The sequence below is a fragment of the Littorina saxatilis genome, linkage group LG17 (genome assembly GCF_037325665.1).
Source record: "Littorina saxatilis isolate snail1 linkage group LG17, US_GU_Lsax_2.0, whole genome shotgun sequence".
NCBI lineage: Eukaryota > Metazoa > Mollusca > Gastropoda > Littorinimorpha > Littorinidae > Littorina > Littorina saxatilis.
Window position 1 is genome coordinate 8,790,719 of NC_090261.1, and position 72,089 is coordinate 8,862,807.

Genomic DNA, 72,089 nt, shown 5'->3' on the forward strand with positions numbered 1-72,089 from the left:
GGACCCTAAGGTCCGGTACGGTCCCGTACCATGGGTCCCGTCCGGACCAAACCCGGAGGTCAAGTCCAGTCGGGACCCGTGGGTCCGGTTCGATCCCGACCCGTAAGCCTGGAACGTTCCGGACCCTTGGTCCGGACCATCCGTCACCCGAACACCAGACGCTAAGGAATGGCGTGGGGTCAAGACGGTCCGGTCGGAGGTGTCGGTCTGAGCAACAGAAACAATGTTCCCGTCGCCCTGACCATTCGACAGAAGTACCACGTTCTGTCGAACACCTCCACGTCCAGTAACTAGTCGGCCGGAGCGTTTCATAGAGGGACAGCCACCAGTCACACGGACGTCAGAGGGAACCGTAGTAGCAGTGGTCGTAGGCACGAAGCCTGAAACCCCTGCCCCCACAGGACCGCCCTGAACGGGGTCAATTCGCATCCCAACCCCAGCGGGGAGGGAATTCAGAGACCCCGTCATCTCCTCCGATCTCCCCCCCCAGGAGGCCGAAACTACTGTCGAAACAGCAGCAGACGACCCAGCGAGGGAGTTCAGAGGAGGACCCGTGTCCCTCCTGGCTTCCACAGCGGTGGAAACCGAGGAGGGCACAGGAGAGGCACCGGAAAAGGAAGATTTTAATGCCAACTGCACCCGGTGTTCCCAGGCGGTCACCCATCCAAGTACTAACCGGGCCCGACGTTGCTTAACTTCGGTGGTCGGACGAGAACCGGTGTTTACAACGTGGTATGGCCGTTGGCTGTCAAAACCTGAGTCTCTCCAGTAGCCCCTAGATCGGATTCACCAACCCCCAAAGAGGGTTGGGAATCGACCTGCCCCCGGATTCGAGCCAGGGAGGAGAAGGAAACCTTCCCCCCAGGCTTGAAACCGGGAGGAGCTGAAGCCTGAGACTGAGGGCCGGACAACGGCGTCGAAGGGGGGGAAGCTTGTTCCACTGAAGGAGAAGGAGAAAGAAGCTTTTTCTTTCCCCTCGACCTTCCCCGAACCTTCGACGGCGCAGCCCCGCCCGAAGTCCCAGGCTCAAGCCCAGCCTGTTTGAGCAAGCTCGCATTGAGCTTGCTCAAACAGGCTTTCTCCGCCCTCCCTCGCCGCAAACGCAAAGCGTTTGGGGAGGGAGAGTCGGAGCGCCGAAAGATCCCCTTCTCCGTGCGTAAAACATGACGCTGGGCGCCCGGAGAAGGGTTGCCCCCGGCAGACTCTGGTTCCGTAGAACCAGAGCCCAAAACAGGACGAGACATCCTACCTCGCCCTGTACGTACCCTTAAAGACCGAGAATTAACAAAATTCAAAGAAAATTTAGGTCAATACTCAAGTGAATGCGGCGAAACGAGAAGCAGACGACCGGTCACCACGAAGTAGGACGGGAGGCACGCCGAGTCCGCCACACAAAAACGGAGGCACAAGTTGAAGGAAACACAACGTAGCCTCAAGCCAGAAGTGGAATAACACACAATAATCCAACAGGTGATAGTCCACACAGAAAAGAAGCCTCTTAGTCCAAAATAATCCGGGAGCGTAGCAGAAACACAGCCGGTCTGACACGCGCGAAAAAAGAAAGAGGACGCGCCACCTACATCCTGTAAGGGGGAAGCACTCGGACAGTGCTTGGGATCCACGGTGGCGCATGGTTATGGGAGATAATTGTACCCACTCAGCGTTTTGTCCAATTTTTTCGGCCTATAATAGATAATGTGCAAGAATAGTACTGTCGAGGTAAGTGTTATATTGACAATAAAGATTCGTCAGAATCACATATGCCGAGATCCACCAATAAAGTCTATAAACTGAGCTAGATATAAAGACAAAAAATAGAAATTCCGGGTTTTAAGTATTAACCAGTATTGTAACAAAAGTCTTATCCAGGTTTCCCAATTGCTTCGTTTCCGGCCGATTTATGTGGAGCACGTGATGCGCACAAAAAATATTGGCGGTTTAGAAGTGTCGTCTGCGCAATGATCGCGGCGGCTTTCTTGAACGCCAAGGACGACCGCGCACATTGTGAGACGTCATTCGTTAGACCTCAATAAAAGAGGCTTTGAGCGCTGTGACACAACGGCCCAATGACACAGAGACCCTGTGACACAACGGCCCTATGACACAGAGACATACCTGTCAAGTCCTACGCATTCTGCGTAATTCTTACGGTTTTTTGGTGTTTTTTGGGTCCTACGTCGTATACCTCAAACCATACGCATTTTCAGCATGTTTTTTTTTGTTTTTTTTGTTGTTGCTGGCATGGACTGCCGTTCATTCATTTCTGAGGAGCAGCTTGCACCAGCCACACAACAGAAGTTCTGGCATGATGTGCGCCAGTTCTACGTGGCCTGTGTGAGGAAAATGTTGAATAAATTTCCATTTGGCAGTGAAACCCTGCAACACCTTCAAGTGCTGGATCACAGTCTGGGAGCTGACACACTGACTGCCTTCTTGCAGGTCAAAATTAACTCTGATGCATGCTGCCATGATTTTAAGGTGACTGGCAGCATGATTGACAAAGCAAAGATTTGCACAGATGAATACAACAAAGAACACAAGTGACAAGTGACAAAAAAAATGAACGAACAAGAGTGCAGTGTAAATGTATTACATGTAGTGGTAAATAAAGAGCAGTTTGTGTAGAAAGGAATTCATGTGTTTTACTTTTAGTTTGCGAAAAACAATCTGATTGGTAAGTGTGTATGCGTGAGAAGTTGAATTTGTGCGTTTAACCACATCCTGATCCACGCATTAACTATGGTTTTTGATCCCCAACTATGGTTTCTTATGCCATTTACTATGGTCAGAGGCCAAAAGTACTTGACAGGTATGCAGAGACCCTGTACGTGACACAACGGCCCTGTGACACAGAGACCCTGTGACACAACGGCCCTATGACACAGAGACCCTGTGACACAACGGCCCTATGACACAGAGACCCTGTGACATAACGGCCCTGTGACACAGAGACCCAGCTGTGACACAACGGCCCTGTGACACAGACCATACAGTGTGCCTGTGACACAACGGCCCTATGACACATGGAACCGCTCCCTTATTCTGGCTTTACTCCTCGGGTCCTGTAACCTGAGATAACGTTATGTAGTTTTCCGTTTCTGTCACATGATCTGTGCCGAGTACCAACTACCTTTTAGCATGTAATGCGGAGATTGTGCAAATGCCAATTGCCAGTCATAGCAGACGCCTCCGTCAAGGTCGACACTTTCGCAGCCATAGTAATTATTGGGCCAAGTTTGAACCACTTGTGTGATGAAACAAGGGCTATGGTGCACCCGCATACGATAACAAAATTTGCCAACGACAACAATGCCGTTGATCACTCTTAAAAGTATCAAAAAATGCGTACTGCCGGCATTTGTGCTGTCTGCTATTTTATACAGGAAGTAAAATGACGTACTTCCGATCATGCGTAGAGCCAATATTACACTTCTATAAACTCAGTTTCGGGACCCTCGTTGGCTCATTTGGTCTCTGGCCGCCGAGCAGTGCACTCTCAAAAGCACGCGGAATTTATTGCAAGTTTAAAAATAAAGCAAGTTGTCATACACAGATCGCAGAAATGGCACCGACTGTAACGGATCGAATTTTAGCTGCCCAGTCAGGTAAGGAGAGAAACAACTCGGATTTTTTGGACATTTGTTGCAAGATCCAAGCACTTTGAAATGCGTGTGATTTCACTTTCAGTGCAGAGTGAGAGTGCGTGTTTGTGATAAGATTTGTTTCTAAATTAATAAGTTGTTTATATGTAGCGCGTCGTTTCGAGCAGAACATAATGTTTATCGATTGGTCCATGTTTTCTGGTTCCCTGTTTAATTATCCTTTTGGTGTTCATTTACTGTGTTTTTGATTAAGAAAGATGTGTCGTCTGCTGCTTGGCTTGCCCAAGGGAATGAAGTTGAATTGTTTCCCTTGCATCACAACTTGTTCAGCTCATAGGATAAATCAAATGGTCTATGTTCAGCTATAGACCCCACCAATCTTGATGCGCATTAGTTTGTTTTTATTTATATATTTTAGAGTGTGATGCTATTAACAAAAACAAGCACACTAGCAATTAAGACAATCATACAATGATGCTATTAACAAAAACAAGCACACTAGCAACTAAGACAATCATACAAACGAACACAAGCATACCATTTTTTTCAATATTTTTTATTACTGAACAAGAGAAATGTAGAACTAGAAGACAAAACTCAAAACAAGTAAATTGTAAATCTGTTCAGTTATGTTCTGCAATACTGTGTTGTGATTTTATTTATTTTTTTATTAAATAGCTAATGTGTAATAATGTTTTCCTCCTCCTGTGTCTAGGTGTGGCGGCTGAAATTGAAGCAACACTGAAACAGCGTATCATGATATTTGACGGAGGCATGGGAACGATGATACAGATGGAACGATTGGAGGAGGAGGATTTCCGTGGTCAGGAGTTTGCCAGTGTGGAAAAGTCTTTGAAAGGAAACAATGATTTGCTCAGCATCACCAGGCCTGACCTCATTTACAGAATACACAAGGTTTGATAACACTAATGGCAGGTTTCTTTTAACATTCTGTTACGTCTAAATGTGAACCACTGAATTAAGTACAATTTGCTTTCCAACGGACCCCTTTTTTTATTTTATGCATGTACCGATTTAGACACATTCAAATATGTAGGTATGTGCATACACGTGAAAAGATACATTTAATTCTGCCCAATGTGATAAGCATTCTTTGATTGCTGCCAATGCACACGTACATGACAGCCACCTACTTTAATCTTAAGGCGGTGACAGACACACAACACAAAACAATGTTTTCGACAAAAACTCCATATCAAAACGTCTGGGAAACACATGTTTTTTAAAGCGGGGATGTCACGCGTGAAACACACAGATGAAGCGCACTGCGTGTTTTCACAGAAATATCGGTCAGTGTCAGCTTGACCCGTCCAGCTACCGCCCTGTGTTCGGGTTTGTAAACAATACGCCTGGCAGCACCCACTGATATTAATTATTATTGCCTCTCGTCAAACGTGACAGGCTCCAAAGATTCTAGTTAGGATTCAGGAAACGCGTTGTGGGGGATGTCACACGGGAACACACGTTGTTTTGTGTGTGTTTTAAAAAAACACGCTGTTTTGTGTTTGTTTTAAAAGAAAACACTGTTTTGTGTTTGTTTTAAAAGAAAACACTGTTTTGTGTTGTGCGTCTGACATGGCCTTTACATGCTGTGCACTCTTGTCGGTTTGTTGTTCACTACAGTAGTACCTGCCATATCCGGTCACCCATTAGTCATTGCAAAGGTGACCGCAAATATCAGGTGGCCGTTCATTACAGGCCCCCTCCTCCTTCAAAAAAACCCAAAAAACACGATCAAGTTTTCATGAAGAAAAGAAAGCGATCATCCACGAGCCGCCGATTCATTGTCTCTGTTAGTTTTGCTTTCGTTTATACATCTTAATTATTTGCGTGTTTAACTCGATCGTCTTGGCTAAGCTATTGTTTCGTATGTTTCTATGTGTGTTGTTTGGATTATTATATATGTATTTGAGTGTCAGATAAACAAGTGTTTCAAACTCACATCAGCTGTGATCGATCCGGAAGTGACTGCCGTAAATGTACATGTATGCGCATGTCTGTATTTACAGTTTGCGCATGCGTAAGTATTCATGTCGTCTGCTCGTGCTGTGCCGTCTGTGCACACAACACACACACACACACACACACACACACACACCACAGGCGCTCGCCCGCGAAAGTGACAAGTGGCCGTTAAGTGGCCGCTCCTGTCGAGTAAGAGGGGCACCTTAGGGCAAAAATCAGTGACCGTTGACCGCGTCAGACAGGTTAACGGCCATTAAGAGTCAATTATAGAAGGAAAACTCATTAGTCATGGGAAAGCTGGCCGCTCCGGGTAGGTTCACGCCCACGAAAGGGCCGGAAATGGAAGGGACTACTGTACAATCAACTGCTTGTGAACTTTTTTTCAGGACTACTTCGAGGCCGGAGCGGACTTCGCGGAAACCAACACATTCAGTGGTACTACCATTGCTCAGGCAGATTATGGCATGGAACATATTGTGAGTTTCTTTCTTGCACATTGTTGTTTTTGTAACCCCCGTGCATTGATTTTTATGCAAAACTGAAGCTTGATCAGTGCTTGCGTGTCCTGCAAATGGTTGTTATTGTATGGGGTTTTGTGTGTTTGTGAAAAGACGAGAGATTTTTTTTCTTCTCCAGATCACTTCTCCGTGCATTGATTTTTATGCAAAACTGAAGCTTGATCAGTGCTTGCGTGTCCTGCAAATGGTTGTTATTTTATGGGGTTTTGTGTCTTTGTGAAAAGACGAGAGATTTTTGTTCTTCTCCAGATCACTTCTACCATGCCGTGTTGATGGCATTTTAGTATTTTTACATATTTGCCGTTGCGAAATAAAACTGTAACTCTGTTATTACGTCTTTGTATGACTGATTAGTGTGATCAAATGACCAGTTTTTGTTCGATTTATTTTTCTTGCTTCCTAGTAATACAGATTAGTGAAACACCTAGGGCGATCACTACTTGTTATTCCATCAGAAAGCTGTGTTATTTCAGTCACAAGCTGAGCCGTTGTGCTTTTTTTCAGGACGATTTGCTTGACGTTGTTTCGGCAATATTTACTGTCATTAAACTGCTCCTGCTAATTCTTTGACTGCCATGTTGTTCTTGACAGGTTCATCGTTTGAATGTTGAGTCTGCCAAATTAGCGAAGAAGGCAGCAGATGATGTGACAGCAGCCACAGGTATTATTCTCTCAGTATTTCAGATTTTGTATTACACCACAAGATATCCAAAAGATTTTGCAAGATTACAGAAATTTTTGAAATACTAAGCAAATTATTATAATATAAGCGTAGTTTTCTAACTGGAGCAGAACAGTTTGTCTAAAGCTTCAAGGGTGGCTTGTTTATGAAAATTGAGTAGAACATATCTGGCAGGGAAACTTGTAACTAACTTTACTAAGCAAAGTTTTGATTTTTTTAATTTCAGCAAAGTTTTTTTGGTTTTTTTTACAAGAGAAGTGATGTATGTATACAAATGGAGAAAAGAGACCCTGATTATATGTAGAAAAGTGGCAACATTGTGAAATTAAGGAATGAATCTTGTGTTTGCAGGTGTCAAACGCTACGTGGCAGGAGCCATGGGTCCGACCAACAGAACACTCTCCATCTCGCCCTCTGTGGAGAAGCCTGAGTTCAGGAACATCAGTATGTTTATTTTTGTAAAAGCACATTTTGCATTTTCCGCATTTAGAAATTTAGAAACATCACTATACTAATATCAGTATGTTCATATTTCTTATCACATTTTCAGTTTTTGCAACAGTTTGTCTTTCGATTAAGTTTTGTATGTGTAGCTATATACTCATTATCGTGAGGCTGGTTATATTACAGTGCATGGCATGACTGAGTATTGTCTTGTTTTTGATTGTCGAGAGATTGAATGAAAATGTTTACAGTCAGTATCTCAGAATTATAAATACAGTGGAACCCCCATTTTAAGATCAACAAAAATCTGAGAAAATCAGATCTTAAAAAGGAGGGAGTCTTAAAATGGAGGTAAATTTACAGAGGTCTTGAACAGAAAATGTGAAAAAGTAAGGTCTTAATTGGGGGGTGGCACTGTATCTCTGATTCAGGGTGCTTGGAGTAACTAACTGAACTTGAAGGGACTTTTCTTTCTGAGTTTTTTCATTATTGGTGTTGTTCTTTTTGTTTTAATTGTTTTCCATGCATGTCTTTTACCCTCTCCAGCCTTCGAGCAGCTAGTGGAAGCGTACTCCAATCAAGCTAAGGCGCTTCTGGAAGGAGGGGTGGATGTGTTACTGGTGGAAACCATCTTCGACACTGCAAACGCCAAGGTATGTCCTGAGATTTGTTTTGTTAACATACTTTCAACACTGCAGATAAATTCAGCAGAATGCGTTGAACATTTTCAACGATATAATTGTTTTTGGCCCTTTTCTGACCTCGTACGTCTATTTCTGTGGAAATGCAGTTGGACATAAATAAAAATGGCTACTTCATTTCATCGGTTTTGGAATTTTGAATTTACTTAAATTTGTGATCGCTTGTAGTGGTAAGAAATTTGATGTGTTGTGGTCTGCTCAGCTTGGACTGAACCAGCTACACAATTTTAAAAAAAGATATAAAAGACATTAATTTCATACCATGTTTGTATAATGTCCAACTGCAGCCGAGTGTCAGAAAAGGGTTAAAAGAAAACTCAGAGAAAATTAATGTGTAATGACAAGGGAAAGTATTGTTGTATGAGATTCAGTTTGTGTGTGTCTATTTCTAACACTGACAGCTTTGCTATTAACAGTAGTATCCATTAGGCCAAAAAAAAAATTGTCTGTTTCTGGTAACATGGCTAAAAAAAAATAGGGTAGGTAGGTAGGTAGGGATTTTTTTTTTTTTTTTTTTTTTTTTTTTACCCCCAAATGTAGACCAATAAAACTAACTTTAAAAATCGCGCAAAGAGACTGGATTCACTATACATAGAGACAAGACACTCAACACATTTACAAATCTGTGACAAAGACTGAAAGAGTATGACATGTTTTTCTTTGTTTACCTGGTCTGATATTTCCATGATGAAACAGAAAAGAAGACTTGAGACATCTTACATCTTGAGCTTGGACAAATGGGAATTTTAGTAGAAGGCTGGGGCCTCAGTAGCACAGTTGGGAGTGCATTGAACTTGTGATCCTTGGAGTTTGGAAAATAAAAGTTTAGGGTCGGCGCCAAAATTTAGGGTCGGTCGGGTGACCAGAAACAGACAATTTTATTTTTTTTGCCTTAAAATACTTCAAAAGTGTATGGAGTCTTGCAAGGGGGTGGGATAGGAAATAGAAAGGGAGGAAAGTACAGCTGGGGGGGGGGGGGGGGGGTCTGGTGAGAGGATCTCTCATGACAATATTCTGTCCCCAGGCAGTGGGCCTCTGTGATTGCTTCCGCCCAGTACTGGAAGCATGCTCACTAAGCCCACATCACCTTTGAGTGAGTTGGTGTCATGCTTTTAACACCACTTTTTGTGGGAGAGTGGAATCTGTTGTGCGGAAAAGCTGCTGCATTTTTGTGTTACAAGCTACATGTATATATGTTATATATGTCAATGAAATGAATGCTTCTTTGAGTATTTCTGTCTCTTTGTGTCAAATTGGTGTTCTTGGCGTGATGGTTAGGGTGAAAATATAGACAGTTATACCTGCTTCTTCATGAAAGGAACACCTCTTCCCCCAAAAAGGACATACATGTACTGTTTTTGAGTCACTTGAGAAAAAGTGACTATGTAATCGGTCAGTGTTAGTCTGTCCGGCCGGCAGCGATCGGGCTCATATTTTGTTTAGTCGTGACCTCCAATGACCTCTACACTTTAACGATGGTTTCGTTGACCTTTGACCTTTTTCAAGGTCACAGGTCAGCGTCAAAGGAAAAATTAGACATTTTATATCTTTGACAAAGTTCATCGGATGTGATTGAAACTTTGTAGGATTATTCTTTACATCAAAGTATTTACATCTGTAGCCTTTTACGAACGTTATCAGAAAAACAAGGGAGATAACTAGCCTTTTCTGTTCGGCAACACACAACTTAACGTTGGGCTTTTCTCGGAAACTATAAAAGTGACCGGGCTCAAATTTTATGTGAACGTGACTCATTGTGTTGTGAATAGCAATTTCTTCCTGTCCATCTGATGCCTCATATAATATTCAGAACTGCGAAAGTGACTCGATCGAGCGTTTGCTCTTCTTGTTATCTGTCATATGAAAGTAAATTTGCGTAATTAAAACCAATTTGTTTAACTTTAAGCTGAGCTGTTAAGGCCTGTGGGCATAATTCTTTCTTAATTTCCATTGTGGAGGAAATTTCACATGAAAATTGAACTTTGTGCTTGTCGCCCAGTATGTGCTTAAGGTGCATTTTCTGAAGTGAGAAGATTACGTGTGTACCTGATTTTGATTACCTTGTGTTGCAGCATACCATTTTCAAATTCGATAAGAAGGAATTTGAATTGGCATCCTCTGTTTAAATTTTGATAAAAGAGAGAAAGAGGTGCACAGTGAGTGTTAAGTACCGCTGATGGGGTCTATGTCGACCAAAAGAGTGGGATTCCCTGTAAGTGGAGTTCCTGGAGGGGGATTCCCTGTATACAGGGAATACCACATGATTTAGTTCCTGTAGCGTGTCGCTGATATCGCTGAAAGTCACATGATGCTTGGCGACATCGGTAGAATTTGATGTTTTTCAATCTTTTTTAATATTTTTTTAGAAATTCGAGTATGGTTTGCAAGTTTTATTGAAAAACTCCACCCTGTGGGATTCCCTGTATACACGGAATCCCCCTCCAGGAACTCCACCTACAGGGAATCCCACTCTTTTGGTCGACATAGACCCCATCAGCTTAAGTACCCCTGTTTTTAGGACCCTTGTTCTTAAATATCAACCCTTTTGAACAAACCGTGACCATTGAAAATGGTGTTGCTCACAGATTGTTGTTTTACTCAGGGTAGTTTGCCATGCAAAGAAATATTATGTTGTACGTTGTATTTGTGCAGGCGGCCCTGTTTGGTATCCAGAATCTCTTTGACAGTGGTTACAGACAGTGTCCCATCTTTGTAAGTGTTCCTTGTCATGCATTTTTGTTGTTGCGCTTATACATCTACTCTTGTTAATTTCTTGATGCAGGAGCAATTTTCCGTGTGTACATGGTCTGGGTGGCCGAGTGGTAAACGCACTTGCCTCGGAAGCGAGAGGTTGCGAGTTCAACCCTGGGTCAGGGCGTTAGCAATTTTCTCCCCCCTTTCCTAAGCTAGGTGGTGGGTTCAAGTGCTAGTCTTTCGGATGAGACGAAAAACCGAGGTCCCTTCGTGTACACTACATTGGGGTGTGCACGTTAAAGATCCCACGATTGACAAAAGGGTCTTTCCTGGCAAAATTGTATAGGCATAGATAAAAATGTCCACCAAATACCCGTGTGACTTGGAATAATAGGCCGTGAAAGGTGAATGCTCGCCCTAATAGGCTTGAGGTTTGCTGGCCGATGTGAATGCTTGATATATTGTGTAAAAAATTCCATCTCACACGGCATAAATAATCCCTGCGCCTTGAATCCGTGGTTGAGATATGTGCGCGATATAAATTGCATAAAATAAAAAATAAATTTCAATAGTGTATCTTGTCTACTATCCACCAAATCCAATTTTACTCATGAAGGTGAAAGTTTTCAAAAGTGTTCCTACCTCAATTGTGTTTTTGAAGGACCTATGATGACAAAGTTATAGATAAAAGATTCAAGATACTAAAATATAACGAAGAGTTATATATATTTTCTCTGACACATTTTTGAATGATTGCTAGGAAATGTGGACTTTCAAGAATGATTGCAAATTACTCATTTCATATTCCTTACTATTGTTGAATTCATCAGGTATCGGGCACCATTGTTGACAAAAGCGGCCGCACACTTTCAGGACAGACAACAGAGGCGTTTATCCTCAGCGTGTCCCAATCCAACCCCATGTGGTAAGATTTATTTTCTTAGCCTGGCTGGTTCTGTGTTCGGTTTTTTTCTTTGTCTTGTTTGTCTTATTTCTATTCAATATTGCACAAGCGATATCTAATACCAAGCCATATCTCATAGGAAAAATGTCAGGAGTTTAGTAAAGCCTGATATTAATTGAGCAAAGTCGACTTTTAGAAGTCTACTCCACAAAGGCTCAATTAAGGACGGCCTTAATAAGGTCAGTCTATTTAGCACATGAAAAAAGTGATGGAATCATATTTTGTTTCCTGCATTCTTTGATACAGATATTTAATGTATGATCTCACAGCCTTGGTTTGAACTGTGCCTTGGGAGCGGCGGAAATGCGCCCATTCATCGAGGCGGTCAGTCTCAACACAAGTGCCTACGTCATCTGTTACCCTAATGCAGGTTTGTACTTAAATGTGTGAGTTTGGTGCCAGAAAATATTTTGGACTGAAAATGAAAATATCTGGTTCACATTCATTGTTTCTTTGCAAGGAAGTAATACTTCCTTTGCATTGTATGTGGCTTCAATGGTCTTGGTTTTGGAGTATCTAGGAATTTGTCTGGCATTTATTTACTGCAAAAGAAATCCCGGACAGAGATAATGTAAACATGTATGTAATGACCAGTAGGAGTGTTGTCTACAAAAAATATGGACAAAGAAAAAGACAGTGGAATTCTTTGTTGATTTGATTCTTTAGCAGCCGCGCTTGGCGAAAAACACCCCCCAAGAACATATTTGAACGAGGACACTGTGTATATATTTTTCACCCTGATTTCAGGTTTACCAAACACATTCGGAGCCTATGATGAAACCCCTGCCATGACAGCTAAACAACTCAAAGTAAGTGTGCTGAGCATTGTGACCCCTGATATGATGTGGTCTGGGTGGCCGAGTGGTAACGCACTTGCGCTTGTAATCGAGAGGTTGCGTGTTCGACCCTGGGTCAGGCCGCTATTTTCTCCCCCCTTTCCTAACCTAGGTGGTGGGTTCAAGTGCTAGTCTTTCGGATGAGACGAAAAACCGAGGTCCCGTGTACACTACATTGGGGTGTGCACGTTAAAGATCCCACGATTGACAAGAGGGTCTTTCCTGGCAAAATTGTATAGACATATATAAAAATGTCCACCAAATACCCGTGTGACTTGGAATAATAGGCCGTGAAAGTATATACTCGCCTAACACGCTTGAGATTTACTGGCCGATGTGAATGCGTGATATATTGTGTAAAAAAATTCCATCTCACACGGCATATTGTAAACGCCATGAGCCTCCCTCTGGGAGGGTATGTGCGTAGAAATACTCACAAAATGTTCTACAGAATAAGCAGAATGGCAGAAAATGAACTGAAGTGAGTAAAAGAATGGAACAATTTTATAGTTTTAATTTATTGGAGTCTTTGTTTCTGCCTGTTGTAAAGAATTATTTCAACTGGTCATAAATATTGCCAAAAGCCTGATATTAACTGGACAAAATAGATTTCGCGAAGTTCGCCGCAAGAAGCTTTGGCACTGAATTTTCATTAAAAAAAAAAGACTGAAGTCTTCACGAAGTCAACTTCAGGCTCAATTAAGGAGACAGAGCCGAGTGGAACCCCCCTTTTAAGACCTCCAAAAATCTCAGAAAATCAGGTTTTAAAAAGGAGGGAGTCTTAAAATGGGGGTACATTTGCCGATGTTAAGAACAGAATATCTGAAAAATGAAGGTCTTCAAATGGGGAAAGTCTTAAATTTGGGGGGTCTTAAAAGGGGGGTTCCACTGTAGCCTTAAAGATGAGCAGGAGCTAAAAGTAAAGTGTTCACAAGCTAACACTTATCCTGCTGTCCTATGTACAGGGGTTTGCCCAGGCTGGCCTGGTGAACATCGTGGGAGGATGCTGTGGAACAACCCCAGAGCACATCGGAGCCATCGCTGAGGCTGTCAAACCCTTCAAGCCCCGTGAACCGCCCACAAACCTGCGTCAAGACAACCTCTGTCTTTCAGGTGACCTCTTCATGCATACTTTTGACTTTTGACGGTTCAGTAAAGTAAATTTCCTAGAAATACTGTACTCATGTGTGAAAGAAGATGACAAAACATACAATGTAAGATGTTTTGACCTTAGGGTCTTCATCGAGAACATAGAAATCTAAACAAAGAAGAGAAAAAAACAAGTCGCGTAAGGCGAAAATACAACATTTAGTCAAGTAGCTGTCGAACTCACAGAATGAAACTGAACGCAATGCAACGCAGCAAGACCGTATACTCGTAGCATCGTCAGTCCACCGCTCACGGCATAGGCAGTGAAATTGACAAGAAGAGCGGGGTAGTAGTTGCGCTGGGAAGGATAGCACGCTTTTCTGTACCTCTCTTCGTTTTAACTTTCTGAGCGTGTTTTTAATCCAAACATATCATATCTATATGTTTTTGGAATCAGGAACCGACAAGGAATAAGATGAAAGTGTTTTTAAATTGATTTGGAAAATTTAATTTTGATAATAATTTTTATATATTTAATTTTCAGAGCTTGTTGTTAATCCAAATATAACATATTTATATGTTTTTGGAATCAGCAAATGATGGAGAATAAGATGAACGTAAATTTGGATCGTTTTATAAATTTTTTGTTTTTTTTACAATTTTCAGATTTTTAATGACCAAAGTCATTAATTAATTTTTAAGCCACCACGCTGAAATGCAATACCGAAGTCCGGGCTTCGTCGAACATTACTTGACCAAAATTTCAACCAATTTGGTTGAAAAATGAGGGCGTGACAGTGCCGCCTCAACTTTCACGAAAAGCCGGATATGACGTCATCAAAGACATTTATCAAAAAAATGAAAAAAAACGTCTGAGGATATCATACCCAGGAACTCTCATGTCAAATTTCATAAAGATCGGTCCAGTAGTTTGGTCTGAATCGCTCTACACGCACGCACACACACACACACACACATACACCACGACCCTCGTCTCGATTCCCCCCTCGATGTTAAAACATTTAGTCATAACTTGACTAAATGTAAAAAGAAAGACGATAGAACAGAAAGAAGAACTACAGATGTCACACATCACATAACAAAACAAATGGACAGAGGTGCAAAGCAATTTTTGACTGTTCTGCAAGAAAAGTAGCAGTAGGTGCAGATTTGCAGACACAATCAAACCTTAGTCAAAATCAGACCAGGAAAGTTGTTGCTACTGTATCCTTTATGTCCCCAAACCATGCTCATATATATATAGGCAAGAGACTGAACTGAACGAACATAATCACAGTGTCTCAATTTGACAGAGATTAACCTTAGAGAAGCTAAATTTGTCCCTTTGAATCAGATGATGTATTTTTAGAAATATCCAGAGAAAAGAACTGCGCTGATTTGTTAATCAAAATTGACAACTGGCATCAATTGACTAATTAGCATCAAACCTCATCCTATCTCAAACCCCGGCCTTCATTCTAACTTTAACTCGCCCCTTCTTTGTTCTTCGTCACAGAAAAAAAAATGAGCTGAATTGTGAATCAAAATTATTGACATAACTGGGCGGGGATGTAGCTCAGTCGGTAGCGCGCTGGATTTGTATCCAGTTGGCCGCTGTCAGCGTGAGTTCGTCCCCACGTTCGGCGAGAGATTTATTTCTCAGAGTCAACTTTGTGTGCAGACTCTCCTCGGTGTCCGAACACCCCCGTGTGTACACGCAAGCACAAGACCAAGTGCGGACGAAAAAGATCCTGTAATCCATGTCAGAGTTCGGTGGGTTATAGAAACACGAAAATACCCAGCATGCTTCCTCTGAAAGCGGCGTATGGCTGCCTAAATGGCGGGGTAAAAACGGTCATACCCTTAAAAGCCGTGGGAGTTTCAGCCCATGAACGAACAAACAAATTGACATAACTTGCTATGTTTCGTGTCAAATCTCAACCCATGTCAAACCCTCACCCTCAGTCTCTCCTCCACTCACCTCGTTTTTGGTCTTCAGGTTTGGAGCCCATGTATGTAACCCCGCAGTCTTTCTTCGTCAACATTGGCGAACGCTGCAACGTGGCTGGCTCCAAGAAGTTCTGCAGACTCATCAAAACTGGAAAGTATGAGGTATGTGTCGAACTGGAAGTATACTCTCTTAGAAGTGATAAAACAGGTCGAACCGTAGACAGGTAGCAGCCATTGGTGTATGCTGTGACTGAGTTGATTAATGGTCTGTGACCAGATGTAGGGAGTGTGTTATATTACTGACAGACCTGGGAACCTGTACGATTTCGCCGTATTCTGTACGCATGATTGTCTAGAATACGGTCTGTGGAAAAAAAGACAATGAGAAGAATTCCTAGACTACTTTTCTTCACAAGCGCATCCCAAAGCCTATCCAGTATTTTGACACATGATTTCTGTTTTTGTCAGTAAACATTGAAAGAAGCATTTGTTTTAAATGTATTGGTAAACTGAATTAACGGTGCGACAAACGAGTTTGAAGCATGTTTGAATCATGGATGTTCAAATGATGTGTTTCCTCCGAAAGCGGCGTATGGCTGCCTAAATGGCGGGGTAAAAACGGTTATACACGTAAAATTCCACTCGTGCAAAAACACGAGTGTACGTGGGAGTTTCAGCCCACGAACGCAGAAGAAAATGATGTGTGGAGTACGCTAATTTTTCTGAAAAAACACCAAGTTAGTTTGAGAATTTTTTTTTCTCATGCGTTTGGTCACTATTTCAGGAAGCGTTGGCGATTGCCAAACATCAGGTAGAAAACGGCGCCCAGGTATTGGACATCAACATGGACGAAGGCATGTTGGATGGAGTGGCCGCCATGACCATGTTCGTCAACCTCATCACCTCTGAACCTGACGTTGCAAAGGTCAGTTCATCAACACAAGTTTGTTTCTACTTCCTATCAAGATAAATGCGCCAATTTTGTTAAAGATTTAAGTAGCATTTGTTAAAATTATCCTGGTAATGGTTACAGTATTCCAAGATATGTTTTTATAGAAATGTGCTTCGAAGGGCTACAGATTATTGAGTCGACTATATTTTCACAGAGGATTTCAAGTGCTTTTCAAGTGAACACTCCAGTTGTAGCAGCATGTTTCAGGAAGTTTTTCTCCAGGCAAAGTATAATCAGTTTTCCCAAATACAGCATGATCAATATAGTCAAGACATAATTGGTGCTAGTTGGTGCTCAAGATAATTATCCACCAGAACTTCCTCCTATATGCTCCATCCTTATGAATCGTTAACAAAGGTTGAACATGTCATTCGCTGTCTTTAAAGAATACATGTCCAAAATGTCATCCGCTGTCTGTATAGAATACATGTACAGTAAAAACCTGCCCTTGCGACCATCTCTTGATAAGAACCACCTGCCCGTTACAAACAACCCAAAGTATCCCCAACTATTTCTCATGCTGGAGATAATAAAGTTAATTTGATTTGATTTGGACAAATTGTTTTTGCATATGAGCCTGTGACAAAAGGTCGTTAACAATCAGGACTGAAAGTGACAATTTCCAAAATGGATTTAAAGAGTTCAGTTTGTGCATGTTTTAAGTTGTGTCCTTTGGCTATCTGGAAACATGTGTTAAAAGATACTTTGAGCAACACTTGACATGATTTTATCAGTTGTTAGTCGAATAATTTGAGATTGTTGGTTGTGACACAAGACAAACTAGTTCACAAAAAATAATGGCAAAAACATCTCCAAAGTTTAAAACAACAGTTAAAACTTACTGAAACAAAGATATATAACTATCCCTGTTAAAATTCATCCAAGATTGTCGAAATATATAGTGTTTATATGATGTAATAATATGTCCACTGTGACAACCAACACTCACACATCTTGATTATTTCCACTCGCATCAAATAGAACTCCAAACTGACCTCAGTTTTTTTTTAATATGTCAACTACCTTTATTTCCTTTAATCAACACACAAAATAATTGTCATAACATGACAGCAGGAACATGGGTACACATTTGTGCTGTTGGTTGTCGCTAAACAGGAATGGACATATTCTGATAAGGCCACACAAAAAAATTGGTGTGGTTACGGTAACATAGCCAAAAAAAATAGGGCAGGAAGGTAGGCAATCACTTTTTCTTTTTTTTATCTTTTTTTTCTAATGTGTACAAATTAAACCTACTTGACAGGGAAATAAGTGTGCGACTCGGGCGCTTTTGCTTTCATTGCGTTTTCTGCACTGGTTTTCTTGTGTGTGTGGTTTTTTTTGTTGTTGTTGACAAATGTAATAAAAAGTTATAGGGTCGGCCCCTAAAAATAGGGTAGGTCGGGTTACTGTAACCACACCTATTTTTTGTTTAGGCCTAAATGAAATGTGCAAGATTTGGATATAAAACATCAGATATATCTCTGTAGCAGCTAACACACATGGCAATGTTGTTTTCCTAAAATTAAAGAATAAAAAGGAACATGATTTTTGATATTAGTCACAAAAACATCATTTCCACTGTTGGTTGTCACCACCCTGCAATGGACATACTTTTAAATGTGAACATTTACAATGTAAAAAAGAAAAAGTTTCCTTCAAATATATATTTTGATCAACACCCATTGCCTTCTTGTATCATTTCAAGTTTGTTATAAATGTTTATCTGCAGTGTAAGGGAATTTTTAATGAGCCAAACACTTGCAACCGTGTCCCTGAAGTATGTCCAATGAGCAGAAATCGAAAGAGGATAACTCTGTTATTAAAACACCACAACAACAGGGTTGCACGCTCTGCAGACGTCTCTGTCACTGTTTTCGATTGGTATTTAACAGAAGCTCTGAAAAGTGTCTAATCTATGATTAATAGTCAAAGGTGATAGAGGTAGTGACGTAGTACACACCAATGGGAGGTAACTCCCAGAGTATGTGCTCATTACCATGGCTATTTTTAGCTCTTTTGGTGATGGGGTTGCTTCCCTTTAAAAATGTTAGACGGGTAGACTGTGTCAATGCTATATGTGATTTGGGTAAGTATATTAATCAAATGAAAATTTACTTTTAAAATGTTCTATTTTAAGACCCCCCCTTTTTGACTCACATGCGAAGCAAAAGTGAGTACATGTACTCACCCGAGTCGTCCGGACGTCCGTCCGGCCATCCGGAAAACTTTAACGTTGGATATTTCTTGGACACTATTCAGTCTATCAGTACCAAATTTGGCAAGATGGTGTATGATGACAAGGCCCCAAAAAACATACATAGCATCTTGACCTTGCTTCAAGGTCAAGGTCGCAGGGGCCATAAATGTTGTCTAAAAAACAGCTATTTTTCACATTTTTCCCATTTTCTCTGAAGTTTTTGAGATTGAATACCTCACCTATATATGATATATAGGGCAAAGTAAGCCCCATCTTTTGATACCAGTTTGGTTTACCTTGCTTCAAGGTCAAGGTCACAGGAGCTCTTCAAAGTTGGATTGTATACATATTTTAAAGTGACCTTGACCCTGAACTATGGAAGATAACTGTTTCAAACTTAAAAATTATGTGGGGCACATGTTATGCTTTCATCATGAGACACATTTGGTCACATATGATCAAGGTCAAGGTCACTTTGACCCTTATGAAATGTGACCAAAATAAGGTAGTGAACCACTAAAGGTGACCATATCTCATGGTAGAAAGAGCCAATAAGCACCATTGTACTTCCTATGTCTTGAATTAACAGCTTTGTGTTGCATGACCTTGGATGACCTTGACCTTGGGTCAAGGTCACATGTATTTTGGTAGGAAAAATGTGTAAAGCAGTTCTTAGTGTATGATGTCATTGCTAGGTTTAGTTATTTGACCTTGACCCTGAAGGTCAAGGTCATGTCAAGGTCAAGCATGTGAGTCGTATGGGCTTTGCCCTTCTTGTTACGACCTAATTTTCAAGGTTTTTCCAAAGTCGTAAATAGGGGGTTCTACTGTAGACAGGTTGGGATGTACATTTACAACACACAGAGCTGATTGAAAACTCTTCACTTTCCAGGTGCCGCTGTGCATCGACTCCTCCAACTTTGCGGTGGTGGAGGCAGGGCTGCGGTGTTGTCAGGGCAAGTGTATCGTCAACAGCATCAGTCTCAAGGAGGGGGAGGAGGACTTCCTGAAGAAAGCCAAACTGATTCAACAGTACGGCGCGGCTGTGGTCATCATGGCTTTTGACGAGGACGGACAGGTCAGTGTCAGGGGTTTGATGGAAGGGGAGGAATTTGTGTGTGTGTGTGGTGGGGGTTGGGGGGGGGGGGGGGCGGAGTGTTATCAGGGCAACAGCATCAGTCTCAAGGAGGGGGAGGAAAAGAAAGCCAAACTGGTACAACAGTGTGGAGAGATGCCTAAGGCCTAAAAAAAAAATAGGTGTGGTTACGGTAACCCGACCTACCATATTTTGGGGGGCCGACCCTATAACTTTTTTTTACATTTGTCAACAAAAAAACCAACAACAAAAAGTGATTGCCTACCTTCCTACCCTATTTTGTTTGGCTATGTTACCTTAACCACACCTATTTTTTTTTTGTGCCTAATGTTGTCAGGGTAAATGTGTATATTCTTACCAGCATCAATCCCACTTTGAGAAAAACAATCTGCTAAAGAAGGGCAAGTGTGTGTTCCTGTGGGGCGGGAGAGGAAAAAGGGTAAGAGGGTTTGCACATAACACGGATAATGCAGTTTAACATGGATGTGGTTGATGATATAAAGGAAGGGTCGTTTGTGCACATACTTCAAGTGTGTATGACTAGAGGTGAATTTTAATGTTTGTGGAGTCAGTTTCTGTTTTCAGAAGAAAACTATGTGTCTTATTTCTTATGTGTCTGAAGAACAAAGTTTTTAAGATTTTGTTTGTAAGAACAAATCCTTGATCATTTTTGTAACATTATGTTTACAGGCCACAGACGCACAGCGCAAAGTGGACATCTGCACTCGATCATACCGACTGCTGCTGGATAAGTTGAACTTTAACCCCAACGACATCATATTTGACCCCAACATTCTGACCATCGCTACAGGAATGGAGGAACACAACACGTACGGCATTTCCTTCATTGAGGCCACCAAGATGATCAAGGTTTGTCAAAATGTATCTGTGTGTTACAACTTTAAAATGTTGTTGTGAAGAGACACACATTTGATTTTGTCATCATTGTTCACCTTGGTTTTCTTGCGATGTCTTCAGTGATGCATTCCAGGCTTTACTCCATAGCTGAAAATGTAAGATGTATGTTTAAACAAATTTTTACTTGACTTATGCCTCTGAATTCCTGGGGAAATCTGGATAGGGCCATAGCAACGCTCCTCCAACATACTCGGTTTTGGGAGACCCACTTCAGCTGTGCCCATTTTTCTTTTCCCTTCTGTGTGTAGGGAGTTCCTTTTTTTCTCTCAAAGCATGATCATATTCATTGTGCGTGTTACCTTGAACGGTTGAAAACGACGTTAAACACCAAATAAAGTAAATTTTGCATGTTTTTTCTCTCTCTCTCTCTTTTCTGTCTTCCTTCATTCCTTCCCCCTCTCTCTCTTTTTCTTTCCACACAGTATTTACAGTATTTAACTTACAAACCTCTGAAGTAATACTTCTGTTGAGTGTTCGTTTATTTAATTTGAATTTATCATAGTGTTCTTTTCTTTTAACAGTGTTGTCGTTGTCAATAAACTTTCTAAAAATGTTGTTATGTAATACACTGTATTTGTCTTGTTCCAGGCCACACTGCCAGGTGCGAGAGTGAGCGGAGGGGTGTCCAACTTCTCCTTCTCTTTCCGCGGCAAGGAGACCATCAGAGAGGCCATGCACAGCGTCTTTCTCTACCACGCCATCAAGGTGAGTGTGAACGTATCATGCATCTTTTTCTGCATTCTGCAGCATGGCATTTGCATCTTTGTTGTGTGTTTTCTTGCCATCAAGGTTGGTGGACATCTAGTTATGGTGCAGCCTTTTTGTGTCTGTCTGATTGTTTTATCTGTGATACTGCTGAACTAATCACTACTTTTCTGTGGTTCAGTTTCTTAAATGTTGCCGTATTTTGTAGTTGGGGCTGGTACGACTTATAAGCATTGTATATGTATAGCCAAAAGAACGGGTTTTTGCCTCAATTTTATATCTAGTCTATTTAAAATCATTACTTCAGAAGCTTGTTATTCAGCTGCCAGATTTTGCCTGGACGTATTGTGTTTCTTCTGGTAAATATTTTGTACGCTCTGCTTTGTGTGATATCGCCGTAATACTCAAAATTTGCTGACATATTCTTGAACAGAAATGTGTTGCTAGCCTTGGCTAAACCTTTTCTGCTTTCGATCTTACCAGGCTGGTATGGACATGGGCATAGTGAATGCGGGAGCGCTGCCGGTGTACGACGACATTGACAAAGAACTGCTGGAGCTGTGCGAAAGTCTACTGTGGAACACTGACCCTGAGGGCACAGAGAAACTCCTCATTTATGCACAGGTGAGGCATTTATTGCATTGATTGTATTTAAGGCCAAAAAAAAAATTTGTCTGTTTCTGGTCACCCGACCGACCCTAAATTTCGGCGCTGACCCTAAACTTTTTTTTTCCAAACTCAAAATTTTTTAATTTATTTTTTGGTGGTAAAGGACAGGGTGAGAAAATGAACAACAAAAACGTGTGAAAACGAAAGTCCGCTGACGATTTGTAAATGTGTTGAGTGTCTTGTCTCTATGTATAGTGAATCCAGTCTCTTTGCGCGATTTTTAAAGTTAGTTTTATTGGTCTACATTTGGGGTGTAAAAAAAAAAAAAAAATAAAAAATAAAATCCCTACCTACTGACCCTATTTTTTTTAGCCATGTTACCAGAAACAGACAAATTTTTTTTTTTGCCTAACCATATTGCAGTAAGAAAACTCTTTTGGTTATGTGCTAGTAGAAAATACCACTGCAGTTGATTTTTTGGTGTGAATCATTCTGCTATTTTTTAAAAATTTAATGGGTTTTTTTTTACAGGTTTTTAATCATTTTCTTACTTGTCAAATTCTTGTCTATTACTCAGATCAAAATGAGTTGAGGGTAGTTGATGTGACTGACACTCAATGACTCCAGCCTCTGTGGATGTATGATGCAGTCAGGGTGTGCCGGTCACATCTGTTGTCAGCACGGGCGGGAACATCACTCCAACGACAGTTGACCAAACTGAGATCTCGGTTGATGTTCTCTTGTCAGTTTATCTGTGGCATATTTTGCTACATCTTGGAGTCCGCAGTAAGCGTAACCTTTACATAAAAAAACTTCTTTATGCTTGTTTTATTTTTCATCTTGTTTAGACACTTAATTTTTTTTTTATTTGTTCAATTTACTGATCTTTGTAACATACTACAAATGTCAATGATGGAAAAGCTGTGTCATCCAGGCTCAGGCAGCAAGTGTGGCTGGTTAGTTTGAGCAATTAGTCAGAGAGGAATGGCCTTGACAATACTGACCACCATGCACACCTGTGTTTCATGGCCTTGACAATACTGACCAGAACACACCTGTGTTCCATGGCCTTGACAATACTGACCAAAACACACCTGTGTTACATGGCCTTGACAATACTGACCAAAACACACCTGTGTTACATGGCCTTGACAATACTGACCAGAACACACCTGTGTTACATGGCCTTGACAATACTGACCTACATACACTCCTGTGTTTCAGAACATGGGTGCAGTGACGAAGAAAGCAGAAGAGGTCGACAAGTGGCGAGAGCTGCCGGTTGAGGAACGCTTGTCACACGCCCTCATCAAGGTTAGTGTAGTCCTGTGAGCCTCCTGGGCCGATGTACATGAAGCAAAACTGGGTGCCACCCAAATGGGTGGTAAGCGACCGATGGGTCAGATTGGTTGAAATTGAGAATTGTGATTTCAACCAATCAGACCCTATATGAGACGAAAAACCGAGGTCCCTTCGTGTACACTACATTGGGGTGTGCACGTTAAAGATCCCACGATTGACAAAAGGGTCTTTCCTGGCAAAATTGTATAGGCATAGATAAAAATGTCCACCAAAATACCCGTGTGACTTGGAATAATAGGCCGTGAAAAGTAGGATATGCGCCGAAATGGCTGCGATCTGCTGGCCGATGTGAATGCGTGATGTATTGTGTAAAAAATTCCACCTCACACGGCATATATAAATACCTGCGCCTTGAATTCGTGTGTTGAGATATGTGCGCGATATAAATTGCATAAAAAATTAAATAAATAAATAAATCCCTGCGCTTAGAACTGTACCCACGGAATACGGGCGATATAAGCCTCATATTGATTGATTGATTGATAGCTTGTTCACACCCAGTTGGGTGGCACCCAGTTTTGCTTCGTGCACTTCAGCCCGGGTGTATTGTACAATGACTCTTGCTTGAACGTCTAAGTTGTTTGTTATTTTTGTTAGAGATGATTAACACGTGGTGTACATGAAGTTGATATTGTGCAGGGCATTGACAAGTGGGTTGTGGAGGACACAGAGTTAGCACGGACAGACAGAAAGCTCTACCCCAGACCTCTCAACGTCATAGAGGGACCCCTCATGAATGTAAGTAGATTCTCTGTGTGTGTGTGTGTGTGTAGGTGACTGTATGTGTGTTTGTGTGTGTGAGTGTGTGTAAGTGACTGAGCGACTGTGTGTGTGTGTGTGTCCAGGTGACTGAGCGACTGTGTCTGTGTGTGTGTCCAGGTGACTGAGCGACTGTGTGTGTGTGTGTGTCCAGGTGACTGAGCGACTGTGTGTGTGTGTCCAGGTGACTGAGCGACTGTGTGTGTGTCCAGGTGACTGAGCGACTGTGTGTGTCCAGGTGACTGAGCGACTGTGTGTGTGTCCAGGTGACTGAGCGACTGTGTGTGTGTGTGTCCAGGTGACTGAGCGACTGTATGTGCGTGTGTGTGTGTGTGTGTGTGTGTGTGTGTGTGTGTGTGTGTGTGTGTGTGTGTGTCCAGGTGACTGAGCGACTGTGTGTGTGTGTCTATGTGTGTCCTGAACTTTTCCATGAACCCAAACTGAGTTGTTTTCTTCATGAACACTTGAAGTAAAAGTTGCTATTTCAGTAAGCATTCTGAGAGGGATAATCACATTTAGACATGCTTCTTTTGAATGAAACAGTAGTACATTCTTGTGATACAAGTAGAGGAAGCATGCTAGGTATTTTCATGTTTCTATAACCCGGGAGACTGGCATCTTATCCACTAGGCCATTGCGCCCGTCATCCCAGTTTTTACCATTTTTTATCGCTGTTTTCACCAGGGGATGAGCATTGTGGGTGACCTGTTTGGAGCGGGCAAGATGTTTCTGCCCCAGGTGATCAAGTCAGCGCGCGTCATGAAGAAAGCGGTCGGCCATCTCATCCCCTTCATGGAGAAAGAGAAGGCAGAGGAGCTGGCCAAAGAAGGCAAAACCAGCACAGTATGTTTTACTTCATGTTTTTATTTAGTTCTCAGGGTTGAAATCCTCCTTCTTTTGGAGTATTTCCTCCATCAAAAGCCTTTTTCTCTTTCCGAAACCTTGTTTTTCTCGTCCTAAAATTGTCAAAATCTGTTGCCCTTGTCTTTTACTCAAAATATATAATTCCCTAGAGGGGTGTCCCTGCTTTGCTTTGTCATTTCGATAGCTCCACACACCTAACTGTCCTCCTCTTTCTCACCGGTTACCATTTCAAGCCCTGAACTTTGCATGGATAGATAACTCATACATGTGTACTTTTCTCCTTTCATATTCAATTGTTTTTATTTTTCACGTTTTGCTCTATTTACAAAAGAGCAAATCTTAGTCATTTTTGTCTAAAATCAAAAGTAAGCTTATGGATCCGAGCTGTGCTATCTTGTTAATATTCAAGTTCTTTTAAGGTCTTTCTTTGAGTAAGTCGTGTCACAAGTCTATACAGAGTTGAAAAAGACTTAAAATATTTTTACATCTGTTGAAATTTATGGAGAGCTTTGATCCAGTCTCAGCAACAACTGACCTGTTAACAATTAGTTGTTTTCATTTACTAACGTTTAGTTTGTGCTTTGTGCAGGAGAGGTCATACAATGGCACGGTTGTCTTGGCAACAGTGAAGGGAGATGTCCATGACATTGGCAAGAATATTGTTGGTGTGGTGCTTGGATGCAACAACTTCAAGTCAGCATTATTCCATCTACCTCTTCCCTCTCCCCAAGAACAAGTGTGTGTGTGTGTGTGTGTGTGTGTGTGTGTGTGTGTGTGTGTGTGTGTGTGTGTATGTGTGTGTGCGTGCGTGCGTGCGTGCGTGTGTGTGTGTGTGTGCATGCAAGTAGTCTGCCTATGACTTACATCAATCTTTATGTATGGTAAGTTTAATACAACAAACTTGATGCGGAAAACACCAGAGACTGTTTTATTTATTGTGATAATTAATTGAGTTATATAATGTGTTCTCTGCCAACAGAGTTATAGACCTTGGCGTGATGACACCAAGTGACAAGATTTTGGAAACAGCCATTCAGGAGAAAGCTGGTGAGAAATTGTCTGCTTAGTAATGTCTGTAGGACTACTAAGTCTTTTAGATTGTTCTTAGACTTAAAAGATTCAGCATCAGTCTAGTGTCTGTGCTCAAAATCTTGTTGGAAAATGTGTCTGCATTCTGTGGAATACAGAATTTTATTGGTCTGACCTGGACGTAAGCAGTGAAAAGTCATTCATGTGTATCAGGGAGCACGCTTAATGTGGGAGACGTTAAAGACAATACTTTAAAGACAATATACTCTCATGGATATGATTCTCTTTGTAGACATGTTCTGGAATGTCCCAGTTGGGCGGGGATATAGCTCAGTTGGTAGCGCGCTGGATTTGTATTCAGTTGGCCGCTGTCAGCGTGAGTTCGATCCCAGGTTCGGCGGAAATTTATTTCAGAGTCAACTTTGTGTGCAGACTCTCTTCGGTGTCCGAACTCCCCCCCCGTGTACACTACATTGGGTGTGCACGTTAAAGATCCCACGATTGACAAAAGGGTCTTTCCTGGCAAAATTGCTTTGGCACAGTTAATAATTGTCTACCTATACCCGTGTGACTTGGAATAATAGGCCGTGAAAGGTAAATATGCGCCGAAATGGCTGCAATTACTGGCCGTATAAAATTTCATCTCACACGGCATCACTGCTGAGCGCCTAGAACTGTACCCACGGAATATGCGCGATATAAGCCTCATTGATTGATTGATTGAGTCATTCAGAACTATTGCACTGAAAAAACTGTTGACAGTGGAGGCTTTTCTTGCAGAGCAATGTAATTTCTCTTTTGAGATAATAAAGTAGTATTGTATTGTATTGTATTGTATAAATGAGGACTTCTAATTGTGTTTTTCTGTTTCATTCCCGTGCAATTGTGTGCCTGTTTCTTGTGTTTCAGACATCGTTGGACTGTCAGGTCTGATCACACCATCTCTGGATGAGATGATTCACGTTGCCAAGGAGATGGAGAGGGTGGGGTTGAACGTGCCTCTGCTCATTGGGGGAGCTACCACATCAAAGTGCGTCAAGTTTGATTTAGCATTGCTGATTCTCCCATGCTGTTGAAATATTTGAGTGTTAAGTCAGTCATTGTTCACCTCAACTGCTGGCACTTTCTCAGAGAAACGCTGACTATCTCGGTCTGTGTCAAATGTCATATTTTGGTCAAAAATACTAATAGCGTATAATGTGTCTAGTCTGAGAAGTACAGGAGGTGATGAAAATAATAAAATTGTTTTCGCTTATATCGACTGATAACCTTCTTTTTTTCCATTTTTGTTGCAGAGCTCACACAGCAGTGAAGATTGCACCACGAAGAGTCAGCATGCCTGTGATACACGTACTGGATGCCTCTAAGAGTGTTGTGGTGGTAAGTTGGTCTTGCCACTTTAATAAGGCACACTCCTTCATGTGAAAATAGTTTTTTTTTTTTTTTTTTTTCCCTTACAACTGTTCTTTTTGTCCTGTTGTGCTCTCACACTGCCCCGTCCCTGCACTCGCTGCTCCAACCACCTCTGAATTTCGTTCCGCTGCCAGACTTGTCGATTTTACAGACGCTCGAGGGGGGGATGTCGGGTCGCTGCGGTAGGCTACCCTCGGAAGATGACACTGCACTTCTGCTGAGTCACTTCGACGGTGTTCAGTAGTGGGTCTGTCCCGAGCTAACGGACGCAGCCCACTACCTACTATGCCCCCTACAAACGACATTGACTTTAAGTCGCGGAGCCAGACTGAGTGAGCGTCCCCTCCAGAGAGCAGACCGCCACCACGTCCCTCCGTCGACCCCTCAGAACGTCACACGTTGAAGACTGACAGCAGAAGTACTATTCAGGGAAGGATGGAACAGGAACACTGAGACCAAGGTCACCATGAGAGCTCCGGGCATGAAGGGCCACAAGACCAAGGACAATTTATATTTTGGATGATTAATGAGAGGATGATTATGATGGCCGACAACTGCAGAGTCTGCTGTGAAGGGTGGCGCAGTAATCTCCCTGTCACAGATATATGTTAACTTTTATGTCTTTGTATTGAATTAAATGGCACTGACGGTGTATATACTGGATTTTCTTAAGTCTTTTGATGGTAGTGGAAGTACAGTTTGTATCTAAATAGTTTGTGTGGTGACCAAATGTTTGATGTTGAAGGTGTGATTTCAGTGTTCATCGTTGCTGGACGCGACACAGTACGATGACTACGTTGAAGAGATTGCTGATGAGTATGAGGAGATCAGGGAAGAGCACTATGAAAGTCTGAAGGTAAGAAAATAGATATCAAAATAAGACCAGGGAACTTGGAGGATACAGGTTATCGCATCAAAAGCTTTCGGCAGAATCAGGCTTAAACTTGTATCTTCATTTTCATTAAAAAATGTTTTGCTGTTTGCAGAGCAATTTCAAACAGCTGAATGCACTGAACACAGATTGACTACTAATTTTCAAATATCAAGCATTAAAAAAATCAGAGAAAGGTTAATGATATGTTTGAATGTTTGCATCGAACACAGCTTATGTAGGTTATAAAACGGGCTAGTCTAAAGTGACACACCAAGAGTACTGGTCTTTTGAGAAACCAAATATGCATTTATAGTGAGTACGGTTTGCAAAATGTCCACCAGAATAAGAGCTACAGTGGACCCCCCCCCCCCCCCCCCCCCAATTTAAGACTTCCTCCCTTCATAGACCAAATAGCCTGGACCGCCAACTCGTCACATGACCCTTCGAGGTTACGACGCTCGACTTTCAGGGGCGCGTCGAAGACAGTGAAAAGAAAGCACGCTCCAGTTATTTGTGACAATGGGAGGTGACAATGAACTGGATTTTGCAAAACTCCAAACTAAACTTAACAAAATTCATCGAAAAACATGTTCCATATGCACTTTAGCTGAGTTTATTTTAGCATTTTCAGAACTTACCTCGGCAACTTCGTCCATGTTTACAATCGACACCGGATATGACATCCCCCTGATTTCTGAAAGGCCATGTAAGCGTAGGTTCCTAAATGCGAGAGGCCGCTACCTCGTAATAGAGAGAAAGAGCGGAGAGAGAGCTAGTTGGCGGTCCAGGATAAATGGTCTATGCTCCCTTTTAAAACCCTGGACTTTCTCTTCATAACCTCTGTAAATTTACCCCCATTTGAAGACTCTTTTTTAAGACCTGATTTTGTCAGATTTTTGGAGGTCCTAAAAGGGGGGTTCCAGTCTGTATTGAAGAAGCAACCACCTTACAGAAAACAATAAAGAACAGCCCAGAGACTGAAAATATGAGTTTAGTTGTATATTTGTGACAGGACCGACGTTACCTGACTTTGGAGAAGGCAAGGAGCAAGGCGCTACAGGTAGACTGGGCCTCGGAACCTGCACCAGGTCAGTATATAATTTTATCTTTCTTCTTTGTACAGTGGAACCTCTCCGTTAAAATTGCATTGGGGAGATTCTTCTGGTATATGCCGGAAATCCGGATTCAATTATTGCCTTTTTTTTAATTTTTAAAAATTTTTTTTTGTACATTTAGTCAAGTTTTGACTAAATGTTTTAACATAGAGGGGGAATCGAGACGAGGGTCGTTGTGTATGTGTGTGTGTGTGTGTGTGTGTGTGTGTGTGTGTGTGTGTAGAGCGATTCAGACCAAACTACTGGACCGATCTTTATGAAATGTTACATGAGTTCCTGGGAATGATATCCCCGGACGGTTTTTTCTTTTTTTCGATAAATACTTTTGATGACGTCATATCCGGCCTTTTGTAAAGGTTGAGGCGGCACTGTCACACCCTCATTTTTCAATCAAATTGATTGAAATTTTTGTAAAGCAATCTTCGACGAAGGCCGGACTTCGGTATTGCATTTCAGCTTGGTGGCTTAAAAATTAATTAATGACTTTGGTCATTAAAAATCTGAAAATTGTAATTAAAATTATTTTTTTATAAAACGACCCAAAATTACTTTTATTTTATTCTTCATCATGTTCTGATTCCAAAAACATATAAATATGTTATATTCGGATTAAAAACAAGCTCTGAAAATTAAAAATATAAAAATTATGATTAAAATTAAATTTCCGAAATCGTTTTAAAAACTATTTCATCTTATTCCTTGTCGGTTCCTGATTCCAAAAACATATAGATATGATATGTTTGGATTAAAAACACGCTCAGAAAGTTAAAACGAAGAGAGGTACAGTAAAGCGTGCTATGAAGCACAGCGCAACCGCTACCGCGCCAAACAGGCTCGTCACTTTCACTGCCTTTTGCACTAGCAGCGGACTACGTTCAGTTTCATTCTGTGAGTTCCACAGCTTGACTAAATGTAGTAATTTCGCCTTACGCGACTTGTTTTTCTTTTTTGTCTGGTTCGGTTGAGGATTCATGACATTTTTCAGTCCACCCATGAAAATGCGTCTCCAGCATTATAGTCCCTCTGCTACGAGATCTTATTTTGTTCAGATGTTTTTTTCATTGTGTCACTAAATGTACCTCCTTTTCAAGGTCCCCGTTGATCTCCATGTGATAAGAAATCGAGGCTTTTCTCCTACGTTTTTGTTTTGTAAATCTGACACTTTCTCAAAATCCAGAGATCTTTTTAAGTTTATGTATTTTGTCCTGATATAAGCTAGCTTTACCCAGATTTGTTTGAAAGATAACATTTTGCTAAGTTACAACTGACGATTTTGATGGTCACTGATACAATTGTATGTTGTGTTATCCAGTTCGACCAACATTCCTGGGTCTTCGCAAGTTTGTGGACTATGACCTTGAACTTCTCATTCCGTACATTGACTGGCGACCTTTCTTCCACGTTTGGCAGTTGAGAGGTCGCTACCCCAACAGAGGCTACCCCAAGATATTTGATGACAAAGATGTTGGTAAGGACTTGCTTCCTTTTTGTGCAGTGAATGTACACCATAGCCTTGCAGAGCCTTTACTTATAATCTGCAATGATTAGCAGAGCCTTTACTTATAGTCTGCAATGATTAGCAGAGCCTTTACTTATAATCTGCAATGATTAGCAGAGCCTTTACTTATAGTCTGCAATGATTAGCAGAGCAAAAAGATCGTAATTACACTCTGGAAGTGACTCCACACACTTATTCATTCCTAACTGGGCAGTCTTCATTTTTAGCCCCACGTGAGGTTCATCATCACACTGAATGAACCTCAAAATGTTCTCTCTACTTTTAGTGTGTTCAATCACTTCCAGGGGGCTCATTCTCGAGATATCCCCTGCAGTGTCAGTGAACAAGCTATATTTCCAAATCGAGAGGGCTAATTCCAGAAATGAGCAGTCTTCCTATTTAGCCCTAGTGAGGTTTGTCGTCACATTGAATGAACCTCAAAATGTTCTCTCTTCTTTTTGTGTGTTGCATCACTTCCAGGAGGCTCATTCTCGAGATAACCCCTGACTGCTGTGTTAGTGAAGAAGCTATATTTTAAAATCTGTGTAGTTCAGTGTATCCATGTTCCACCCCATGTCACCACAGTGGCATGCAAAAGACCTCGGTCATTCTGCCATAAATTCAGGTGGCTGATTACACCTAAACACGCTCACACCTGTATAGCGCGACTCTTGTTGCTGCTAGCTTTCCACTGGGAGGAAGCGACCCGAATTTCCCAGCAATGGAATAATAAAGTAAATGAAATTTAAAAAAAAAGTAAATTTAAACATGGCAATCTATGAATAAATGTTCAAATATTTCTCTCCTCTCAGGTGAGGAGGCAAAGAAAGTGTTTGAGGACGCTCAGACAATGCTGAAGAGCATTGTGTGCAACAAGTCGCTGAGAGCAAATGCCGTCATTGCTTTCTACAAGGCCAACAGTGTCGGCGATGACATTGAGGTCTACCATGAGGATGGCAAAGTCATTGATGTCTTGCATGGAATGAGGCAGCAGGTAAGCTATAGGGATGTTAGGGTGGGTTCATGTATGAACAATGTTTAGAGAGAGACAGAGAGGGAGAGAAAGCGAGGGAGAGAGAGGCAGGCAGGCAGGCAGGCAGAGAGAGTGAAGGAGGGAGAGTGAAGGAGGGAGAGTGAATGTTTGTGTGTGTGTGTGTTGCTGCAAGGTAACACAGCTCAGTCTGTAAGCTGTGTCTGATATTTCTTCTGGAAACTACAGACAATATGGTAGATTAACCAACACATTGTTACATATGTCAGCCATCATGTCCATATGTGCATGGTTACATTCTAAATAATCTACTAATACATGCGTATGCTTGTGTACTTGTCCAAATGCTTTGTTTGTACACATGATTAAACAACATTGTTATTGTATTAAAGCTCTGTTTAAAGCAAGCTGTTGACGTTTTAGCTTTGTTTCTTTCAATCCTAAACATTCACAGTTATTTTCCTACACAGGCAGAGAAAGAGCCAATGGACAACACTCCCTACCTGTGTCTGTCGGACTTCATAGCCCCCAAACACACAGGTGTCACCGACTACATCGGTCTTTTTGCCACCACCGCTGGGCTGGGAACAGACGACCTCTGCAAACAGTGGGTGCTGCTGTCAATTATCGTCTTTCTTTGTCTCAGCATTTAGAAAGGAAATTGCTTGTAGTTAGAAATGTTGTTGTTTTTTTGGAGAGAATGTCACATGCAGAGGTACACATATTGTTGTCATCCTGGAATTTGGGTGTAACTCGATTCTTGGCGATTTTGATGTTTTTGTGCTTTAAACTAAGTAAATCACTCTCCATGAGAAACATTCTCTAAAATACGATGAACCATACATGATTTAACATTCTTTATCTTTCTATCCACACCAGGTACAAATATAAACACTATTTCACAATGAAAATAATCAGTTTTGGCCTTCTGCTGAAAGGCTGTCTAAAATGAGTTACGCCAAAATTCCATGACGACATTGATATATGGTTTTCTGAAGCAGTTTTTGTGAAATTTGAAGTCAGGAAATGTACCACCTTATGGAAAAAGCTATTCTTTGTCCTTGACCTACAGGATTGTGTTTAGACTTTTGGTCTGCTTCTGTTTAAGAATAACGAATGATAGATGTATGTTTTTTGCACTTTTTACTTGTCAGTCAAAACGTTGCCGTTGTGTTGCCACAGGTATGAAGAACAGTTGGATGACTACAGCATCATCATGGTGAAAGCTCTGGCTGACAGGTTGGCCGAGGTCTGTAGCATTGCCTGTTTCTAGCCATTGTTATGATAGCGTGTCGTGCTATTTTGAGCGAGTGTGACTACATTGCAGGTACAGTGGAACCCCCCTTTTAAGACCTCCAAAAATCTTACAAAAATCAGGTCTTAAAAAGGAGGGAGTCTTAAAATGGGGGTAGTTTTACAGAGGTTAAGAAAAAAAAGTCTGAGAAAACAAGGTCTTAAAAAGGAGGGAGTCTTCAAATGGGGGGTCTTAAAAGGGGGTTCCACTGTAGCCTATCATGAAAGATCATAGACAAAGGGACAACAGAAGGTGTCCTTTTAAGGGAGGTGTCCTCTCATTGGAGGAGTCCTCTCATTGGAGGAGCCTGACATTGTAGTTACCACTGTACTGTGTCCTTGTCATTTCTGAGAACACTGAAAGAAATTGATGAGTTTTGTTGTTATTGTTTTAATTAAAAAAAAAAGAAATTCTTGTTCTTTTTTTTTTTTATCAGAAAGTTATATGTAGCATATTTGTTTTCATGCAGGCATTTGCAGAAGCGATGCATGAGTATGTGAGGAAGCAGTACTGGGGTTACTGCTCAGATGAAACTCTTGACGCAAACGACCTGCACAAGATCAAATACCAGGTGGGAGCAGAATTTCTAGAAAATATAACATGACTGGCTTACTGATTCGCATGCAATTAATAAATTGATCGACCTGTTGTTCTGGTTATTGATGGTACTCCAACAGTTGTTGCTGCGGTGGAAATTAGCGTAGGCAAAAAGAGCATGCTGAGAAAGGAATGATTTGAATTTTAGTTTTCAGCAGAGAAAGACATTTAGGACACACGCACAACTGAAGCGATGCAGTTATGATGCAAACAAGACAATTACACTGATAAATGGAGCCATGTAGTTATGCTGATAACAAGACATTTTATACTGATCATGGTAACCATGCTGTTACAGTGATAAAAACAGCCAAGTACACTGGTGACTAAACCAGCATTTTCCATTCACAGGGCATTCGTCCAGCCCCCGGGTACCCCAGCCAGCCGGACCACACGGAGAAAGAGAACATGTGGAGACTGCTGAAGGCGGACGAGGTGGACATCACTCTCACCGAGTCTCTGGCCATGCAGCCGGCGTCCTCCGTCTCCGGACTCTACTTCGCCTCTCCGCACTCCGTCTACTTCTCCACGGGCAAAATTGCAAAGGATCAGGTACGGTGCAGCGCGGAAGAAGATTTTTGGTTGGAGTGTTGATTGATTTGTGTTTGTTATAAGATAGAAGCTAAAAATGCTTGCAGGGAAATTATTTTGTCATAAACTTGTTGTGTTTGAAGTTTACTGCTATCAGGCTGTGATCGCAGTGTTTTTTTCTTTCATGGTTGTAGCATCTGTATGTAGTAACATTATAGCAAGTCTGTGTGAGAGATGAATTGTTTAAATAAATATGTTAACTAAAATAATTCTTGCTTGATTGGTAGTGGTACAAGCATTTGTGTTTGTTCTTGTTTTCCAGCAGGTGACAAGAAGTTCATAAACTACTTTTAGACATTAACAAATCTAAAGAGAAAACTATCTCCTCATTCCTTCTTTTTTACATTTAGTCAAGTTATGACTAAATGTTTTAACATAGAGGGGGGAATCGAGACGAGGGTCGTGGTGTATGTGTGTGTGTGTGTGTGCGTGCGTGCGTGTAGAGCGATTCAGACCAAACTACTGGACCGATCTTTATGAAATTTGACATGAGAGTTCCTGGGTATGATATCCCCATACGTTTTTTTCATTTTTTTGATAAATGTCTTTGATGACGTCATATCCAGCTTTTCGTGAAAGTTGAGGCGGCACTGTCACGCCCTCATTTTTTAACCAAATTGGTTGAAATTTTGGTCAAGTAATGTTCGACGAAGCCCGGACTTCGGTATTGCATTTCAGCTTGGTGGCTTAAAATTTAATTAATGACTTTGGTCATTAAAAATCTGAAAATTGTAAAAATAAAATTTGTTTTATAAAACTATCCAAATTTACGTTCATCTTATTCTCCATCATTTGCTGATTCCAAAAACATATAAATATGTTATATTCGGATTAAAAACAAGCTCTGAAAATTAAATATATAAAAATTATTATCAAAATTAAATTTTCTAAATCAATTTAAAAACACTTTCATCTTATTCCTTGTCGGTTCCTGATTCCAAAAACATATAGATATGATATGTGTTGGATTGAAAACACGCTCAGAAAGTTAAAACGAAGAGAGGTACAGAAAAGCGTGCTATCCTTCTCAGCGCAACTACTACCCCGCTCTTCTTGTCAACTTGATTTCACTGCCTTTGCCATGAGCGGTGGACTGACGATGCTACGAGTATACGGTCTTGCTGCGTTGCATTGCGTTCAGTTTCATTCTGTGAGTTCGACAGCTACTTGACTAAATGTTGTATTTTCGCCTTACGCGACTTGTTTCTTTGTGTGTTCTCCAGGTGGATGACTATGCGTCCAGAAAAAAGATGGACGTTTCAGAAGTGGAGAGATGGTGCAGCTCTGTACTGGCTTATGACCCTTGATTCTCAGACTGCATTCCCGGACCCTGACCTCTACAATTGGTCAGCGTTGGCCGCAGTTTCCACACAAACTGGACTGACCTGCCACTGCTGTTTCAAGACAATGATCATGCCGAGTTGATCTTGCTTCCTGAAGTGCTGACTTTGATTTTTGAAATGGATTATAATTGATGCCATAATTTTGGAATTAGAGCACGACCATGGAATGTTGATCTTGATTCTTGAATTGGATTGTGGTTCAGATTTCTTGCTAATGACGAGCTATGGTTGATCAGCAATTTTTCTGTGATTCTGGCCTAATGTTCCGAGTTGAAATATTGATAATAATGGTACTGGTGCAAGTTTGCACGCTTACCGGACACTGTAATAAACTTCAGCACTGATGACAAATGCAAAGTTTTTGTGTGAGGAATTTAGGAGGGCAGCTGACTACAGCCTGTTATGTGCTATTGTTGACTTGTGAAATAATGAGCAGCAACAGTCGTAATGGTTGTATCTAAAGTCAGCCAGACTTGTGAAATGATATCAGACAACAGTCGTAATGGTTGTATCTAAAGTCAGCCAGACTTGTGAAATGATATCAGACAACAGTCGTAATGGTTGTATCTAAAGTCAGCCAGACTTGTGAAATGATATCAGACAACAGTCGTAATGGTTGTATCTAAAGTCAGCCAGACTTGTGAAATGATGAGCAGCAACAGTCGTAATGGTTGTATCTAAAGTCAGCCAGACTTGTGAAATGATGAGCAGCAACAGTCGTAATGGTTGTATCTAAAGTCAGCCAGACTTGTGAAATGATATCAGACAACAGTCGTAATGGTTGTATCTAAAGTCAGCCAGACTTGTGAAATGATATCAGGCAACAGTCGTAATGGTTGTATCTAAAGTCAGCCAGACTTGTGAAATGATATCAGGCAACAGTCGTAATGGTTGTATCTAAAGTCAGCCAGACTTGTGAAATGATATCAGGCAACAGTATTAACGGTTGTGTCTAAAGTCGGTGAGAGTGTGTGATGTGTACATGATGAATGGTTGAGATGAATGGATGTGATTGGAAGACTTTAAATGACGTTCTTTGATTTAAACCATAATTTTTGATGCAGCACATAATTGTATGATTGACATGGGAGGCTTCTGATGATAATATTTTAGCCTTACTTTTTTTTATATAATTTTGATGTAGCTTATCGTGCATCATGCACGGCTGTTCCTAGCTTGTGTTTTAGTGTGAGTTAGAAATAGCACAGCAGAGGGAATAGTTTTGATACCAGCAGCTGCAGCCAGACCCCCCGCGGGTTAGGGGGAAGAATTTACCCGATGCTCCCCAGCAAGAGGCGACTAACTGCCCCCCGCGGGTTAGGGGGAAGAATTTACCCGATGCTCCCCAGCATGTCGTAAGAGGCGACTAACGGATTCAGTTTCTCCTTTTACCCTTGTTAAGTGTTTCTTGTATAGAATATAGTCAATGTTTGTAAAGATTTTAGTCAAGCAGTATGTAAGAAATGTTAAGTCCTTTGTACTGGAAACTTGCATTCTCCCAGTAAGGTCATATATTGTACTACGTTGCAAGCCCCTGGAGCAATTTTTTGATTAGTGCTTTTGTGAACAAGAAACAATTAACAAGTGGCTCTATCCCCTCTCCCCCCTTTCCCCGTCGCGATATAACCTTCGTGGTTGAAAACGACGTTAAACACAAAATAAAGAAAGAAAGAAAGCTGCAGCCAGCACACTGGTAAGCTGGCTTGCCTGTTATATCCAACTGCTTCCGCGCTATACTGGGAGATTGGCCTTCTCTGTGCATAGTACTGAGCGTGCTGCTAGCTGCTGTGTTATCTCTGCTGTGGGGAAAGGATGGGTGCTAAAAATAGCCTGCAGCTAAAGTAGCAGAAATGAAGCCCTTTGAACAGCGGTACATGTGAGTGAAAGGTTTCATATGATTCTACTGTATGATAATTTTTTATCCATAATTTTGGATTATTTTGATACTGTGCAATTAAACTTTCAAGTGTCTTGTTTTTAATTTGTTTCTCTCTGATTTTCTTTGTTTTATCTTTCATCTTTTGTTTTCAAATTGATTCCGTTTGAATTGTGTTGGTTATGAATAAAAGAGTGGTATAGATGCACCAGCAGATATTATCCACTGCAGCTTAGTTAAAATGTGTAAGAAGTTGACAGAAGAATGTCAGTTTTTTTACCAACTTTAGATCTAATACTATTGGAACACTTGTCTTTTCAACTGATACGGGTAGATATTAATATGCTTGCCCACTCAGTGGATAAAACATATATTATTTGTTATATGGCTTCATGGCTCATTTTGTTGTTTTACTGTGTATTTCTGTTGTTTTGATCAAGTGGGTGGGAGTATTATGTTTGCTTCTTGTTCTTCATCGTTCAAGGGCTGAAATTCCCACATACTTACACCCGTGTACACCGTTTTTACCCTGCCATTCAGGCAGCCACATGCTGCTTTCAGGAGAAGCATGCTTGGTATTTTCGTGTTTCTATGACAGTATAAGCCACCAAACTCTGACATTGATTACAGGATCTACAGCACTTAGTCCTGTGCATTATGTTTGCTATTTTGGGCTTGAGGATTTAGGCAGCCATAGACTTATACCCCAGACCAGCGAGGAGGTTCCTCATCTCCAGAGCGGCAGCTGCCTTTGCATAGGACCAGCGAGGAGGTTCCTCATCTCCAGAGCGGCAGCTGCCTTTGCATAGGACCAGCGAGGAGGTTCCTCATCTCCAGAGCGGCAGCTGCCTTTGCATAGGACCAGCGAGGAGGTTCCTCATCTCCAGAGCGGCAGCTGCCTCTGCATAGGACCAGCGAGATCTCACTGCTGCAAGGGACAAACATCACAGAGCAGCGCCCGCCTCATTACAGACATCAGACTACCGTGCGCCTGTTTGCTTCCAGTCTTGGATTGCGGAGCCACTTGCACTCTCATCACTGAGAACATAGACTGCATCATGTTCAGACTTTGATGGACTACCTCAAGAGACTTGTATCCCTCAAGGAACAGGTCTTCTGTGTTTGGAATTGCAAATACAGTTTATATATCAGTGTTATGCAAGAAAGGGTTTTAGCTTGAAGCCTTCTCCAAAACTTTTTGGTTTTCTTTTATCGCTGGTTTTGTATGCGTGTGTGTTCCCTGTGTTTTCAGCAACATTTTGAGTTTTAAAATGTTGTGATCTGAACCGGTATAAAGTGTTTTGCAAATGTTTTCATGGCATATAATAATGACATCTTGTGTGTTTTTTCCATGTGGAAGAAAATGAACTAGTCTCAATTAGATCTGTCATGTGTTATGAAGTAGATGCTTTCCATTCTGAGGTTGGCTAAGACATTGTTTACTTGTGTTTTTAAACAGATTTCAGACCTATCAATTTTTTTTATTCACTGGATTAGTATCATGAAAAGATTTTATAACTGAAATGTTTTCACGGGTGTACTTTTAATTTTGGGTGGGGGATGTGAGAGAATGGAGGAATGTCTTCTTCTTCTTCTTTACTTTTATTTTGTGTGGTTTTGTTTTCTTGTTGTTTATTGTTTTTTGTAAATGCACTTACAATTACATTGAGAAATGTTATAAAAAGAGAAGTATAAATTTTGCAAGCAAACTGCTTACGAAAAGTCTAGCTCTCATTTTGTATTGAACATATTTTCGACTTTTTGTTCCATGAGCGTAGATAGTAATGGGTTGCATGTGTGTGTGTGAGAGAGAGAGAGAGAGACAGAGAGAGAGAGAGAGAGAGAGAGAGAGAGAGAGAGAGAGAGAGAGAGAGAGAGAGAATGAATGTGGTTAGGTTGGATCAGATCATGCATATAACTATCCTGAATATACATCTCCCTGTTAATCTTACTGTAGTGTAGTAAATGATCAAATTATTCGTCCGGGAATACATTACCTCAAATTTAACTAGAATAAAATACAATGTTGACCTTAGACTTTGAACATTTATCAGACCACTCCACATGATTTCCCCTCTGGCTGTTTGCACAAAGACTTTGCCCTGCACACTGTACATGTAGTTACATTTCTGTGGTTTACAAGAGAGGAAAGATGACAACTTCATGAGTGTGTGTCAGGTACAGAAAAAACCATTTTGAAGAACTTACACAATCTGAGAAAATCTGGTCTTAAAAAAGGAGGGAGTGTTAAAATGGGGGTACATTTACAGAGGTTATGAACAGAAAGTCTGAAAAGGCAAGGTCTTAAAAGGGAGGGAATCTTAAATTGGGGCGTCCTAAAAAAGAGGGGTTCCTCTGTACCTCCATGTCTCTTTCTTGTCTGACACTTTTAGGCCAAAAAAAAATAGGTGTGGTTAAGGTAACATAGCCCCCCAAAATAGGGTAGGAAGGTAGGCAATCACTTTTTTTTTTTAAACTTTTTTTTTAATGTGTACAAATTAAACCTACTTGACAGGGAAATAAGTATGCGACTCGGGCGCTTTCATTGCATTTTCTGCACTCGGTTGGTTTTTTGTTGTTGACAGATGTAATAAAAAGTTATAGGGTCGGCCCCTAAAAATAGGGTAGGTCGGGTTACCGTAACCACGACTATTTTTTTTTTTAGGCCTTATACTTCAGTTTCTCTCTGTATCTTGCTTCCCCTTCTCTCTCTCGCACTGACATACCTCTCAAATACCTGTACAATACAGATGTTTCTTCACTGATATGATTTATTTTCACAAACTCAGAAGAGCATGAACACTTAAAAAATGTTCTTCATCTATAAGACATTAATTTTGTTATCACAGAAATTAGACAAGAAGAATGCAAACCGGTAGACACATATTGTACAATTTAAGCAAAAATCACCACTGGACGGATGCAAGTTTTCTTAAATTTCTTCTTGAATTAATGGGAAAGGTGGGTGGGTGGATTTGTGAGAAGATAGCTTATAACAAATTCCCAGTAGAAGGAAGAACAAAATTGCAACATATAAGATTATAACACTTTTTTTAAAACTTCTAAAAGTACCCTATGCATACATCAAAACTGGTAAAATCACATTTAAAAACATAAAAAAGCAAAGGCAGCCTAATGTTCTGTCAGGTGAAATATTTTAACCCTCTTAAAAATCAGGAATTTTTGAAAGAAAGCATGTATATAGCTGACATCACAAACACACAAAAATGGTTCTGTTAAAAAGTAAAACATCAAAATTATCACAATTGCCGGTTGAAGAAATACATTTTCAACCACATTAAAAATAAGCAATTAGCTCCTAGATTGTGTAAAGTAATTATCACGTACCTATTGCGGGCAATACCAACAAATCAATGCTATATGCCAAGGGACACAACAGCTGTAAATCGCCCGTTGACTTGCAGCAAGTTCATTGTCTCCCCTGGAGCACATTTTTCTCAAATTTGAGCTGGTTGTTTTGCATTAATGTTATAATATTACATATATATATAACTTTTTAATTTTACCAAATACATTTTTTCTGATAGCCAAGGAAAGAATAAGTCGCAACAGAAGATTCTTCTGAAAGAAAAATAATGGCTGAAGATCTTGAGGATTAGCAGAAGTTGATTACTGACACAAGACTGGGCAAGAATCATGTAATTGACAAGCAAACAAAAATTAGGAGGGGGTTGTTGTTGTAAAAAGCTGAAAGAGCAATACAGAACATGTTTTTGGTCAAAGAAGAACAAAATTGAGCCTGAAAGTCAAACATGCTGATGTTGATGTTAAAAACATAAGAGATTTTCTGTTATATATCAACGCAACAAATCTCGTCAGTTCAGTCAGACTTCGTCCCAATACAATAAACATCACAAGCAAAGATGTACCATATACATGCAAGTTTATTATCAACAGTAAAAAACCACTTATATTGGCTTCTTAATCAGAGATGTTGATTGTTGATTCATTGCCAGACTTTAAGGGTTTTCTGTGTAAACATGATAAATACTGTCATAGTTCGTTATTTTGTTTTGGCTTGTGAGTCATAAAGTGTGAATCGTTACTTTGTACTTCTTCTCTCTGTTCTGTTGTCTGTCTTCTTATTTTTGTGCCCGAGGAAGACCCCAGTGGTCAAAACGTCGTGCTTTGTTATTCGTATAGTCTTCGTTAAACACGCGAGTACAGTATATTTTTTGGTCTTTTTGTTACTGTCTTAGTTCTTGACAAAAGTGAATTCAGCTTTAATTGTAGGTAAAACTGTTCGATCTCAAGCAATTCATGCACAACCATTTGCACCCATGGGCAGCCTGAAGCAGATGCACAGAGAGTCTTTCCAACTTGGATGATATAAATCATGTTGCAGGCAAGTTATTCCAGATTACACAAATCTGCTGTTGTTATAAGCTGAAAACAACCGCAACTGCCTGGCTTTGTAAATATGGGAAATTGTTACTTTTAATATTTTATTTTGAAGGCAAGTTGTTCTCAGCCAAAGCCACAGCGAGCAGATTGCTTAAGAAATTTCAGCCTAAAAGGCTAAACCCAGCCTGGTTTGGGCAGTTGCATGCAGTCTTTAAATGTTTTTATTTGTAGGCAAGTTGTTCTCAACCTAAGCCACAGTGAGAAAATTGCCAAGGAAATGTTGTCCTAAACCATGCCGGGCTTGGCGTACATGGGCAGGTGGTAGTAGTTGTATGCCAGGAAGCTCAGCAGTCTGGTCTCCACGGCACGCTTGGATCCTGTGCTCTTGTAAGCTTCCAGCAACTGCTCGCGCTGACTGTCAGACATCTGAAGACACAGCAGGAAAAGAGTTTAAAATCACTACTGATTGTCATTTTACTATTGTGGTGAGGGGATGTGAAAATACTCTGGATTGAAGTGTTTCTTGATCAGTTTAATTGTTGAGAAAAATAATCTTGAATGTGTCCTATGTGTAAGACACAAGAGCAAAAGGGTGTCACTACAGCTATGGTGATGAGGGTGTGTGACTCTGGACTCAAAGGTTTCATGGTTTAATTCATGGACCTGTATCTTACAAATCCATGGTTTAATTGGTCAGCTGTATTTACTGGTTTACTGCTTATGAAAGCTACATGGTTTTTTTTCTTAGGAGATGGATTTTTTTAAACTTCGTTCGAAGCTCTGAATATTTCTCGTCAAAAATAGCTGTTTGATGCAAAGTATTTCCTGGAAAAGAACATGTTTTCTCTTATCCTGCATGTAAAATAACAGTGCACATAGAAGACTTCCCCTATGGTATGGGCAATTGCTACTTGAGGTTGTTACTGGTAGTATAGGCTGCAAGCATGTGACAGTATAGACAGGTCTGCACATAAGTTGACCTAGGAGATCGCAAAAATCTATAAAATCTTAACCCATCAAGCATGGCCGAAATTCAAACATTTTACCTTCCACACAGATCTGAAGGCCGACATTTTAACCACAAGGCAATTGCGCCCGTAAAATTTGATGTCAATAACAGAACAAGGTAAACTTACCCTGACTTTCTGCACATAAGTTGACCTAGGAGATTGGAAAAATCTATACCCTCAACCCACCAAGCATGGCCGTAATTCAAACACTCGACCTTCCACACTGAAGGCCGACGTTTTAACCACTAGGCTGTTGCGCCCGTCAACTTAGCATAATATAATCACGTCATGTCCCAAATAGACTAGTTCTGGGGACAGAAAAACTAAGTTAGCATAGCAATTAGCAGCGCCCGTCAAATTTGATGTCAATAAAAGAAGAAGGTAAGCTTACCCCGACTTCTTCATCCACCACCTTACGGACCTTCTCTTCCAGCGTCTCCTTGGCATCACGCTGTAACACCACACACATCAACATCTTCACTTGAAGGTACACATTGTGGGGTACTGTACGTGAACTACATTTATTTATTTGCTTGTGCATGTATTGTAGCGATAGGGTCAGAGCTGCGAAGGGGGAACTTGCATATTTTGCATGTAATAGTCTTCACTTGAATTTATTGTGCTTGAGGTGTGTGTGTGTGAGTGTGAGTATGTGTGTGAGAGCGTGAGTGTGCATAGTTAGGTCTGTATGTGCATGTGCATTTATGTGTATGTGCATGAATAAGTGTGTGTGTGTGTGCGTGCTTGTGTATGCATGTATGTGAGTGAGTAAGTGCATATGTGTGAACTACATGTAGATGGTAAACCGTACCCAATCAAGCATTCTTAGACAAGTATTGTATGTAGGAGTATTAATAAGCATGAACACGTATAGGACTTCACGTGAGGTAAGATGTGAAGTAATTAATGTTTTCATTCCCTTAAAATATAGAAATACGATCAAATTTATCATAGAGAGTGAGTTACATGGGGAGAGGGGGAAGAGAGGGAGAGAGAGAGAGGGGTAAAAAACAAACTGTCTTACCGGGCTGGTAACAAGGAGCTCCCTAATCTCATCCCTGAAGTCCGCAAAACGATCGTGGAACACAGCGGTACACCACGCTTCCTTGAAGTAACTGCACACAAACAAAAACACTGATGATATAAAATTAAAAATATACAGTGGAACCCCTATGTTAAGACCTTCAAAAATCCGAGAAAATCAGGTCTTAAAAAGGAGGTAAATTTACACAGGTTATGAACAGAAAGTCTGAAAAAGCAAGGTCTTAAAATGGGGCAAGTCTGAAATTGGGATGGGAGGAGGGGGGGGGGGTGTTCCAATGTATGAGATCATTCAAAAAGCACAGAAATGGACAGAAAACTGTAGAAGCTATGCATCCCGTGGATTCATGTCTACATTGGATCTTACAAATGACTGCAAGTAATATAATACCCTTAGTTTATGCTAAAATGAGAAGACAGAACAAAAACTTTTTTTCTTTTTTTTTTAGAGAGAAACTGGTTAAAACCTTGCAGTAGCATATTGATTGATTTGATTGAGTAGCATCTCTAAATTCTATTGATTAAATTTTTTTCTCTCAAAATACTGGAGACTGAGTGCCCAACAAAAGACTTCAATAATAAGAAAAGGTTGTTTGCGGAGGTTAAACATTAGCCTTTCCTACACTTTCAATGAACAAGCACTGTACTAATAGACACTGTTTTAATGGCACAAGAAAGTCCGTTTTTTTGGGTAGTGCAAAATTGGACTTCCTTCAAAAGTTACTAATTAAGTATAAGCACAGAGACCACCAAACAGAATATTTTATTTCAATAACTGGCGAACGGGGGAGTTTGCTAGTGGCAAACGAATTGAGATGGGATAATATGATCAACAAACATGCTTCAAAAGCATTCGACAGTTAGGAAACTGAATCCTATTTGCGATCGTGACACAAGTATTGATAATTGTAACACAAAGTGAGAAAGTGCCTGGAAGCGTGTTGACAAAAAATATTTGTGCAAAGATGAACTCAGAAGTTCTCGGAGCAGCGTTTTTCTCTCTCACGAGAATGAGGAGTGAAGTGAAGATTAGATATTGTTTGCAGTGAAACACAAGATTTTGAGAGAGACACCTGTCAAACATTTCAAGACATCTTCCTGGTTCTAAACATTGATCATGAAATGTCATGTAAAATTGTCATTGAACTAAAAAGCTTTCAAGCCTACATGATTATGGAAGCTCATGCTCCCTATTAAAGCACGAATTGCCTGTTTGCCGTTCAGGAAATTGGGTCTTCTTCATAATGTTTCTGTGCAAATTGGAATACAAAGCATCAGGTCCGTAATTTTCTTAATCAAGACGGCGTAAACAAACTCGTCTATGCTTCTTATCTGGATGATCAGTTTGCATCTAAATAATTATATAACGATTGCAAAACCCCTTCAGAAAACGTTGTAATGTTTATTTACAATTCATTAGAAAATCATTTCACGTGACAAGCATTATGCCCTCCATATTAAAACAGTTCTGTCAATGGAATAGGCTCTGCGAGATCACAGAGAACCTAGATTTTACAAAACTCTTCAAACAAAGCCAGGCTCTCCAGGCACGGTGAGCTAACAATGGAATCGATGGGAGTCATAGACACGGGGCAGAAAACACTTTAATAAATACGCTGATCAATCCTTTCTGTCTCCCCACGAAAAATGTTGTTGTTCAGGAGACAGGGGAAATCGATCTTTGAAATACTTTTACCCCCAATTGGTTAGAACAAAGACTAGCAGTAGTGACGCTACCAAAACAAAACAAAAATAAATAATTAAAAGGAAAGAAAAGAAGAACTAAAATCATAAAAATGGTAGAGACACGAATCCCCGCCCTACCTTTTTTTTTTGAGTGTTCGCCACTTCATACGTAAGTGTGAAAGCTTTGCAAACACGGAAACATCTCACTTAAACAAATGTCTGAAGCAGGGGTTGGCAGTGTTAGAATTGCACAATATTAATATCACGTGCATTCTGCCTGTACGCATGGCCATATAGACGCGTGATATATTTAAAGGTGGGGTAGAGGTCATATATAAAGAATATTGTGCTTTGTATTTGTATGAGGAATAGTGTGTTTTGTGATATTTGTAAAGGTGGGGTCATGGTTATATATATCGTCCGCAGCAAATGAGGTTTTTATCCTACAGTTTATTTCTTCTGTCTCTTCTGAAATCTCTTTTTTTTCAGAGTACAAGAGAGGAAAGAGGTCAAGAGTGGGAGGGGGAGAGGGAGAGAGAAATAGAGAGAGAGCACTTTTTTGGATAAATCTGTTCACTCTTTTCTCAGCTTTCTTTCTAAGAAATGCAAGCTGTCATCGCTGGGTTAACATGTTCCTATGTATTTCCAGAAAAAAAGCAAGCAGGCCTTAATTATGTAGGAATAACTTGGGTCATATGGTAGGAACAGACACAATTAGGCACACAACTGCTACTTAATTGTTACAGTCATGCATTTTGTGAACCAACCTCTCCTTCCCTGGAAAACAAAAGACGAACCAACCCAACCACCAACCCTCAAGTCAGCTCTGGGTCACACTCTGGGTGTCTTGATACAGCTAGCAGAGCTGAGTTATTTTTACACACGCTTGAATTACAGTATCTCCGAGTCTCTGTCAAAAAGACAAACACATCTGCCTGCGATAACATCATTATCCAAGTGTTGAAGAATTACAGTGGTGGTTAAATTATTGAAAGATTTGACTTCCCCTGCCAAGAAAGCGATAAAAATGTAGTGTCTCAACTGTTTTCCTGTGCGTGAAATGTAACAATAGACAACTCTCCTCTTTTTTTACAAATTTTGAAAAGTCGACTACCTCTTACTCAGCCTACATATGCAATCTTTAATTCACGAGACCAGCTATAATGATACATGTAACATGGGTCTTGTTTGAACAAATTTGCTTTTCGTAGTTGCTTTGTGAGTCTGTTTGAACTTACTACGGAAAACCAACGATCAATAAACACTTTCGTCTGCAGAAGTCCTAGCTTTTGAACTTCTGTTAGAGGAGTGTTCATTGTTTCTTACCCCAGTACCTGCTGTTTGGAACAGCTCTCCTACATCTAAATTCAGCCTATCTGTCCACCCTCCAAAGATCATCTGCCCAACGATCTGCCCATTCAGCTATCCATCCGTCCATCTGTCTTTCCACCTCTATCCACCCATTCATCTATCTATCCACCAATCCATCTGTCTATCCATCCATTCATCGCCTTTACTTTCTATCCACCCATTCATCTGTCTATATACCTGGCCTTCTGTTTATCTATCCGTACATTGGTCTATCCACCCAATCACCTGTCTATCCATTCTTTCATCTGTCTATCCACCCGTCCATCTGTTTATCTATCCGTCCATTTGTCTATCCACTAAACCATGATCTGTCTATCCACCCGTCCATCTGTCTATTCACCCATCCAACTATCTATCCATTCATATGTTTATCCACCCGACCGGTCTGTTAGCCCATCCATACTTCAATCGATCCATCCGTCCTTCCATCAATTCTCTTGTTTGTCCGCACGTCCACAGTAGTCGAGGTCTCTTCAATATCTCGCTTCTTTAAGACCAAAAATGGTTAGGCCAAATAAAAATATATGTTGGTTTAGGGTAACCCGACCGACCCAGTTTTTCCCTCCGACCCAAACACTTTTCTTTTTTATTTCTAAAAAAAACCACCACAACTTTTGGCACATTTTGCGAACCGTACCGATACTGAGGGAAGTAACCTCCTTTAAAATCGACTAAATTAAAAAAATAAAAAAATAAAAATTTTATAAGAAAAAAAAAAAAGCCGACCTACCGACCCTATATGTTTTGGTCACGTTACCCTAAACCAACATATATTTTTATTCGGCCTTATGGGACTACCTTTACCTTTACACTTACCATGCATTGATCTGCAAGTTAACTGATGTGTGTCCGTTCAGCGATCAGGTTCATCTAGCCTTCCTCCAGTCGACAGTACGCCAATCTGTTCCGTCCGTCCCTCCCTCCCCTCCCCTCCGTCCCACCCTCCATCCGTATGTCGGTCGCTTCATGTGATTTTGTCCACTGCACCTCGTCTAAATCTTAGTTATGATATTGATCGAGTTGTCATATGTTTTATCCTTAAGCCATCGTCCTTCCTGTAGATTTTCAAGAAATAAATTGACCACACACAACATGCCACTGTGCAGAGAAAGTGGTGAGGATGGTGATTCTTGGTGTCAGTGCCCAAGTGGAGACTTGGCTTTATTCCATATAAAAGCCTGAGTAGATCTAAGATTCCCCCGAAGGCGACGTATGGCTGCCTGAATGGTGGGGGTAAAAACGTCCATACACGTAAATTCCCACTCGTGCAAAGAACACACGCGTGTACGTGGGATTTGCAGTCCATGAACGAAGAAGAATAAGAAGATCTAAGATACTCAGCCGAATAGTTTACTCGTGAAGGACTGTATGGCCTTCAACTCAGTAGATTAGAGCTACACTGTACCTGTAGAGGTTCCTGATGAGCCCCTCGTCGTAGCGGGACAGCATGTTGTTGAGGGTCCTCTGGTGAACGCCGTACAGACAGATCAGGTTGCTTGTAGGGACCGCCTGTAACACAGACATCGTTGTTGTTGTTGTTGATGATGTTTTTTTCTCAGTTTTAAATCACGTGCATTTACATGAACAACTTTAGTCACACACACACACACACACAAACACGCGCACACACACACACACACACACACACACACACACACACACACACACACACATACACACACACACACAGCAAGAGAAAAAACAAGTCGCGTAAGACGAAATAACAACATTTAGTCAAGCTGTCGAACTCACAGAATGAAACTGAACGCACTGCATTTTTGAGTCACTTGAGAAAAAGTGACTCTATGTAATCGGTCAGTGTTAGTCTGTCCGGCCGGCCGTCCGGCCGGCCGTCCGTAGACACCACCTTAACGTTGGACTTTTCTCGGAAACTATCAAAGCGATCGGGCTCATATTTTGTTTAGTCGTGACCTCCAATGACCTCTACACTTTAACGATGGTTTCGTTGACCTTTGACCTTTTTCAAGGTCACAGGTCAGCGTCAAAGGAAAAATTAGACATTTTATATCTTTGACAAAGTTCATCGGATGTGATTGAAACTTTGTAGGATTATTCTTTACATCAAAGTATTTACATCTGTAGCCTTTTACGAACGTTATCAGAAAAACAAGGGAGATAACTAGCCTTTTCTGTTCGGCAACACACAACTTAACGTTGGGCTTTTCTCGGAAACTATAAAAGTGACCGGGCTCAAATTTTATGTGAACGTGACTCATTGTGTTGTGAATAGCAATTTCTTCCTGTCCATCTGATGCCTCATATAATATTCAGAACTGCGAAAGTGACTCGATCGAGCGTTTGCTCTTCTTGTTTCACCAAGACCGCATACTCGTAGTTTCGTCAGTCCACCGCTCGTGGCAAAGGCAGTGAAATCGACAAGCCAGAATAGTGCGGTAATGGTCGCGCTGAGCAGGATAACACGCTTTTCTGTATCTCTATTCTTTTTAGTGTACTGAGTTTGTTTTTAATCCAAACATATCATATCTATATGTTTTTGAAATCAGGGACCGACAAGGAATAAGATGAAATTGTTTCTAAATCGATTTCGGACAATTAATCTTAATGATAATTTTCATATTTTTAATTTTTAGAGCTTGTTTGTAATCCAAATATAACATATGTATATGTTTTTGGAATCACAAAATGACGAAGAATAAGATATGACGTCATCAAAGGTATTTATCGAAAAAAATGAATAAACCGTCCAGGGATATCATTCCCAGGAACTCTCATGTCAAATTTCATAAAGATCGATCCAATAGTTGAGTCTGAATCGCTCTACACACACAGACACAGACAGACACACACACACACACACCACGACCCTCGTCTAGATTCCCCCTCTATGTTAAAACATTTAGTCAAAACTTTACTAAATGTAAAAAGAGAGATAGACAGACAAAACAGGCAGAGACAGACAAGGACAGAGAGAGAGAGAGAGAGAGAGAGAGATGGGGGGGAGGATGTGTGACACCCCCCACCCACCCCCCCCCCCCCCCCCCCCCGTACATGAGTGTGTCTGAGTTTTGTGGGCAAAGTGAAAGAAAGCAATTATTGTGACAAATAGGCAATTATGGAAACAGCTTTTTGAATCCCATTCATTTTGGTGATGATATAGATTGATACTATGTGAGAGAGAGAGAGAGAGAGAGAGAGAGAGAGAGAGAGAGAGAGAGAGAGAGAGAGAGAGAGACTAAACACTCAAACAGTTTACTGGTGAGGCAGTCTGCCCATGGCGAAGGGGGAGGGGGGGGGGTAGGGGATGATGGTGGGTTCAGCATAATACAAACCTCATCGATATCGAACGACAGTGCACATCCGCCTACCCATACACCCGTTATTTACTGACATGGTATATCCGATGTTAGACGCGTAATTTACCGATACAGTTTGATCGAGAGAGAGAGAGAGAGAGAGAGAGAGAGAGAGTATTGATGCGCCCGGGTTATCCCAGTCCATCCATTTACATGTCCCAGTGAGATGTCCCATTGAGGTGTGACGTCTGATTGAATGACGCGCACTGTTCTACTTACCACAGACAATGGAACAGAAACACTTCAGCTCTGTGTATTTATCACTCATTGTCGCTGTCTGCCCATTGTGCCAAACACAACGCGCACTTCCAGTTTCTATTCACTGTACTGCCTTATCATTTTTACATTTAGTCAAGTTATGACTAAATGTTTTAACATAGAGGGGGAATCGAGACGAGGATCGTGGTGTGTGTGTTTGTGTGTGTGTGTGTGTGTGTGTGTGTGTGTTTGTGTGTGTGTGTGTGTGTGTGTGTGTGTGTGTCTGTCTGTGCGTGTGTGTGTGTAGAGCGATTCAGACTAAACTACTGGACCGATCTTTATGAAATTTGACATGACAGTTCCTGGGAATGATATCCCCGGACGTTTTTTTTAATTTTTTTTCGATAAATGTCTTTCATGACGTCATATCCGGCTTTTTGTAAAAGTTGAGGCGGCACTGTCACACCCTCATTTTTCAATCAAATTGATTGAAATTTTGGCCAAGCAATCTTCGACGAAGGCCGGACTTCAGTATTGCATTTCAGCTTGGTGGCTTAAAAATTAATTATTGACTTTGGTCATTAAAAATCTGAAAAATTGTTAAAATTTTTTTTTTTATAAAACGATCCAAATTTACGTTCATCTTATTCTTCATCATTTCCTGATTCCAAAAACATATAAATATGTTATATTTGGATAAAAAAACAAGCTCTGAAAATTAAAAATATAAAAATTATGATCAAAATTAAATTTTCGAAATCAATTTAAAAACACTTTCATCTTATTCCTTGTCGGTTCCTGATTCCAAAAACATTAGACATGATATGTTTGGATTAAAAACACGCTCAGAAAGTTAAAACGAAGAGAGGTACAGAAAAGCGTGCTATCCTTCTCAGCGCAACTACTACCCCGCTCTTCTTGTCAATTTCACTGCCTTTGCCGCGAGCGGTGGACTGACGATGCTACGAGTATACGGTCTTGCTGAAAAATTATAGTGCGTTCAGTTTCATTCTGTGAGTTCGACAGCTTGACTAAATGTATTTTCGCCTTACGCGACTTTTTTAATTTTGTTTAAACACTTTTCGAACGTTATTTTCATCACAACGCCACCAACCATAGCCACAATAGGGTGACTGACAAAACTGAAATGCATCTCTCTCTCTCTCTCCCTCTCCCTCTCTCATTTAGCATTTCGAACATCATCTGCCCCAGTTCGAGGACAAAGTGATTATTCAACACACAAAAACACCAATTACCTGGTGTTTTGATTCCCCCCCCCCCCCCTCTCGTCATTCATATTACACACCTGGGTACCATCGACTCACATGACTGAACATCCACATGTAATCAGCAGATCACCTCACACAGGCCGCCTAATAAAGCGAGCAAAGTGTTGTGTATTGTGTTACCACCCACTGATACTGCAAAATATATGAGACACCCGCACACCTCTTCCACTGACCCACTCTCTCTGATTGTTTACAACGCGACAGCATGCTCCATTTTTATTGTGGAAGCATGTCCGGAAATTCTGGACCTCTAACATATTGCGGACAAATCGCTGGATTTAATACAGACTATCAGAAGGTAATGCGCACATTTAAAAACAAGACAAGATCAATCTGTCAAAAAAATGTGACAGAGAGATTAACAAGAAGAGCAAATGCTCGATCGAGTCACTTTCGCAGTTCTGAATATTATATGAGGCATCAGATGGACAGGAAGAAATTGCTATTCACAACACAATGAGTCACGTTCACATAAAATTTGAGCCCGGTCACTTTTATAGTTTCCGAGAAAAGCCCAACGTTAAGTTGTGTGTTGCCGAACAGAAAAGGCTAGTTATCTCCCTTGTTTTTCTGATAACGTTCGTAAAAGGCTACAGATGTAAATACTTTGATGTAAAGAATAATCCTACAAAGTTTCAATCACATCCGATGAACTTTGTCAAAGATATAAAATGTCTAATTTTTCCTTTGACGCTGACCTGTGACCTTGAAAAAGGTCAAAGGTCAACGAAACCATCGTTAAAGTGTAGAGGTCATTGGAGGTCACGACTAAACAAAATATGAGCCCGATCGCTTTGATAGTTTCCGAGAAAAGTCCAACGTTAAGGTGGTGTCTACGGCCGGCCGGCCGGCCGGCCGGACAGACTAACACTGACCAATTACATAGAGTCACTTTTTCTCAAGTGACTCAAAAACAAACAAACAAACAAACAAAGCAATAAAGCAATCTATTTATTATAATAACAGTGGCTGCAATGGATGTAGCAAAGCATTCTCTCTCTCTCTCTCTCTCTCTCTCTCTCTCTCTCTCTCTCTCTCTCTCTCTCTCTCTCTCTCTCTCTCTCTCTCTCTCTCTCTCTCTCTCTCTCTCTCTTCATTTTATTTGTATAAAATATTATGAAATATTTTGAAAGAAAAGGGTTGAAGTTATCACTTGTTCGCCATGTCTTGTTATCAGAATGTGTATTGATTATCAGTTTTAGAACGTGTCCATAAGCAGTCTGCTTGTTAACGTTCTTAATGTTGTTACTGTTTAAAAAGTGTATAGAAGAAAATTAATAAAAACACGCTTAAACCAAAGCAATCAATAAATAAACAATTCAATAAATACATAAGTAACATAAAAACATGAAGTGTGAGACCACATGACATGAAGAATGAGACCACATGACATGAAGACAAACACGACCTGTGTAGAGGGGAGGGGTTTGAACTGTTAATCTCAAAATACATTCAGCAACAACAAAAATTCCCACTCTGCAGAAAAAGCACTGAGGCTGTTGATTTTCAAAATTATTTCCATTGTGCTTACTCCATGAAAAAGCCTAGACCGATATGTGTGTGTGTGTATGTGCGTGTGTGTGTGTGTGTGTGTGTGTGTGTGTGTGTGTGTGCGTGTGTGTGTGTGTGGGGGGGGTTATAAAATCATTTCTACTATAAAGAATGTATCTTTAAATGTTCTGTTCTGATAGAATGACCGATACCACTCAGACTTCCAGATGCACTACGACACCAGCAGTTTTTAATGTGAAGCGTAATGCAGCAACAGCATGTTCTTAGAAGGAACGTACCTTGAAGTGGGGGGGAAAAAACTAGACAAACATGCAGTGACACTGACAGCATTTGGCTAAAGCTGCAGTAACATTATTTCTAAAAGGAACGCGTCTGTAAGTGAAACACAAACCCTCAAACACTGACAGCACTTGACTACTGAGCACGTGAAGCAAGAGTGTGATGTGACACTGACCTTCTTGGAGAGACAGACAACGGTGTCCACGGCCTGGTACTGGCTGACCCCAATCTTCATGTAGCCGTCTCCACTCCCTGCCTCCCCCGTGTAGATCTCGCGACTCTGGACACACAGAAAATACGAAAAAAACATTATCAGATAATCTACTAAACAAAGAGAAGTGAGTGCTCTTCTTCTTCTTCTGCGTTCGTGGGCTGAAACTCCCACGTACACTCGTGTTTTTTGTACGAGTGGAATTTTACGTGTATGACCGTTTTTTACCCCGCCATTTAGGCAGCCATACGCCGTTTTCGGAGGAAGCATGCTGGGTATTTTCGTGTTTCTATAACCCACCGAACTCTGACATGGATTACAGGATCTTTTTAGTGCGCACTTGGTCTTGTGCTTGCGTGTACACACGGGGGTGTTCGGACACCGAGGAGAGTCTGCACACAAAGTTGACTCTGAAAAATAAATCTCTCGCCGAACGTGGGAGTGAGTGCTCTAAATGCAAACGACATGTGTTATAGATTAATTGAGTTATTCGGAACCAGTCTCCTGGCACCTAAGAGAATAACAAGCATTGAAATGAACCAGCGACTGTCATCCTCAAAATGAAATCTTTCAGATTTATTAGATCTCCAAACAGCGCTCTGCCTCACTTGTTTTAAGATTCTCATTATCAGATAAGTTTTGTTCATCTCATATAAATTGATTTTTTGTTTGTCTGTCCACTTATAAATACCATTGGGTCGATGTATTTGTGACTGTTTTGTCAAAATCAAATTTTCCATTGACTAACTATTCGGGTTGTTTTTGATTCTGGAGTTTGGAACGTTAACAGTCCATCTTGTCTTTGGATATCTAGCAATCTCTCCTTATACTCTCGTCTCGTAAAATCGTTGTTATGTGGATGTACATATTGCTTCAATTGCGTTACACTCCTGAAGGCAGAGAAACCAAAACCAACTGTCATCACATAATGTCCTCTGTTGTCCCTTTGATATCATGTGGCTAACCCTTTTATGGACATTTACCTTAAATCATAGAAAGATCCAAGCGAAAAAGCTAAAAACACAAAACACATCAAACACTATTCATTCTGTTGCCAATTAATATTGTTGTCCCGTGGATATACGTTTCATGAAAACTTGCCTTGATCTCCGAAATGAATCACTCAGAAACTAAAACCAACTGTAAACAACCCATCAAACAACATTTATAAGGTTGTTCATTTGTTGCTCTCTTCTGTGGACACTCATCTGTGTTTTTTGTTTGTTTTGTTCTTTGACATCTGCCTTGATTTACGAGCAGAGCCAGTGAAAGAAAGTCCCCACAGACCACATCAAACAACACCTATTCTGATGTCCCTGTGTAGTTCTGTGGGTACAGGTTTTGCTAGTATTTGCGCTGGTCTCCAAAAATATCCAGTCAAAAAAAATAAGGCCTGGGACAACAAGGTAGAAAGTTAACAAACAAACTTTAATCTTCAAAAAACAAAAACGATCCCAGTAAATACACGGACAAAAAAAACAAATCACACACACGCACGCACGCACACACCAACACCCACACACACACACACACACACACACCAACACCCACACACACACACACACACACACACACTAACAAAAGCAAACATTCGTTGGACTCAAATGCCCGGTCAACAGTGCAGAAAAGACCAGAGAGATAAAATCATAAATACACAAATACTTTCAAAAACAATTCTTTCTATAATTTCTTCCTGGTTTTGTTTTAATATTTCAAACAAAAGCAGACAAGTGCATGTATGCATGCATGTTGACCATAAATGTCAAGAACGCCACAAAGCGAAATGACAGTATTGTCCTACGCTATTAGAAAATGTCTCCAATTGCTTTGAAGCAATCTTGCTTGCTGCCACTAGATTACCCTAATTTTGCACTCATTGCACTCCTGACTCCATCACAGGACTTTCGTGGCAATATCACATGAAAAAAGACATTTAACCGACATAAAACCCCAAAAACAAAGTCTACGAAGAACAACAAAATGTTGCTATATTGGAATTTTAAGTGTCCGCATACATGCAATATGCACTGTTCAAAATTCAAATACCGAGACATTTATTTTTGGACATACAGTGCAACCTCGTTTACTCGAACTTCAGGGGTCAGGGAAATTAATTCGAGTTAGAAAGAATTCGAGTTATCCAATTTTACCCCCCGTGTACACTACATTGGGTGTGCACGTTAAAGATCCCACGATTGACAAAAGGGTCTTTCCTGGCAAAATTGCTTAGGCACAGTTAATAATTGTCTACCTATACCCGTGTGACTTGGAATAATAGGCCGTGAAAGGTAAATATGCGCCGAAATGGCTGCAATCTACTGGCCGTATAAAATTTCATCTCACACGGCATCACTGCAGAGCGCCTAGAACTGTACCCACGGAATATGCGCGATATAAGCGTCATTGATTGATTGATTGATCCAATTTTACAATACAAAGTCACAATACCGTTTAACTAATAGTTTCCTTTTGCAAGAATGACTTTGCCGATGAGTGGCTGGCCTTTGGGGAGCTGTGGCAGGAGAGGCTGATGCAAGTGTTCCGTCCATGATGTGGCAGTAGCGTGTAGGCAATCAAATGCTGAATGAAAACTACAGTAACATCAGAGCCCAGGCTTTTACACACGTATACTGCCATGAAGAAAATGAAAATGAAAAAATCTCTAAAAGCTCAGCCTGAGCGAAATTGTTAGTAACAGTTCATGTACTTATAGTGGTACAGTACGTATTTGAATAGTACTCAGGTGTCACTCTGTTAGCAGTATAAAAGCGTGGGCTCTGATGTTTGTTTCCATTCAGCATTTGATTGCCTACATGTATTTGAATACTACTCAGGTGTCACTCTAGTGAGATTTTTTTCATTTTCTTCATTTATTCGACTTATGTGGGCTGTTTTGGGGTCAAGGGGTCGTGAAATAACATCGAGTTATCAATATATTCGTCTTAATGAAGCTTCGAGTTATCAATAATTTATTTACTATGAAAGAGAGAGCAGTTTGCAGGGCCCCAGAAAAAAGTCGAGTTATGACGAAATTCGTACTATCCGAGCTCGTGCTATAAGGGTTAGTCTGTAATCAGTCAAAGCAGGGAGTCAAGACGAAACACAAGATCATTTTGAGCAGCTACGCAATATTCTACGTATTTTGTCTGATCCTTGAAGTCAAGCCTGAGACACTCTGAAGTCATTACATTTTATATTCCTTGAAAGGTTGAAGTTGTCAAAGTTATTGTTGAAAGCAGCTCTAAAAACGCTGGCCATGTTTGTGAATCATTAGCACTGTCACCGGAATTAAGAGGCCAGTAGTTAGTTTGTTTTCCTTCCTTTCCTTTGTTTTCTAGATAGAAATCTCTTTTCCGTGGTCATTCCTTTAACAAAAAAAAGTATATCTATGAGAGAGAGAGAGAGAGAGAGAGAGAGAGCATTGAGAAACGCTAACTTTACGCCGCTCCATTTTACAGTTACAGCTCCAAGAAATGTCCTCTTGAACGAGGCAACTGGGAATTACGAACTAATTAGGAGGGGAATTTCAAGGACCATCACGATAGGACACAAAACAAAATTAAAATGAAATAAAAGAAGAAGCAGAGGAAGAAACAGGAGGAGGAGGAGGCAGGAGGAAATCCAATATTCCCAGAGCGAAGGGAATGAAGCTTCAATAAAAACGCACCGTCGTTGGCACCAAGGTTCATAAAAAGTCTGAAGGAGAACTGATCATCAAAAGCCTAACGTTAATGATACTATCCTCAGCACTTGACCCATTTTTTTTACAAGACGGGAGTGTGGCTCATGTGGATATCTTTCTTTGAATTTATTTGAGCGAGAATTTGAATTTGTTTGAGCAAGTAGTAGCCTAAGTGTCGTTATTTCCACGCAAATACACCCACTTCAGTTTCGATAGATCCGTGCTTCCTTTGTGACACTACTTTTAACAATCTTATTATCTTTAACATCGACCTATCAAACCGGCAACACACTTAGAGTTAATTACGCACATACTAACAATTCACCAATAACCGCGATTGCTTGAAATGTTAGCACATCAGTAAGAACTAAATACCTGAAAAGGTACTTCAGCACATAGACCTACCAGAACCGTGTTTAGTTTTAGTGGGTTTTTTTTTAACCTCGATTCAAATATTTAGCTACATACAATGCCGCATACATATAATCATACTGATCAAACATAGCAAGCTAAGGTGAAGAAAGTAACGTTCTAATAGACCCTATCGGTATTCCAAGCTCTCGTAATCTCTCGCAAAGGGGCTTCAGAGCATAGCAAAGCATGCGGTACAGCGATCTCGTGCGAGCTGCACAAGCCAAGGTTCGAAGTTCTCGCGATGTTTAAAAGCATAACAAATAGCGTGTCTCGCGAGAGCTGCTCAGATACCGAAAAGGTCTATTGTTCTCCGCCATGGAAGTATAAATCAGTAAGCACGTCACAGTGTATAACCTCCTGACCATCTGACCTCGAGCGCCTTCCCGGTCAGGCTTGACCGTACGGCGAATATCAGATGGCCATCACAGTTCGGCAGTATAGCCCCGGGTGGAAAGGTCACCACGATGCTATAATTAGCACCATTTCATAACAGTACTTTCAAGTACAGACACAAATAGACACGTTATTTCATTTCCTTCCCATTTTATCTTACAAACTTGTCAATCGACACACAAATAGACACGTTATTTAACATATTTCCGTCTTACGTACATCACTGACTTTTCACACATGAATATGACATAACAGAATTTACGACTGGCCTACGGTCAGTGCTTGCCTGTGATCCACCAGACCATCTCGTCTAGACACGGATCACTGAACTGTGAATACCGGACCCCCCGCGGGTTAGGGGGAAGAATTTACCCGATGCTCCCCAGCATGTCGTAAGAGGCGACTCAGTCTAGGCGCAGTCACAGCACGCGCCAAAAGGAGGTGTGGCTTAGCTGGCCGTTTGTGCAGTAACCATGTCGGTATCAATTAAGCTCCACCGCCGCTTCGGTCCCTGTGTGTTATTTTGACCTGCCATGCTGCAGGTCAAGAACTTTCCCCGTCGGTAGCAGACTATCAAGTTTCCAAACGCTGACAACTCCGAAGACTTGGGGAGAGAATTTCTCTATGCTGCAGAGGTTTGATGTACAGATTTCCCTGTGTCACTGCTCAAACCAGACCCGTTTTTACATTTAGTCAAGTTTTGACTAAATGTTTTAACGTAGAGGGGGGAATCGAGACGAGGGTCGTGGTGTGTGTGTGTGTGTGTGTGTGTGTGTGTGTGTGTGTGTGTGTGTGTGTGTGTCTGTGTGTGTGTGTGTGTGTGTGTAGAGCGATTCAGACTAAACTACTGGACCGATCTTAATGAAATTTGACATGAGAGTTCCTGAGTATGATATCCCCAGACATATTTTTCATTTTTTTGATAAATGTCTTTTATGACGTCATATCCGGCTTTTCGTGAAAGTTGAGGCGGCACTGTCACGCTCTCATTTTTAAACCAAATTGGTTGAAATTTTGGTCAAGTAATCTTCGACGAAGCCCGGACTTCGGTATTGCATTTCAGCTTGGTGGCTTAAAATTAACTAATGACTTTGGTCATTAAAAATCTGAAAATTGTAAAAACAAACATTTTTTTATAAAACGATCCAAATTTACGTTTATCTTATTCTCCATCATTGTCTGATTCCCAAAACATATAAATATGTTATATTTGGATTAAAAACAAGCTCTGAAAATTAAAAATATAAAAATTATTATCAAAATTAAATTTCCGAAATCAATTTAAAAACACTTTCATCTTATTCCCTGTCGGTTCCTGATTCCAAAAACATATAGATATGATATGTTTGGATTAAAAACACGCTCAGAAAGTTAAAACGAAGAGAGGTACAGAAAAGCGTGCTATCCTTCTCAGCACAACTACTAAACCGCTCTTCGTCATATCCGGCTTTTCGTAAAAGTTGAGGCGGCACTGTCACGCTCTCATTTTTAAACCAAATTGGTTGAAATTTTGGTCAAGTAATCTTCGACGACGCCCGGACTTTGGTATTGCATTTCAGCTTGGAGGCTTACAAATTAATTAATGAGTTTGCTCATTAAAGTTGTCATTAAAATCGATTTTTCGCAAACAGATTTAAAATTGATTGCATTGTATTCTTCATGATATTCTGAATCTAAAAATACATACATATGTCATGTTTACTCTTAAAATGTGATCACAATTAACGAAAATAAATTAATTAGTCTTACGATTAAAATGTAAGAAATCGATCCAAAAATGATTTCATCTTATTCTTTATCGTTTCCTGATTCCAAAAACGTATAGATATGATAGGTTGTATTCAAAACAAGCTCAGAAAGTTAACAAGAATACAGAAAAGCGCGCTTTCCTGCTTAGCACAATACACTACCGCGCTATTCTGGCGTGTGCATATCACTACGTTTTGCACGTGGGAGGTGAGCGGTTGAAAACGACGTTAAACACCAAATAAAGAAAGAAAGATTTACACCCAGTGTGTAAGAAAAACATTGAATACATTGACATTTTTCACGACAGACAGATAACTACAGCCTTTACTTGTATATAGATTGATGTTTTTCCTTTTTATATTCCTTTTAAAATTGATAAATATTTGTAAACCCTTCTCGGAACAGCTTTCGCAATTCATGTCCAACCACAGGCGCCGGACTATTCTGAATAACAGCGACTGCTCAAAGACCAACAGCAGACAATGATGAACTCGAACTGCCTGGAATCTGTGTTGCCTGTATCATTGCAACTCGCCTGCATGATCACATTTCTGTATTTGTCATGTAAATTCTTACAACCCCGGATAGAAAAACAAAAACAAAAACAGAACATGACGTCACACATTAAAAAAAACCCATGGCTTTAATTTAAATGTAGCAGCATTAACACTAAATGTTTGTTATAATGCAGTAACACTATTACATAATTATCTGATTATTCTTGTTCACCTATTTCGTCTCTTCTACCCACAGAGATATAGAATATTCTATATCTCTGTGCCAAGTCAAGTCAAGTGCGCGTATTGTATGTGCCTCTTGTTTTATGGACTGGGCAAAGGATCTGCGCCTTCGGCTCTGAGTCAAGTTTCCATAGGCCGAGGGAAGTGTTTAATTAACCGTATCAGCACACGCATATCGTGCATTCCGAACGCGTGTACTGGAGTGACTGACAGGAGCTCAAGTTCTCCCTCCCTTAAAAATAAGGGAGTCTGCCGCGATCGCGCCTGAACTGGACTAACGGATTCTGTTTCTCCTTTTACCCTTGTTAAGTGTTTCTTGTATAGAATATAGTCAATGTTTGTAAAGATTTTAGTCAAGCAGTATGTAAGAAATGTTAAGTCCTTTGTACTGGAAACTTGCATTCTCCCAGTAAGGTCATATATTGTACTACGTTGCAAGCCCCTGGAGCAATTTTTGTATTAGTGCTTTTGTGAACAAGAAACAATTAACAAGTGGCTCTATCCCATCTCCCCCCCCCCCCCCCCCCTTTCCCCGTCGCGATATAACCTTAGTGGTTGAAAACGACGTTAAACACCAAATAAAGAAAAGAAAAGATGAATACCGGACTTTGCATGACAATAGGTCATGCATACGGTTTGCTACCGACAGTTTTAACGGGCTGTCCATTATCTTGAAGCCAGGCCTTTTCTAAACACTACCTCTTCCAATGTTATGAAGCTGACAAGTTAGTTCTTAATGTTGCTTTTTGTTTTGTTTAGAGTAACGACACGGATTTTAGAAAGGGCGGAAAGCACCGTTTTCTACATGGGGTAAAGCATCGTTGGATCACCTTGACTTCAAACAGAATTTATACAGGAAATATAGGGTGACATGTAATACAACGGAAACACTGACTTGGGATCACACAACAAAAGCATCGTTGTTCTAAACACACACACACACACACACACACACACACACACACACACACACACACACACACACACACACACACACACACACTCACACACACACCCACACACATACACACAAAATCCTTGTTTCAGCACATTGTGACCACTTCTGATTTCCCCGTCGCAGAGAACTTGTTCCATCCAAATGTATGTTGCTACATAGACCCTAGATTACAACCCATAGGTCCATATTCAATAGTCAAATAACAAATCATGTTATAGTCAAGAGGTCGTTATGGCAAACATGTACAGGGATATTGACCTTCTTGGCTAAAACTCTACCATAAGACGGGGGAATGATCAAAGTAAGCACGCTAAAAATGTCAGTAAACGCGTACGGCATCTGCATTATATGCCCTTTCCCTTCGTAAATGAGACAGAGGAGAAATTCCATGTTTACGCGGCCCTTCTCTTGCATACACACGTTTAATTTACATCGCCATTTCCCCCTCCAAAAAAAATTCAATCAAATCACCTTTCCCAAACTCAGGTTACACCCTTTCAAATCAAAGTATTTAAAAATGTATTTTACGGCTTTCACGTCGAACACCGTTTCTGTTTGCCGTTGGTGAGTCGAAGGCAACAGCGCTGTTCAAACTTGTTCATACCATCCAGAAGGAAAGTATACTTTAAACATTGATAGCAATCAGCCCTGGCAGCCATCACCCAAGGGGGTATGGTATGTCAACGCGTTCTGGAAAATAAGCGAAGAAGAACAGTGGTGTAAGATGGGGAGATAGCGGTTTGGTTCACATTAAGTGGGTAAAGTGAGTCCCTACAGACGGGAGTTTAAGCTTGACTAGCTCGGGGAGACACATTCTTTAATCTACTGGGGGATGATTCGAATGACTGTCGCTTCAATTTGAAAATTAATTTAAGACGGTAAATGAAGAGCAAGGCAGAGGGCGCGCATGTGGCGATAAACATCAAAATGAGCATTCGCGCATTTACTGACACACACGCATGCATGCACACACACATGCACACGCACATTAGCACACACACACACTCTCACACACACACACACACACACACACACACAAACATGGTAAACACACACACACACGCACATTAGCCCACACACACACACACACACACACACACACACACACACAGAAACATGGTAAACACACACACACACGCACATTAGCCCATACACACACACACACACACACACACACAAACATGGTAAACACACACACACACGCACACACACACACACACCCACACACACAGAAACATGGTAAACACACACACACACACACGCACACACACACACACACACACACACACACACACACACACACACACACACAATGAGACATCCACACTACAAGACAATGAAACCAGTCATCCAGATTCACCAGCGATCACAAATAACCACAGTAACCGAAGAAGAGCTTAGTAACCGAAGAAGAGCTTAGCGAGCTCCTGATGCGTAGTGGAACATCACCCGAACGCAAGAACGAGCAAACAACAAAAATATCAACAAACGACAAACACAACAGAGAACAGGCTTGGCCAGAAATGTGATCGTGAAAAAATCCTATAAGCTTAGTACTGCCCAGTCTCGGTGTATTGTATTCCACAAGGCGCACATGTTGAGCTGTAGCAACGTCGTTACCTGCTATTCAGACTTGGTCGTGTGACAGACGTTTTCTTCTACACGAGATTACGTTGATTGTCTAACGAAGCCGTCAGCTAATCGAGTGTGGAAGAAAACTCTGTCACACGACGAAGTCGGAATAGCATTTATGTCTCACAGCTTCAACAGAGGACAGAACACACACGTTTTGCGTACTCAGGCTTGATAAGGCACCAAAAAAAAAAAGGTGTGGTTAAGGTAACATAGCCCAAAAAAATAGGGTAGGAAGGTAGGCAATCACTTTTTTTTTTAAACTTTTTTTTTATGTGTACAAATTAAACCTACTTGACAGGGAAATAAGTGTGCGACTCGAGCGCTTTCGCTTTCATTGCGTTTTCTGCACTCCTTTTTTTAAAATTTTGTTGTTGTTGACAAAATGTAATAAAAAGTTATAGGGTCGGCCCCTAAAAATAGGGTAGGTCGGGTTACCGAAACCACACCTATTATTTGTAGGCCTAAACCTAAACACAGGAGCAGCCATTGTGGAGAAATCTACTTTTTGACGACAGTGACCGAACAACTGTGAATGACGTATCGGTATATGTGAATGACGTCACAGTCATCGTCACAGTCTGTATCTTTTGAAGCATCGCAATCTTCATGATGTCTTTCTGTGTCTGCATCCGCGAAATGTTTGTTCTTTCCGGGATCTTTGTCATCTATGTTCATAACTCTGTCCTTCTAGATTCAGACTAACAAACCTCCTGAGCGAGCCACTTTTCAAGGGCAGCTAAATTCGCGTATGGAAACAGTTCTGTCGTCTGGGATGCCGTTTTCAGTATTCTCAGCGTTGAAGAATTTGTAAAGAGAGGAAACGATAACAGCAGGAGAAATAAAAGTCGTGTGTGCATTTTGGGGCTTTTGGAGGGACGATTTCGAGTTTGAATCCGTTTTTGCACATGCTCCAAAGCGTGTAACATCATTCTGCATCGTTTCTACCCCAAGGTCACTTTTCTTCAATTTAAAGGAACACATCCCATCAGGTTGCCTTCTCTCTCATTAACATGAATCACGGAATCGACATAGAAAGCAAGAAAAAACAACAGAAAGATAGATTGAAAGAAAGAAAGAAAGAAAGAAAGAAACCAACCAACCGACCAACTAACAAACACACGAACAAAGTTTTTAACAAACAGCCAAGCAAACAAGCACAGGTTATTACAAATGGACGTCGTGGTGGAATTTTGGCGTAACTCGTTTTAAACTGCTATTCCTGAGAAGGAAAAACCTGATTATTTGTTTAGTGACACAGTGTTTATAGTCGTTCCTGGTATGGATAGAAAGATAAAAGAATGTTAAATCATGTATTGTCAATCGTATTTAACAGAATGTTTCTCATGGAGAATGATACCATACTTAGTCTAAAGCACAAACATATCAAAATCGCTAAGAATCGAGTTACGCCAAAATTCCACGACGACGACGAAATGCAAAATGAAAAGACAACAACAACAAACAAACAAAAAACAAAAAAACCGAGACAAACAAACAAAGTTCTACTAACAAGCGTGTATTCGCACGCATATTCGAACACACAACCGTTCGTTTCAGTCCTATCAGTTCCCAGGAGTGCATTTAGGTCTTGTTTTTCTAATCAAACATGCCGTGCTAAAAACATGATGTCTACAAACAGGACTAACCCCCGTCACCCCGCCCCCTCCGTCCACCCTTCACAGCTCTCCAAACAATGCAAGGAGCGTCACGGTCACACTTGGCTGCACAATTCTTTCATTAACACCAACTCCTGGACACACAAGGTCGCACATGGTCATAGATCATTGGAGGTACCTTGCTACTTCATTTTTCCTATCTGTTTTCAAAACCGATCGTCCTTTACCCTGCATCAGTTCCGGACACGGAAACCATTAGCATGTTTTTAATAAATACAATATGTCTTTCGAGAGGTCTTATTGCAGACTACTACATTTTAAGGCCACCCCCCCCCCCCCCCCCTGCAACGCCCAACGCTTGAGTCACGAGGTAAGTACGTGAAATTCTTGCTGTCACGGTGACTCGATTGACTGTGCTGTTGACACCCGTCGTTAACACGTGTGAAATATGCGCTGCAAAAATATTGTGACCGACCTAACAAGCTGAGAGGCATTGCCGAGGAGTGGAATTGTAAGTAATTTGTAAGTAGTAATTCATCGAGGCCTCAAAAAATATTTTATTTCCATAATTATAATGGTCCGATCGTCTCGAACGTATACCATCGTATAAACAATTATTTCTCATACACGTCCATTAGTTACCTTAGAGGACGTTAAACCCTAATAGTCAGCCAGTCAATAAGTCTCCAACTGATTTTATGTTTCCCCTTGGATTCGTTGGTATACGCTTTATGCTTTAGTTCGGATCCATGTCAAATAATGTATGAATGTCATGATACTTGAACGGAATAAAGTTTTAAATCCAAAAACAAAGAGACTGCCAACGTTCCAAAATTCAGAATCAAAGAACAAGAAAGGTATATAGATTGTTGGAACGCTTGTTATTGACAAAACAATACATTCACAGATATTTCGACCCAACGGCCTTTTAAGTGAACAGACAAACAAATATTCACACAAAACCTATCTTGATAGAATCAGGAAACCGAGCGAATGAATCAATGAATAAAGTTTTGTTTAAATCAACTGATTTCCAGAGAAAACTACGAGAAGAAATTTAAAAACGACTTCTGAATTGTGTACTCTTCAAAATCTAGCCTCTCTTAGAGTATTTAAAAAACCCTGCACGCATTCAGACCGCCGCGGGACGATGTTTCAACCCCCAGACGTTCGCATTGACGTACACGTTCACTTTAAATTGAAAACGTCTTTGACAACAACTGAAACGAATTAAAAAATATGTTATCTGACTAGTGTACACACCCATGCTTTGTAAAAGCACTCATGCTTCGTGAATTAAGACCCCAGGTCTGACGAGCACATTCCGCCCTGATATGGCCCTTCGTGGTCGGCTGGGCGTTAAGCAAACAAACAAAACAAAACAAAACGAGCACATTTTCTTCGACGTCAAGTCATAATGTGAAACCTTTAGTTGAGCCGCCTTGTCGGGGTGTCAGTTAAGATGTTTAAAACGCAGACATAAGAGACGTACGCATTGACGTACACATTCACATTAAATTGAAAACGTCTTTGAAAACAACTGAAACGAATTAAAAATATATATTATCTGACTAGTGTACACACCCATGCTTTGTAAAAGCACTCATACTTCGTGAATAAAGGTCTCAAGTCTCACTAGCACATTTCTTCGACGTCAAGTGTTACGTTGAGACGCGCATCCTCATTTTTAATTCTTTAAAACAAAAAGTTCCCTGGCTGGGCGTGTAAAGGCGTGTAAAGCTAATATCTGAAGTTTGACTGACGTAAGGAACCTAATGTTTTGCACACACCCTAGGCCCCACATTTTCAAGCTACTCACCAAATTTGAGCTCAATTGACCCCAGAGTACCAGAGATACAAATCTAAACTGTCGTGGGACAACGGACAAACATCCAAACAGACACAGTGAAACCTAATAGCCGCTTTATACATAAAGGCGGCTAAATAAGCAACAAATACAGCTCTACGAACAAGTTTATTCACGCGCATAATCGAACACACAGACGTTCGCTACAGTCCTATCAGTTCCCAGGAGTGCATTTAGGTCTTGTTTTTCTAATCGAAAATGCCGTGCTAAAAACAGGATGTCTACAAACACGACCAACCCCCCGACCCCCCCCCCCCCCCCCTTCCCCCAACCTCTGTTCACCCTTCACAGCTCTTCAAACAATGCAAGGAGCGTCACGGTCACACTTGGCAGCACAATTCTTTTATTAACACCAACTCCTGGACACACAAGGTCGCACATAATCATAGATCATTCCGAGGCACCATGCTACTTCATTTTTGGCTCACGTAAGTGTAGCCTATGCGATGCTAAACTTTGTCTGTCTATCTGTGCGTGCGTGCGTGCGTGCGTGCGTGCGTGCGTATGTGTCTTTGGTAGAAACTTTAACATTTGACTAAACACCGAAATACTCATTTCACCTAGTTATTTTTCAAGCACCATCTTCAAAATATTGAAGCAATGATCAACATTGTGTCGGCATGTGTTTAGTTAAAGCGTGTATGCAAAGAAAACGGGTGGTGGGGGGGTTTTGAGGGGGCACAAGCAGTTGACTGGTTTGTGTCGTGTGTGGTATGTAGACCAGGTCAGGTGTCAAGACAAGGTCAGGGGTCGCGCGAAGGATTGTGGTATACATAGATTCACTTTTCCAGTTCTCACCTCTGCATTCGCCGATTCGGGGAAGGCGATTTCACGTTGTTCGGTTTCTAAGCTCCAGAAAAGTAAATAAAGAAGATGCCAAAGGGAGATTTCCTACAATTTGATCTGCACAGCGTTTTTCCAATGTCCACGCGAGGAAGAGCTGTCGAAAGCGCAGCGTCGATCTGGCAGTCGTGTCCCCGGTAAGTACATACAGATCTAGGATCTAGTGTCTCCCACTCTGATAACGTGTCACCTACTGTTAATCCGTCTTGTTTTAATTTCTTTTTATTTCAGCAGACACGGATGTTAAACACAGTGCTAGGCAGTCACCTCTAGTTAAATGAGTTGATCTAAAGTGCCTGTAATGTTTGGATGTCTTTGTTCTTGGTTCGATTTATGGGAATTTCAAGACTTGCAGTAGAGTCTCAAGTTTTCTCTGCCCGTATAAAACTGTCCACCATTATTTTACTTGAACATGCAGATATATAAGAAAACGGAATGAATCTGTTCTCAAAGTCAAAATGACCACGATTTTGCCTCATATTCAAAACATGCACTGTCTTGGTTTTGTCTGTACAATTTGGTAAGTCTTACCTTGCAACAACTTCCTTGAACTTGAAAGACAGTTTTTGAATGCTAGATCTGTATCGCGTTTCATTCCAGACTCGATCCTCTCTTTGATTGTACTGTTTGCTGTTTACGCACTATCATGATTCGCTATACATGTAACGTTTGGTAAGCTTACCTTGCAACAGCTTCCTTGTCTTTGATGGCACTTTCTTTCAAGGCAGTACAAAGTAAGATTAGATTCTTTCGGACAGAAGGTAGAATGCGAGTTTTGAGACAACGACAGTCGTCCAAAGAAAGCTTGCTGTGAAATTTGTTTGTAAATAATGGTACATGTGATTCTGTATTTTTTTGCGGTTAATATTAATGGTTTCTTATTTCCTCTGTTGTTTTTTCCTCCTGAGTTGATCGTTATCACTAAAACAAGACCCTCAACAAGAGTACCTCCGTTGCTCCTTAAAATGGACTGAATAGTGTGTTGGCTGTGTTGACCGTCAGAATTATTTTAAAAACCAGGCTGCTGCAGTCAGTTGACATGTTTCGCATATTGTAGGGTTACCATGCTGCATCGGTAAAGTGGCTTGTATAACCTGACTATTCTGTTTCAAAACACTGTTTATATTTGTGTAGGTTGTAGTCATCATAACTAATCGCATTTTGCCATTTGTTTCAGAAAGGAGGTTTAACCTACAGCAAGATCGACACTATGTCAGATATGCCTCAGCCACATGAAGACTTCCGAATTTAGATCCACTCGGCATGGTGACAAGTCTTGATGAAAGGTATAGGACTGAGGACAGCAGTGGAAAAAGTGGCCACATGGCAGCTACTTATTGCTTAGTGTCTGCAGTGCAAAAGACAGATAAGCTGATGGTAGATTTGCAAATGAACACAGTACCCTCAGATCTACTGCTGATTTGGTTTAAACAAAATTTTATTCAGAATTTCTTCGCATGAACAGTTCGAAACACACTGCTAGGACACGCACTCAAGCAAATGCTTATATCACGTGACCAGAACAATACTAAATTACACACATTTTCGTAATGGTGGACATAACAACAATAAACCAGAAGAACAAATTGAAAGAATGGGGATGGGGAGCTAAATAGGAATAAAAGAATCTACAGAAGATAAAAAAGAAAAGGGAGGGGGAGGAGGAAGAAAGTACTAACAACCACAAGGAGAGACTAGGACGAAAGCGCATAGGAAGAGAGCATCAAGTCTAAGACATGCAACATGTAAATTCAAGTAAACGTAACAATTTTTTATGGAAGGCAGTAATTCGTTAACATATAAGATACGAGACAAACGATAATAATCATTACTTATTCGCTGCTTATGTAATCAAATACAATAACACAGAGAGAGGCAGTGTGGAGGTACACTTATTCCCCCCTCTGCTTCTTTACCTCTGTAAACTTGTAGGGGTAGTTATTTTTCGATAATGACCCAGCAACCAAACAAATAACGACCCAGCAACAGCCTGAATCCTCGATAGTGCAATGGGTTGAGAAGCTGTTCTGTTTCGGTACTACTTTTTGCGACTGAAAAGTTCCGAACGCTCTAATGTACGAAGTATACATCTCTGGAGCAAACAATACAAACATACCGCATTTAAATTAACAACTACAGGCCTGAACACATGAATCTCCATATAAAATCCATGAGTTCGGTTGTTTTCTGAATCTAGATCAGACGTTCATCACAAGCAATTTCCCAAGGCAAGTAACTCATACTTTGTCTAGCGACAAGAGTAGTTCCCCTTCTTTTCACTCAGTTTCTTCGACAACAGACTGCAATCCGACGGTCAGTTTTCAACAATATTTCATTTAATAAACAGATCACACGCAACCAAATGCACACATCTCATCAATTTAAACAACATAAAGCGGTTTCATACACTATTTTCCCCAGAAAACTTAACTTCATACAGTTTTTAACGTTGGAACACGGGTGCAAAAGTTCGTCTGCTAGTCCCATTTGACGAAAGAACATTATCCTAACCGATACCAAAACATATACAGAACACACAATATCTGCCTTTGCCGCCACAGCAGAATAACAGCATATCTGTGTACTTGATTTTAGCCCAAAATAGGAAAACTGACAAGAAGTGTTAACAGAATGGAATGATTTGCACGGAACTTTACAACCGCGCATTAATCGATCGCCTGCGCAGGTTGACTGGTTGAGAGAATAGGATTCGATCAAACTTTCGCAAAAAAACTCCTCTTTTCTTTGAATAACTGAAGAAAGGAGGAATAAAGAGGTTACACACCTCGTCTCAGTGATTATCAAAAATAATGGTCTCAGTTCGCGGTCATGAAAAAGCTCGCTAAAGCTCGCATTTTTCATGATCCGCTAACTTCGACCATTATTTTTGATAATCACTGAGACTCGGCATGTAACCTCTACATACGCCTGCCCACACACATATACACTATCAATGCGTGAACACATCCATCAAATCAGTCGACCAGATTTAACAATAAACGATTGGACAGACTCAAATATCAATATGTTATTACGAACAGAATATTGCTCGCTAGCTTTTAATAATATTTCCACGCGTCTGAAGTGAACAGGCAACGAATTGATTGTTGTCAGACGAGCATCTGCATACAAAGTGCAGTTTAATAAATAATGTTCGGCTGTTTCATTTGGATCACCGCAAACACACTGTGCGTTATCTTTTAGATGGCGTTTACACAAGTCTGAATTAAGGTTACTAATATTTAAACGCATTCTGCAGTGTTGAACTTCTGCCTGTCGTTTTCCAAAATGATAATAAGCTGGTACAATATGATCAGGACTTTGTAAATAATGCTTAAACTCGCTTATTGAGTTTGTTGTTTTAATCACATCAGGTAAATTATTTCATAAAACTGTGGAGGATGGAATGAAGGATGTTCGGAATATGTCTGTCCTATGATATGTCTGTCCTATGTGCTGGTACGAATCTTTCGAATGGTCGTCTTCTGTGGTAGGGATTTAGTGAAGAGACTAGCGGTGGCAAGAGGTTAATTAAATATTGTGGACATTTACCATGAACCATTTTGTGAAATAAAATTATTTATGTCGTTTTCGGTGTTCCTTTAGACTACAAAAACCACTTTCTGTGTAAATCTTATCATGGCTTGTTCCCCGCACACCGCCAATTATAACACGTAATGCTTCAAGGTGTAATTTTTCAAGTGTTTTTGATAAGGCTTCGGTACAATTGTCCCATAACACATCAGCGTAATCGAAATGTGGCAGAATAAAAGATTTATACATTATTTCCAAACTATTTCTGCATAACTTATACTTATAATATCTTAAGCAGTTAATCAACAAAGTGGTCTTTTTCACAATATTTCTAATTTGAGCGTCCCATTTACAATCGTTTTGCAAAAAAATGCCAAGATGCTTGTGTTCTGGTATGTCTTCCAGGAGATTTCCATTAAAAAATAGAGGGTCATTTTGGTTTAAATCACGTTTTATATTCAGCAGTTTAGTTTTGGTTTCATTAAATGTAACTTTCCAACGTGCTGCCCAACTACTAATTTTATCAAGGTCTGAATTAAGAATTTCGGCACGTCGTATCGGGTCATTTAATGCAAGTGACAAACTAGTATCATCAGCAAACAATTTGATAACAGACTCAATATCATTTACAATATCATTTATATAAATCAAAAATAACAAGGGGCCTAACACTGAACCCTGAGGAACGCCTGCTTGTAAACCTTTTAACTCTGACTTGGCACCTTTAACAACAACTGATTGAACACGGTTTGTTAAATAGCTACGAAACCATGATAATAGTCGGCCTCGAACACCAATCGACTGCCAAA

At 40.7% G+C, this 72,089-nt stretch overlaps 2 protein-coding genes and 1 non-coding gene across 3 annotated transcripts in view; 1 reads left to right on the forward strand and 2 right to left on the reverse strand.

Moving 5' to 3' along the window:
- Positions 1-627: 627 nt before the first annotated feature.
- Positions 628-746, reverse strand: LOC138954025 (5S ribosomal RNA). The gene has a single exon (XR_011451692.1). It is a non-coding gene; the product is annotated as a 5S ribosomal RNA (ribosomal RNA).
- A 2,734-nt stretch (positions 747-3,480) lies between these two features.
- Positions 3,481-39,246, forward strand: LOC138953489 (methionine synthase-like). The gene is made up of 33 exons (XM_070325331.1): positions 3,481-3,605; positions 4,318-4,517; positions 5,975-6,064; positions 6,698-6,767; positions 7,140-7,232; positions 7,779-7,885; positions 10,586-10,645; positions 11,458-11,552; positions 11,861-11,961; positions 12,339-12,400; positions 13,393-13,540; positions 15,516-15,628; positions 16,251-16,391; positions 19,511-19,696; positions 20,405-20,584; positions 21,221-21,337; positions 21,821-21,961; positions 23,171-23,260; positions 23,948-24,046; positions 24,752-24,910; positions 25,521-25,624; positions 25,911-25,978; positions 26,870-26,990; positions 27,256-27,340; positions 28,131-28,229; positions 29,260-29,335; positions 30,675-30,830; positions 31,673-31,854; positions 32,322-32,458; positions 33,034-33,100; positions 33,615-33,716; positions 34,094-34,294; positions 35,557-39,246. Exons 1-33 carry the CDS (start codon positions 3,563-3,565, stop codon positions 35,638-35,640), a joined length of 3,777 nt encoding a protein of 1,258 aa, XP_070181432.1. The 5' UTR covers positions 3,481-3,562; the 3' UTR covers positions 35,641-39,246.
- A 2,406-nt stretch (positions 39,247-41,652) lies between these two features.
- The window catches only part of LOC138952337 (cilia- and flagella-associated protein 61-like), a 203,828-nt gene continuing 173,391 nt past the window's right edge, over positions 41,653-72,089 (reverse strand). Inside the window, exons 27-31 of the mRNA XM_070323982.1 lie at positions 53,814-53,918; positions 48,431-48,534; positions 43,952-44,042; positions 43,319-43,378; positions 41,653-42,343 (exon numbers count right to left, since the gene is read on the reverse strand). Of these exons, the coding sequence (XP_070180083.1) occupies positions 42,203-42,343; positions 43,319-43,378; positions 43,952-44,042; positions 48,431-48,534; positions 53,814-53,918 (501 nt within the window). The 3' untranslated portion in view covers positions 41,653-42,202. The remainder of the gene's footprint in view (positions 42,344-43,318; positions 43,379-43,951; positions 44,043-48,430; positions 48,535-53,813; positions 53,919-72,089) is intronic.

What these genes read in the sequence shown, in the direction of transcription:
- LOC138953489 (XM_070325331.1), top strand. Translation starts at nt 3,563, where the DNA reads ATGGCACCGACTGTAACGGATCGAATTTTAGCTGCCCAGTCAG. An exon ending in AATTTTAGCTGCCCAGTCAG is followed by an intron (nt 3,606 to 4,317) that starts GTAAGGAGAGAA and finishes TCCTGTGTCTAG; the next exon opens with GTGTGGCGGCTGAAATTGAA. An exon ending in ACAGACAGTGTCCCATCTTT is followed by an intron (nt 10,646 to 11,457) that starts GTAAGTGTTCCT and finishes TGAATTCATCAG; the next exon opens with GTATCGGGCACCATTGTTGA.